We start from the raw sequence: 64,205 nt of genomic DNA, 5'->3' as shown, positions 1-64,205 counted from the left end.
CTTCCAGGACCTCGGGGTACAACCTGATCCCCTGTCCCCCCAAGTCCTTCATGCCAGACCAGGGCCGCAACTCCTGGGGGTCCGCAGATCTACAGTTCCGGGGGCGTAGGCTCAGAACCCTGGGTAGTTTGGGGCCTGGCCTGGGTCAGAGGCTGGCTCCAGTGACTGCTCTGAGAGCCCGAGAATTGACCTCAGGCCCCAGTCCTCAAGCAGAGGGATGTCCAGGCCCAAAGCCAGCCCCAGACTCAGCAGCCAGACCCCCAGCCTCCGGGGCATGCCGCAGCTGACACTCACCACCCCAGCCCGACCCCACCCTCATGTACACCCCTACCCACTGCCAGGCCGGCCTGCCTAGTGGCCAAGGGCCCCGGGGCAATCGTGGAAGGCCCAGCATGCACTCCGGCCTCACAGAATCCAGAGCGCCCGGGCGAGCATGCTGAGGGGGGAGAAGTGGGCCTGGTACAGGAGAGGACCCTCTTGGTGGAGGGAAGTCAGGAGCTAGGACCACCAAGGGGGGGAAGAGGTTGACCCCAGGAGAGAACGCACAAGTCCCCACCACTGGCCCAGCCGCCCATCTATTCCGTGAGGCCTGGCCTTCCCTGAGGAGCAGGCCTGAGAGAAAGCAGGTTGGGCCCCGGCCAAGGTGGCTGGAACTGGGCCCTGGCCAGCCCTTGGCCAGCCCATCAGCCACCCAGGGCTCTAAGCCACCCTTGGGCTGCTGCGGTCCCAAGTAGAAGCACTTGCCGTCGGCCAACCCTGGTGGACCGGTGGGGTTCCCTGCGTGGGGATGGGACGACCAGCTCCCGCCTCCCGGAAACCAAAGGAATCATTTTCGACTCTCAGGTGTACAGAAATGCGGTTTACTTGGTAGGCGGCGTTCAATAAATTATACAGCCGGCACCGTCTGCCTCCCGTGCTTTCTTCCTCCCCCACCCCACAGTCGTGGAGACGTGGGGGCGCAGGTGTCGATAGTGCCGCCACGCCCGGCCCTACAGCGGCCAGCGAGTGTCCGCGGTGATGGGCGGGCAGCTGAGGAAGCGGAAGCCGAACCTGCTCTCAGCCGTGCTCTGCACCGACAGCGCCACCATGGGACAGCCACGGTCCACCCTCTTCCGGCACACCTGGCGGGGGGCGGAGCCCGAGAGGCCGCTGGACTGGAAGGGGCGGGGCCTGACGAGGGCGGGGCCTGATGATGGGCGGGGCCTAGTGGAGGGGCGGGGCCGGAGGTGGGAAGGGGAGGAGGGATTGGCAGGGGCTGGGGGCGGGGCCTGGTGGAGGGGCGGGGCATGCGGGCGGGGCGGAGCACTCACCCGGATTTTGTGCTCCTTCCTACTCTGGCAGTCCTGGAGGCCCACCCCGACCTCTGCTGGGAAGAAGATGGGTGGGGTCTGCCGGGTGCCCCCTCCTTGCCGGCCGCCCCTCCTCCACGTTCCTCCCAGCTGCGCACTCACCGGGGATGGGGATAGCGGGCAAGAGCTCTGGGTGGGTCTGGGCCACGTCCTCGGGCCATACTGGGGCCTCCCGCTGGCTGAGGAGCTTGATGGTACTCAGGCGGGGCAATTGGACCCTTGGCCTGGCGAGGTAGGGAGGGGTCGTGAGAGACAGCCTGCCAGCGGGAAGGGGTGGTCCCGGGGCAGACGCGGCCTGGGGAGGTGGGAGACCTGAGGGGAGTCCAGAACAGGCGGAAGGGTGGGACCTGCGGAGGTGGGGGGCAGTCCCAGCAGGGAGTCTGGGGTCTTTGCCAGTCCGGGCCTGGGGAGGAAGCAGGCACCGAGGGACCCGCGGTCCCCACCCCGGCCTCCGGCGCCCAGCCCGGGCCTCCCGCACGCGACCCTTGCGCGGGGGTCGAGGCTGGGGCTGATGCTCCGGAAGGTCAGCTCCAGGCCGGGCGTCTGAGAGTGGGAAACAGTCGATGGACAAGTCGGTGTTGTCTGCGAAGATCCTGGACACTGGGGTCACGCAGTGTGGGGACTGGTGCTCGCTGAGGACCTAAGAGGCCGTGGGAAACAGGAAGTCACCCCTACTCCACAAAGCCGCCCGTTCCCCCACCCCCGCTGGGACCCGCGCGGACCTCGCCTTGGGGGTTCAGGAGGAGGGTCACGCAGCTTCGGCTGGAGTAGAAGTGGACGGGCTCCTGGCCCAAGGAGGAGGGCTGCTGCCGCCTGGTACTGCAGGGCCCCTCACCCCACACCTGGGAAGAGCCGGGGGCGGGGCGCACCGGGTGAAGGGCTGGCCGCTGGAGGGCTGGGCCGCCGGGGCGCGGGGCGCGGGGCGCACCGTGATGTGGTGCCGCGGAGCCAGCAGGGTGCTGGGCGGGAAGCGGTACAGGCAGACGGGGAAGTCGAGCGCCAGCTGCTGCAGCACGAAGCCGCCCAGGTCCACCGTCTCCTCCAGCGACTGGTTGAGGATGCGCACGAACCTCTGGCGGCGGCTAACCGCCATGATCTTCAGACAGGAGCCCGTGGGGCTGGGGCTGGAGCGCAGGCAGGGGCGCTGTGCCAAGTCGGTGGGGTCCCTCCCGCCACGGGCCCTCTAGGAGACCTGACCCTGCAGTCCCAGCTGGGTCCCCTCCTCACCTTGGACAGCGCCTGGAATGCCAGAGATGGGAATCCACCCCAGACTCAGGCTTCTGGCCATCCTTGTCTGAGTGGGTTTTCCGGAGCTGCATGGAGAGGTGGACTGCCTGGGAGGGGAACCCCAATTTGGAGGGTCCAGGGTCCACCGAGGACATCTCCTGTGAGGCTGGACCTGGCCCGCAGTGCCCTGAAGGTCCATGTGGGAGAGGAGCAACACTAGGGGTCAGACCCGAGCAGGAGGGGTAGTGGGCCCGGGTGCCTGGGAGAAGCGGAGAAATACCGTGCAGTACTTGGTGGGGGTTGGGGCGGCAAGTGGACTCAAGCCAGAGCACAAAGGCAGCGGCCGGAGTCCTCCAAGCCCACCCTAACCCCTAGGGACAGGGTTGGAGAGGCCCCCCGCTGCCTCAAACTGGGAAACTGAAAGCCAGGAGGTTAGGGGGATATCCTTCGGGGCTTGGGGCAGAGAGCACAGTCCTGCAGGTGTGGGAAGGGGAAGAAACCAGGAGAGACCCGCCCCGCTCCACCTTCAAATGTAGCCTGACTGTCCCTGCAGAGGCTCTGTGCCTGCGCCTCCACCTGCTTGGCACTGTGGCCAGGCACTGGGGGACGGTCCCCTGTGACTTTATGCACGCGATTATGCGCCGCCAGCTGGCTGTCGCTGGACTCGGAGTCGGCACCCCCGGAGCTGCTGGTGCCCGCCAAGGGCAGGGAGCTCCACTCGACGCTCTTGAGGTTGTGCTCCTGGTGCCTACAGCACAGCTCTGAGCTCCACTGGTCAGGCGGTGAGGCTGTTGGGAGCGGCGGGGTCCGGGCGTGCCTGCGGGTCATGACCAGCTTGCTGCCCAGACCTCTGGCTCCTGGACACCAGCTCTGCCCCCATCTGACCTCCATCAGATGGGGGCAGGGCCCACCAAGTTGTGGCCCCAGTCCCTAGGACCCCACCTGGGCAAAGGGCTCATGGGTAGACAGAGATGGCCCCAGAACTATTTCCCTTCATCCCTGACTACAAGCTGCAGGTCAGAGAACTGACGCTTGGAAGGTTTAAATGACCTGTCCATGGACACTAAAGGATGGAACCTGGACTTTGGTTCACCCCAGCCAAGGCAGGCCCTCCCCTCTGCTCCCTCCCCCTGAGGAGTCCCCATCCAGTGCAGTTACTTTTGATCTGAGTTGGACTCGAGGTTGGTGAAGAGGTTGGGGTACCGGTGGGCAATGCTGTTCCAGTCCACATTCTCCAGCCGGAAACCCTGGCCAGGGGGCAACAGGCAGGTGACCTGACCCTCCTGCAGGACTGCAGATCCAAGAACATACCTGGAGGGCCTCATTTACCTCCCCAGCAGTGGGGGCCTGGTCGTTCTCAGAGAAGTCACTGAGGTCCATCAGGGTCTCTGCGGTCACCACCTGTAAAGGGGACAGGAGGCCAGCAGGCAGGGGCTGGGGGTGGGGAGCACACCCTCTGCCCAAGGCCACTCTGCCCTCCAGCCTCCCCAGCACCTGAGGCACACACTTGCTAAGAGCCAGGTGGGAGGGACCACAGGCTTGGTTGCTCGGCCCTGGTCCAGGAGGCAGGCCTCCAGGGAGGCCAAGGCCCCTGAGTGGAAGCACCAGTCTGAAGGGGACAGCCAGCCGACCAAGGAGGGTGGGCTGGGGGGCCTCCCATAGCCAGGCTTACCTCCACGCTGCCCGTGGAAGACCGCAGCACGCGGCCCACCCAGGAGGAGCGAGCCAGCTGCAGGAGGCAGGACTTCTGGAAGGCCTGCAGCTCAGCCTCCAGCTGCTGCAGCCGCTCCTCCAGGCGCTTCTTCTCCTGCTCAGAGGGGTCAGCAGTGGGTGGGGCCTCCTGCCGACCCGACCCCAGCCTGCCCCACCCTGGCTTGGGCCTCACCCCCCACCTCACCCCCTTCCCTGATCCCTCTTGCCCTTCACCAGCTGGGCCTTTTCCTTCTGTGCTTTCAACTCCAAAGTCAGCTTTTGGACCTGGTTTCGCAGGAACTTATCCTGACTTCTTGGGCTCCTGGGGGAGGGGTAGTCTCAGCAGCCCCACCTCTGGGCCCGCAGCCTCTTCACTCATTAGGGTGCCCGGGCCAGGCAGGCGGGTCAGGCCCTGAAGAGGTTCACCACCTCTAGGCTGGGTTCAACACCCATCAACATGCTTAGGGGCTAGGGGCTGGGTGGTTCACAGTGTATTAACTTCTTTAGGGTTAGGGCGGAGAAGACAATGGCACCCCACTCCAGTACTCTTGCCTGGAAAATCCCATGGACGGAGGAGCCTGGTAGGCTGCAGTCCATGGGGTCACTAAGAGTTGGGCATGGCTGAAGCGACTTAGCAGCAGCAGCAGCAGCAGCAAGGTTAGGGCAGGGGATCAGAGCCAGGTAAGGACTGGGGTTAGAGGCGTAGGTCAGGGTCAGGGCTGGGGTCAGGCTTGGTAGTTGACATTGGAATCAGACATAAACCTCAGGTTAGGGACAGGCCGGGGACTGAGTGGGTGGGGGACCAGTGTACACCACTGACCTCCCGGCTGGAAGCCCAGCCACCTCCTGTAGGATACGGCAGTGTCGGGCTTCCCGCTGATTCTGGATGGCCCACCGCAGGGCCTGGGTCTCCAACTCCCTCTGCCCCCAGAGCAGCCGCAGGGTGCGGGGGTCCAGGGACTCCAAGGCCGACCTGAAACGCCAGCCCCCCTCGCTGCTTGGTCAGGCCCTACTGTCTGGCTGGCCTGACCCGAGCAGCTGACCACACCCCTCCCCTCCTCACTGCAGGCTGATGGAGGAGGCCATCCTGGTGGAGCTGGGCTTGGCGTTCTGGAGGTGTGTGGGGGCCTCCAGGTCTGCAGCGGCGCCCGCTGGAGGCCCCGCATGGCCACTCAATGGTTCTCGGTCCACCAGGGATGGGAGAGCCTCTTCCTCAGCGTCTTCACCCTCCTGACAAGACTTGGGGGCCATTCTCGATGTCTCTGGGGGCGCTGGGAGGAGGGGCGGTGGGGCTGCACCGGGCCTGCCCTGCACCCTGCAGGGCTCTCCTGACAGCCACCCTTGTGTATGCCGGCCCCAGACGGCGCTGCTGGTTCATGGGGTGCCGCTCTCCAAGAAGGGGTGTGTGTGTGTGTGTGTGAGTGTGCGTGTGCGTGTGTGTCTGCCCCACTGATGGCATGCTACCCGTCACCTGAGTGTCTACACCTGCGCGTTTCTGAGCAGGCCAAGGCAGCAGGCCGCCCCTAACCCTGGCCTAATGTCCATGGGTGCTCATCCGTTCCCTGCCATCTCTTCCCTGTCACCCTTTCCTCCAGGACCTGAGCGCCTGTCCCCCAGCCTAGAGCACGGGTCCCCAAAGGTGCTGGTCCTTCACTGGTGCGGGCTCTGTCCCCTCAGAGCCAGGGTCCTCCCCACCACTCACCCGAGGCCTGAGGTCCAAGCAGGCCTGGAGAGAGAAAGGCTCTACAGGGTTGCCATGGATACCGGTAGCCAGAGGGGAGGGGCTCTTTGTTACCAGGAGCCTCCAGGGAGACCCAGACCAGGGCCCCAGGTGAACCCTGGCCCCGTCCTTGTCCAGCCTGAAGGAGAAGCTGTGAGGGGCTGACCGACAGCCCAGCTAACCTCAGCAGACCCAGGGGACACAGAGTGACCCACAGGGCCTGCCACCATCACCCGCTCAGCTCAACAGCCCCAACCAACCCTGGGGAGGCTCCCGTGGGCCCTCCCTGGCTGACCATGGCATTCGGTGGGTGCTGCGGCACTGCTGCTCCGTGAGTGTGCCCACAGGCCAGAAGGCTGGCTCTGCTAAGCATGTGACCTCACTGGGGCCCAGCCATCTGCGGAAAGGGAGGGGAGAGCCCTGAGGACCTGGGAGAGTAGCTTGCTGAGCTCTGGCCAGCAGCGGGCCCCCTTCCATGCTTTCCCCTGCCCCTTTGCCTTACTGACTGCTGTGCCTTTGCCTAACCCCCAGTACAGAAGCCTCCATCCCAGCATTCACCCACAGCCCTAGAGCCACTGTAAGGAGCCTTGGGACACATATAATGACAACAATAGTGTCTAACTGAACACAGAGTTCCAGAGAATAGCAAGGAGAGGTAAGAAGGCCTTCTTAAATGAACACTGCAAAGAAATAGTGGAAACTGATAGAATGGGAAAGATCACATATCTCTTCAAGAAAATTGGAGATACCAGGGGAACATTTCATGTGAAGACGGTCGTGATAAATGACAGAAACAGTAAGGACCTAACAGAAGCAGAAGAGATTAAGAAGAAGTGGCAAGAAAACACAGACGCACTACACAAAAAGAGATCTTAATGACCTGGATACCCACAATGGTGTGACCACTCACCTAGAGCCAGACATCCTAGAGTGTGAAGTCAAGTGGGCCTCAGGAAGCATCACTACAAACAAAGCTAGTGGAGTTGGTGGAATTCCAGCTGAGCTATTTACAAATTTTAAAAGATGATGCTGTTAAAGTGCTGCACTCCATATGCCAGCAAATTCGGAAAACTCAGCAGTGGCCACAGAACTAGAAAGGGTCAGTTTTCATTCCAATCCCAAAGAAGGCAAATTGCAGAAAATCTTCAAACTACCACACAATTGCACTCATCTCACATGCTAGCAAGGTCATCCTCAAAATTCTTCAAGCCAGGCTTCAGTAGTATGTGAATTGAGAACTGATGTTCAAGCTGGATTTAGAAAAGGCGGAGGAACCAGGGATCAAATCACCAATATCCATTGGATCATAGAAAAAGCAAGAGAATTCCAGAAAAACATTTACTTCTGCTTCATTGACTATGCTAAAGCATTTGACTGTGTGGATCACAAAAAAACTGTGGAAAATTCCTCAAGAGATGGGAATAGCAGACCACCTTACCTGTCTCCTGAGAAATCTGTATGCAGGTCAAGAAGCAACAGTTAGAACCGGACATGGAATAATGGGCTGGTTCCAAATCGGGAAAGGAGTACATCAAGGCTGTATACTGTCACAGTGAAAGAGGAGAGTGAAAATGCTGCTTTGAAGCTCAACATTCAAAAAAACTAAAATCATGGCATCCAGTCCCATCACTTCATGGCAAATAGAAGAGGGGAAATGTAGAAGCAGTGACAGATTTTATTTTCTTGGGCTCCAAAATCACTGTGGATGGTGACAGCAGCCATGAAATTAAAAGACACTTGCTCCTGGGAAGAAAAGCTATGATGAACTTAGTGCATTAAAGAAGCAGAGACATTACATTGCTCACAAAAGCCCATATAGTGAGAGCTATGCTTTTTTCACATGGTTTTCCATATGCAACCATAAGGCTGTGTGGATCACAACAAACTGTGGAAAATTCTTCAAGAGATGGGAATACCAGACCACCTTACTTCCTCCTGAGAAATCTGTATGCAGGTCAAGAAGCAACAGTTAGAACCAGACATGGAACGAACTGGTTCCAAATTGGCAAGGGAGTACTTCAAGGCCGTATATTGTCACCCTGCTTATTTAACTTCTATGCAGAGTACATCATGCGAAATGCCAGGCTGGCTGAAGCACAAGTTGGAATCAAGATTGTCAGGAGAAATATCAATAACCTCAGATATGCAGATAACACTACTCTTATGGCAGAAATCAAAGAAGAACTAAAGAGCCTCTTGATGAAAGTGAAAGAGAAGAGTGAAAAAGCTGGCTTAAAAGTCAACATTTTAAAAACTAAGACCATGGCATCCAGTCCCATCACTTCATGGCAAATAGATGGGGAAACAATGGAAACAATGAGAGACTTTACTTTTTTTAGGTTCCAAAATCACTGCAGATGGTGATTGCAGCCATGAAAGTAAAAGACACTTGCTCCTTGGAAGAAAAGCTATGACCAACCCAGACAGCATATTAAAAAGCAGAGACAGTACTTTGCCAACAAACGTCCATCTAGTCAGTTATGGTTTTTCCATCAGTCATGTATGGATGTGAGAGTTGGACTATAAAGAAAGCTGAGCACTGGAGAATTGATGCTTTTGAACTGTGGTGTTGGAGAAGACTCTTGAGAGTTCCTTGGACTGCAAGGAGATCCAACCAGTCCATCCTAAAGGAGATCAGTCCTGGGTGTTCATTGGAAGGACTGATGCTGAAGCTGAAGCTCCAATACTTTGGCCACCTGATGTGAAGAGCTGACTCATTGGAAAGAACCTGATGCTGGGAAAGAGAAGTGGATGACAGAAGATGAGATGGTAAGGATGGCATCACCGACTCAGTGGACATGAATTTTAGCAAGCTCTGGGAGTTGGTGCGGGACAAGGAGGCCTGGTGTGCTGCAGTGCATGGGGTTGCAAAGTCAGACACGACAGAGCAACTGAACTGAACTGAACTGATGGTTTTTCCAGTAGTTATGTGTGGGTGTAAGAGTTGGACCATGAAGAATGCTGAGAGCCTTCAGCTGAGCAGAAGAACTGATGCTTTCAAATTTTTGTGCTAGAGAAGAAAGTATGTTAATCCTGAATATTCCCTGGAAAGACTGATGCTCAAGCTGAAGTTCCAATACTTTGGCCACCTGATGCGAAGAACCAACTCATTGGAAAAGGCCCTGGTTCTGAGACAAATTGAAAGCAAAAGGAGAAGGGGGTGACAGAGGATGAGGTGGTTGGTGGCATCACCAACTCTGTGGACATGAATTTGAACAAAGTTGGGGGAATAGCGGAGGACAGAGGAGCCTGGCATACTACAGTCTATGGGGTCACAAAGAGTCAGTCAGACACGACTTAGGGGCTGAAACAATAACAAATGGTTCCCTTGCCCCTGGACCTGGACGAAAGTGAGCCCCAGACCTGACCCATAAGACCATGCCCTCTACTTTCTGCTCCACTCCCACCCACCCTCATTCCCTCGACATGCATTCATTCAGACTCTGAGCTTTTGCTCCTGCAGGGCTTGTGGTGGCAGGAGGGAGAAACCCCCGCTGTGGGCCAGTGGACTTGGGCAGTGCAGGTTCTAGACGTCCTTGCTGCTGATCCACACAGACAGCACTGAGAGTATGAGGGACCCCTGCTGCCGCGCCGGCCTGGGGTCACCGGGCAGAACAGCAGGACTCGCCTGGCGGAGGAGTGTGTTTACAGCTCGAGCCAGCCTTGGGCCCCACTGAGCCTCAGACAAAGAGCCCAAGGCCTTTGTCCCAGGCAACCTCTTGGCGGCCCCCTCCCCCACCAGGATTGTCAGTCTGGCAGCAGCCGGAGAGGACCAGCGGCCAACCAGCTCCACTCCCTCCCGCCTTGAGCCCCCCGACTCCCGCGCGTCCCATCGCGCCCCAGGCGAGGGGAGGGGCGGTGTCAGCCCCGTTGCCCTCCTGGGTGCAAGCCAGGCTCGCGGGGTCCCGGGCCGGCGCCCCCTCCCTTAGGCGGGAGACTCATCAGACGGAACGGCTTCTGCGAAAGTCAGCCAGGAAACGCGGCCAGGCACCTGCCCCACGCGCCGCCTGCACCGCGGAAGGCAGCGCTCTTCCGCGCGGTGAGCGGGTTGGGGCGCGCGTGGACCCGGGCGCTCTCGGCCCCCGGCGCCACCGAGCCCCGCCCACACCTGGGCGCCGCCGGGGGCGGGGCGGGCGGGGAGCCAATGGGGAGGCCCAGGGGAGAGGCTCTGCGTAGGTGGCTAATGGGCGTAGGCACGGAGTGGGCGGGGCGCGCGGTGCAGCCAATGGGGGCTCGAGGGGCGGGGTGCGCGGGCGGCGAGCCAATGGGGCGGCGGGCCGGGGCGCTCCCGCGGCGCTGGAGGCGGCAGGTTGCGGCGGCGCCCGGATCCTGGCAGCAGCCAGTCCGCGTCCGGATTCCGGAGGCCGGTGAGCGTCCAGGTGAGCCGCGCCGAGTTCCGGGGACTTCGCGGCGCAGGGCGCGGCCCTGGGCTGCGACTCCGACGGAGGGGCCCGAGCCGGGCCGGCGAGGGGGCCGCGCCGCACCTGCACCCGCTGCGAGCTGGGACCGCGGCCTCGCCGCGAGCGCGGGGCCGCGCGGTAGCAGGGAGGGGCCGCCCGCGCCGGGTGCGGCGGGTCTCGGGTGCCGAGGGCTGCGCGCAGACGCCCCGCGGGAGGGGCTGTGCCCTTCAAGCCGGGTGGCCCGGTCTGGTTAATGATTTGCTTGGTTCCGGGAGTGGGGCCGGCCAAGAGCAGGCTGGGAAGTGGGGCAGCCTCCGAGCGCTGCGGGAGGGCCCCTCTGGTTCCCTCTCTGGGGGGGGGGGGGGCCACTGGCCTTTGCTGCCCCACCCCCAGGAATGTGCGGCCTTCGTGTGGGGCTGCGCACCAGATGCCGAGGGGCAGCAGTCCCGAGCCAATTCCGGGGTGCGGGGCAGGCCTGAGGAGGAAGAGCCGGTCAAGCTGAGTTGGGGCCAGGCGGGGCCTGACCCCGTGGCCCTCGCCCTCGCTGCAGGCCAGGCATGCTCTCGGGACTGGCGGCCATGGAGCTGAAGGTGTGGGTGGACGGCATCCAGCGCGTGGTCTGTGGGGTTTCAGAGCAGACCACCTGTCAAGAAGTGGTCATTGCCCTAGCCCAAGCCATAGGTGAGTTCCTGAGCACAGGTGGGCCCAGCAGGTGCGCTTGCAGTGGGGCCTGGCCTCCGGGCCCCATCTGGCCCCCAGGAGGGTGGGGCTGCTGCTGGTGCCTCTTGCCTTCCCCCAGCTGCTCGAGCCAGATGGACTGAAGGTAAGGGATGTGGGCTGACTGACGCGTCTCCCCGACTCCAGGCCAGACGGGCCGCTTTGTGCTCGTGCAGCGCCTCAGGGAGAAGGAGCGGCGGCTGCTACCCCAGGAATGCCCTGTGGGCGCCCAAGCGACCTGCGGACAGTTTGCCAGTGATGTCCAGTTTGTCCTGAGGCGGACAGGACCCAGCCTCGCTGGGAGGCCCTCCTCGGACAGCTGCCCACCCCCTGAGCGCTGCCCCATCCGAGCCAGCCTTCCCCCAAAGCCTCGACCAGCACTGGACCGTGAGCCCTGCAAAGCACTGACCTTCAGCCTGGGGTGCTCTGGGCAGGCTCCCGGCCCTGTGCCACCCGAGCCTCTGGCTCCCGTAGTGCCGGTGCCAGGCTGCTGCGCAGACCTGCAGGGTCTGGAGCAAAGGGTGCGCAGGAACGCAGCGGAGCTGGGCCAGGAGGCCTTCTGGGAGCAGGAGCTGCGGCGGGAGCAGGCCCGGGAGCGCGAGGCACAGGCCCGCCTGCAGGCGCTGAGCGCAGCTACAGCTGAGCACGCGACTAGACTGCAGGCCCTGGACGCCCAGGCCCGTGCCCTGGAGGCCGAGTTACACCTGGCTGCAGAGGCCCCTGGGCCCTCCTCGCCCACAGCATCTGTGGCTGAACGCCTGCGCCAGGACCTGGCCACCCAGGAGCGGCAAAGCATGGAGGTGCAAGGCAGTCTCGCCCTGGTGGGCCGGGCTCTGGAGGCTGCCGAGCACGCCCTGCAGGTGAGCCCATGCCCCCAGCGCAGGGTGGGGATGGGGGGGGTGGGCGTCGGTCTCAAAAGCAGAATCAGAGCCTGCGGGCCCGTGTGCCCCAGGCCCAGGCCCAGGAGCTGGAGGAGCTGAACCGGGAGCTACGTCACTGCAACTTGCAGCAGTTCATCCAGCAGACGGGCGCTGCGCTGCCCCCGCCCCCACGGCCGGACAGGGACCCCACTGGCACTCAGGTCAGAGCGGTTCTGCAGGGGGCCGGGTCGGTGGGGGGCCCGCCCAGCCCCAGGCTGACTTGCTCTTCCCATAGGATTTTCTGCCTCCAACCAGAGAAGAGGCCCTCACGGGAGGCCCCCGGAGTCCGGCCCTTGTGTCCAGCCTGAGCCCAGAGAGTATGTCTGTCTCCCCCCTCTGGATGGGATGAGGTCCTCCAGAGACCCCCTTCAGCCCTCTCAAGTCTGTGTCCTCCCCACAGTTGCCCCCATGAGGCAGAACTCCTTGAGGTAGCAGCTCTGACCTCAGAGTGGACGTCCACAGACAAGGTTAGCCTAGCCTGGATGACAGAGGCGAGCCTGTGGTCACAGAGGACTCCTTCCCCCGTGCAGTGGGAAGCCCTGGAACCTGGAGCCTGAGATGGGGCACCTTGGAGCCCTAGGCCTGCTGCAGGGGGCACGGGAAGGCTGAAGACTCTTGCCCTAGTCCTTGTCGAATCTGCCAAGGCCCTGCAGAAGCTAGGGGCATGGCCAGCCCTGAGATCATATCCCCCGAAGGCCACAGCTCTTTGTTGGGACAGGAGGTGCACAGACCCTGTGTTCAACCTAGGGGTATGTGCTTGCACGTGGGAGGTCTCTTTGCCCACATCCGTGTGTACACTGGGTCCCTACCCCGACATTAAAACCTCAGTAAACCGTCTCCCGTGGCTTGAGCGCGTCTTGAGACCGCACTGGGCAGGGTCTGCAGGGTCTCTTGAGTGGACCCGGAGCTGCCTGGGGCTAGCCACAGCAAAGGGTCCTGAAACCGAAGTCTCCCGGGGACCCCTGGTTGTGTAATCCAAAGCTGGAGCTGCATCCACCCACCCTTGGGGAGTGGCCTCTCCTTGTTGGGGGCAGGGCAGCTTCTCTCCTTGGCAGCCTGGGGTTGGGTGGGCTGGGGGCCTGAAGTAGCCTTGACGCTGACCTGGGTTTCTGTCTAGGCCCCTCCCTCGCCTGACTTCCCTGTCTGGTCTGCTCCCCACCAGCAGCAAGAAGCACTGCGGCCTCTGGGGTGGCTCCTGGACATGAGATTCAAGGACACACCAGACCCGTCCATCAGGTTTCCTGAGCCTGAGAGCTTGCGGGGGCAGGCCCCGGACTCCTGGGTCTGCCAGGCCCCAGGAGCTTTGCTGGCCCCTGGAGGGTGTGCCGCCCTGCCTCCAACACCCCACCTCCTCTCCCCAGCCGGGCATGAAGCTTTAGCTGCATGCCTGCAGCCTTGAAATTGGGGCAGGGCGAGGTCTGAACCACAGCCCTGGCTCTGGGGTGGGCCACCAGCTCCCAGCTCTGAGAGTTGCAGTTGGGAGAGGCGAGCTCTGCACCAACCAGAACCTGGGGGGCTCCAAGACCTGGGTGTAGCTACACACATTGAGGAACAGAGGACGGGACAGCCTAGGTCACAGGGGTCTTCCTGCTTAGTGTGGGGGCGGGCAACTTTGGGGAAGACTCACCCTTCTCCTGGGGTGGCCCCTGAGCCGGGCCTGGTGTTCCCTGATTCTTTGGGGCAGACTGCAGGGGATATAAAGTACTGAGTACAAGGAGACCACCAAGTGCCTGGCTTGTGGGAAGAACCAGGAGCAGGCCCTTCCTACCCAAGCTGGAGGAGGGTCCGGAGTGGCTGTACAGGCCTGGGGGCGGAAAGGCTCTGGCCTGTTTCCTCTTTGGAGCCCCCAACCCATTCCCATGCCTGTCCACACTCCTGCCTGACCTGTGACTCTCCTTAGGGTCAAGCTCAGGCCATACAAGGTGCAGCCCTGAACGCATGGGCTGCTCAGGCCCTGTGCTGGCTGGGAGGACTGGGGGCTGTCGAGGGGCCTGCTCCCTTCACCTGGATCCCCCACCTGCGTCCACAGGGTTGGATGGACCTCTGGGCACAAGGCCAGGTGCCATCCAGGGATTCCCCTACACACACGGGGGCGAGGGGAGGACCAGCCTATGCCGTGCCCAGCATCCTGTGCGTCCCCACTCCCCAGAGGACAGCAGGCACAGACCTGGGTGGGCTTTTGCCCCCTGGTCTGTGTCTGTTTTCAGGGACACCCATTCCTTCTGAAGTCACTGCCAGGAACCTGCCCCTGGTCCAAGGTTGCCTCTGGGGACCCTGAGAGTGGTTTTCTCCAGCTTAAAGGGGGTCCTTAGGCAGCCCGCACATTCTGGGGTGGGAAAGGGGCAGAACCTTCTCCAAGTGAACAAAACGCGGCCCCCCTCAAGTTGCCTGAAGTGCTTCAGATCACTAAGCAAATCTCTGAGTTCCTGAAAAGTTTACTTTTGAGTTTTAAACTGTACTTTGAAAACAACGCTGTGAGGTGTGCTGAGGGGAGGAAAGGCCAGTGGTCGTTCAGTCGCTCAGTCGTGTCTGAATCTCTGTGACCCCAGGAACCACAGCAGGCCAGGCTCCTCTGTCCTTCACCGTCTCCTGGAGCTTGCTCAAACTCATGTCCATTGAGTCGCTGATGCCATCCAACCATCTTATCCTCTGTTGCCCTCTTCTTTAGCTCCCCTCAAGCCAGGGGAAGGCAGGGCAGGACACTGCCCAGTGTGAGTACAGGGCAGCCCTCCTCGGGGTTGCTCTGAGGCCAGACTGCGTTTTGGGGGAAGGCACCGGTGCCCTGCCTGGCCTCAGATTCCTACTTGACCCTCCCAGGGGCTGGTTCACAGAGGGTCTCGGGCCAGTGACAGCGAATCCACACCGTTGGTTCTCAACCCTAAAGCTGCTGACAGCCTCCCTGCCATCTGCAGAGCCTGGCCCACCAAGCCGGCTGGGTGTGACACTCATCACACCATATCAACCGCTAACTAGGGTAGGGTCCCTCCTGAGGGGTGTCCAAGTCCACACAAGGGCCCAACTAAGTGGGGCTCCCCTCCAGACTGCCTGGGAGAGGGCATAGAACCTGCCGCTGTGGCATCCGCAGGCCCAGAGGCTATTCTGGGACTGCTCCACAACCATAAGACTTTCACGGTGAATTTAGGAACACCCAACAGGGAAGACAGGCCTCCAGGAACCCACACCCCTGGGAGGGCACGTCTGTCGGCACCGTGAACGCGTCTTCACAGTCCTGGCTCCCTTAGCGGCCTCACTGGCATGGCAGAGGGCACAGGAAAGCCAAATCTGCCACTATCTTCCTCAAGAAAGTTCCCGGAGGTGGCCCTCAAGAGGCTAGTTCAGGAGGTCCTGTCCTGACGTCCAAGGGTCCGACAGTGACAGCGGTGTCTGCCCAGGGCTGCCTTCAGCTTGGCGACCTCAGGAAGACTGTCCCAGGAGCCCCGCACACCTCGGCACCCTAAGACACACAGGGAGAAGAGAGTTCCCTCCAAGAGGGCGTCTGGTCCGGCCTGAGACCCCGCATACGAAGGGCAGCAAAGGCCTCTGAATGTCGCCCGTTTGCCCCACCCGGCCCACTGCTGGGCGCAGACGGGCCCGCCTAGTCCGTGCAGCGCCCTGGCCTACTACCCGCCCGGGGCACGCTCCCTCTGACCCGACGTGGCCGTCCCCTGCCCACAGGGTCACAGAGGGGGCGGGGCGGTCGCGCTGCCCAGGGACAGATCAGCCGCTGTCACACGCACAGTGGGTCCGGAGCAGCGCAGTGTGCGGTGGGCAGTGGCTGCCCTGCGCCTGGAGGGACCGCCGTGCGGGCGGAGGAGTCGTCCCCCACCCACGACCCCCGCCTCCCCTCCCGTCCAACTTGGCGGTCCGAGCCCGCCGCCCCTGGCCCGGCCCACGTTCCCGCCCGCGAGCCTAGGACCCCTCGCGCGTCACCTGCGACCCTGCGCGGGGCCGTCGCCGGCTCTCGGCCCAACTTCGGCGGCGGCAGCGGCCCCCTCGCGCCCCCGCCAGCCCGGAACCCCGCGCCCGGCCCGTATGCAAATGCCCAGGTCTCGCAACCAATGGTCGGCCGAGCCGGGCCCGCCCTGCCGGGCCGCAGCCAGTGGACGCGAGCCGGGGATGGGACGCCGCGCCCACCGCCGAGCGGCCCCTCGCAGGCGAGGCCGGCGCGTTCCTTTCCGCACGTCGGCCTCGGGGCGGGGCCGCCACCTGCCGGGCGGGGCCTGCGGCGCTCGGAGGCTGCCGGGCGCGGGGCGGCTCCCCCGCCGGCGGGTGGTACGACCCGAGGCGCTCCCCCCCCGCCCAGGGTGGAAAGGCCCGGGTGCCTAGGCACCCTCCGCCCCACCCCCCCCCACCCCCCGTCCCCCGCGAGCTGGGCACTTCCTTGGATCGCCGGGCTCCGGCACGCGTAGCACGGGCGGTGCGCTCGCGACCACCTAGTGCACGCGCCTCCTGCACCCACTCCGGGGCGGTCTGCCTGGCAGGGAGGGGCTCCGGCTCTGCCTGGTTTGTGAACTCTCTCGTCGTGAGGGCCCACTGCACGGGGCTCAGGGCCCTGGGCGGCTTGGCCCCGTGCTCTGCTCCGTTGTGTCCGGGCATTGGAAAGGCAGAAACGAAAGGGAAGGACCGTTTCAGCCCTGGAGTCAATCCCTCCCGGTGGAGCCCCAAGGAGGCAGCCGAGGGAAGCATGGTCCTGGGCCGGGCTCTTTACACTCCCTTCTCAGCCGCTCCGAGGCAGAACCATGGGTCACTGGGATCCCTAGTCAGGCAGAGAGGCGCCTGGTCCCCTTTTGTTCTCCACAGTCCCGTCTGGAGAGTTAGGGCTGGGGTTCCCCTCCAAAGCAAGAGCTCCCCGATATCTCGGCAGCCTCAGCCACCCTGGCTGCCTCCTGCAGCCCTCCTGACCCCAGCTCACCGCCCCACCCCTCGCCCTCTCGAGTTTACAGAGGCCTGGGCTGGACCCACCAGCGGCCACAAACCGGCATGGGCCCCTCCTCCCTCTTCCCACCATCCCGGCCATTTCACTTCTTCCTTCAAATCTGCTGCCCAGGTGGCTAAGTGCGGGGCTCCAGGGAGGTGTCTGACTCTGCCTGAGACCTCAGGAGTATGAAGCCTGAGTATGGGAATTCAAGTGCAGGGTGTAGTCGGGGGTTGGCCCCCTGTGGGAGGGGAAGGAGGGAGGAGCCTGATTGGTTCTGTTGGGGGTCAGCAAGGCCTGGACTGGGTGGATCTGGAAGGAACCTTTAGGAACCTGTGGGACCCCTGAGGAGGCCCAAGGCTTTGGGCCAGGGCATGACTGGGGACAGGCAGATGGGCAGAGGCTTGGAAGGGGGAAGTGCAGGGTTCCGGACAGGGACAGGCCGGAAGTCAGGGCTCCGAGTTCCTGCCTCATCCTGCAGGTCTGACCCCCAGCCAGGTCCCCTCCAGTCCTGCTGGTTCCAAATGTGCCCCTTACTACCCTCTGCAGCAGGTTGAATGGTGTTCCCTCAAAAAAAAGATACCTTATATCCAAAGGCCTAGACCTGGGGATTGTGACCCTGCCTGGAAAAAGGGACTTCCCGGCTTGATGAGGTCATCCCAGGTTTTCTGGGGGGCCCCTCAATCCAAGGCCAGGTGCGCTTTGAAAAGACAGAACAGTGCAGACACACAGGGAGGAAGGCGACAGGGAGACTGAGGCAGACGCTGCCCTTAGCGGAGGAGGCCTGAAGCACCAGAACCCAGGAGCGGCAAGGAAGGGCTCTCTCAACAGGTTTCAGAGAAAGCGCAGGTGTCAACCTAGATTTTGGACTTCTGGCGCTCGGGACTGAGAGAAAAAATTTGTGCCCTAGGACACTGATACCCCTGCCTTCCTATGTCAGGGATCATAGCCCTGCCTGTCTCTTCCCCCCAGCTCTGGCCCTGTGTGTTCCTGCAGGCTTGATGGCAGGGGGAAGGGCTGGCCCGGGCTGGACAGAACCAAGGCAGCTCCTGGTCCAGCTCCGCCCTCCTGCAGGCATGAGGAGAGCAGCATGTACCCCATGTCTGGGCCTGCCTGGGCCTTGGAGGAGCAGGAGCAGGGTGTGCCAGGGGACACCAAGCAGCCAGTGAGGGCTGCAGGGTACAGGTTTCTTGAAAGACACGGGGACAATGCTGACGGCGGGGGAGGCGTCCACTTGTGTGTGAGTCATGCGTATCGGTGTGGAATAAGGCGCATCAGCAGGCGGAGACACAGACGTGCGCCTCTACTCTTGCCTCGGCCCAGTTTGGGGCCAGACCAGTGGCTCTGGGCCGTTTCATGGGGACACATCTCACGTGTGAGCAAAGGCTGGCATGGCTGGGTGGGCTGTATGCTACCCAAAGATGCCTGCTGAGGACCTGTTCACATCTCATCACGGGTGTGTGTGTTCATTATGGATGACAATTTTCCAGCAGCCTCAACAGCAGATGCGGATGAGGGTGGAGGGGCTGGTCCCATTCCAAGGGGGCCCTAAGATGGCCACAGCTGCTTGTCCAACTCCTTCCCTGGAGCTTTAGCGGCATGTTCCCACCCCCATTTGGGACCCTCTGGTGGGTGGTGGTCTTTGGCCAGTAGGTGTGTGTAGAAGGGCCCACACTTGCCAAGAGTAAGCTAAGGAGGAGGGGGAGGTGTCCGATGCAGGGCATTTACTTTGCTGGCCCCCCCATCCGGCCCTCAAGATCTCTACTTTATAGGCAAAGAGGCACAGAGGGGTTGAGACACTCTCCCAAGGTCGTGCCATCCATACTTAAGCAGAGAGCTAAGGCATCCTGGGGCTTCCCTGGTGGTTCAGTGGTGAAGCATCCACCTGCCAAGGCAGGGGTCATGGGTTCAGTTCCTAGCCTGGGACGATCCCATGTGCCGAGGGCCAACTAGGTTTGGGCACCCAGTACTAAGTCTGTGCACCAGAGTCCAGAAGCCACAGCTGCTGAAGCCGGAATGCTCCAGAGTCTGTGCTCTCCAAGACGCCACTGCAATGAAAAGCTTGCACACCACAACAAGGAGCAGCCCCACTCACCACAACTAGAGAAAGCCCACGTGCAGCAACAAAGAACCTGTGCCACCAACTTTAAAGTATCCTGAGTTTGGGTACATGGCTGGGGTGATACCCAAGAGGTGCTGTGCCAGCCACACACCCACACACACCCACACACACACACTCCCACAGAGATTTCACACACACACACACACACACACACACACACTCCCACAGAGATTTGCTCCAGAGGCCCTCACCTTTCTGGCAGCATTCCTTCTTCCTCTCTGCAAAGTCCTTTCCAGAGCCTGTAAACACACGAGTTATTTTCCCATAAACAGAAAAACAAAACCACCCTCTCTCAGTGGGCTCCTTCTCCGCTGCCTCCACTCTCGTTTCCCTGCTTGGCACTGCCTGGCGACGACCAGTCAGCTCGGCGTCTCCTTGAACCCCTCCAGCTGCCCCCCAGCACTGGTATCCTCTGGTTCCCTGGTGACTTCCACCTTGCTCCACCCAGGTGTCCTACGTGACGTGCTGCCCCCCACCCCCCACATGTCCAGGAACCCTCCTTGGTTTCCCTTTTTACCTGGCATCTCACGTCCAACGCCTCAGCTAACCCAACCTCAGTTGTTTTTTTTTTTTCATTAAAAAAATTTATTTTTAGTTGGAAAGTAATTACTTACAATATTGTGTTGGTTTCTGCCATACATCAGCATGAATCGGCCATGGGTGTACACACGCCGCTTCCCTCTTGAACCTCTCCTCCCACCTCATCCCATCCCACCCCCACCTCTCCAGGTTGCGAGAGCACTGGATCTGAGCTGTGCATCACACAGCAAGTCCCCACAGGTATCCGTCCTACATATGGTGATATACCTGTTTCAAAGCTACTCTCCCAGTCAGTCCCACCTGTCCTTGGCCCACCGGTGCCCACAAGTCTGTGACGTCTGTGTCTCCTCTGCTGCCCTGAAGACAGGATCATCAGTACCATCTTTCTATATAGTCCGCGTATATGCATTAATACATGGTATTTATCTTTCTCTTTCTGACTTTGTTCTGCATAACAGGCTCTAGGTTCATCCGCCTCATTAGTACTGACTCAGATGCATTCCTTTCAAGGCTGAGTAATATTGCACTGTATAGTAAGGTCCACTTTTTTATCCATTCATCTGTAAATGGATATTTAGGTTGCTTCCATGTCCCAGCCTCCTGAATAGCGTTGGAATGAACGCCGGGGTCCACGCGTCTTTTCCGGCTATGGTTTCCTCAGGGCGTGTGCCCAGTAGTGGGGTTGCCGCGTCACATGGTCGATTTATTCCTAGTTTTTACAGGAATCTCCACGCTTCTCCACAGTGGCAGTAGCACTTTACCTTCCCACCAGCCCTGCCAGAGGGTTCCCTTTTCTCCACACCCTTTCCAGCACTTGTTTTCGTAGATTTTCTGATGAGAGCCATTCCGACCAGCGCGAGGTGATACTCCTTTGTAGTTTTTTTTCCTTTGTAGCTTTGATGTGCGATGTTGAGCATCTTTTATCCCCTAGGTTCTGTCTTTATAACCTACCAGAGGGGATCTCTTCCCGCACCTTCGCTCCCCCCAAAGATGTAGAGCCTACATCTTTGTGGTCCCTGAGGGTTGCAGGGTTACTGAAGTGGCCTTCTTACTGGTCCGCGGCCCGCCCCGGCCGGTCCACTCAATTCACCCGCCGCCGCCGCCCGGGGCTCTTAGAAGCCAGCGTCTGCTCCCCACCCAGCCGGTGGGGCTCCCCGCTTCCGGGGTCCTGGCAGCTTCCCGCGCTCTCGCCACCGCTGCCCCGTCCGCAAGCACCTCTCGGGCAGGTCCCTCCTCACCCACTACCTACCACCGGCGAGTCCTCCTGGCTCCCGAGTCCGGGACTCGGCTCTCCTGTCGGAGCACGAATCCTTTTCTCACTCCTCGAGCGGCGCACCATCCACGTGGTTCACTGTTTACTGTGCGGCCCCGGCGGGACTCTGGGCGGGGGGCTCGTTCTTGCCCAGCACCTGGCGGAGCCCGCGCACAGGGTCCGCAAGTGTTCGCTGGCGTGAACGGACGGCGCAAAGCTGTTGGGCCGGGGGCGCCGCCAGGCTGACCCGGGCTCGCGCTCCTCGCCTCGCCTCGCTCTCGGGGTCTGAGAGATGCGGGTCGGGCGCGGTGAGGGCGTGGGGGCGGAGCCGCCGCGCGGGGCGGGGCCCGGGCTGGGGGCGGGGCCCTAGGTGTGCCTGGCGGCCGCTCCCATTCGCCCTGGGCGGTGAGCAAGGATTGGGCTGTACCACCTTCCGGATGGGGGAGTACCTCTCGGAACAGCCCACAGGCGGGGGCTTAGACTCTTCAAGTTCTCCCAATAAACTAGTCTTTCTGGACGAAAACAACGTATTAAACGGCGTTTCCAAGGCCTCGAGATGCCTGAGCTCAGGTAGAGGCGCCCTCCTCTGCCTCAGACGTTTCCTCCTCTCCCTCGTCCCAATGGTGCCCACCAACAGGCGGGGCGGGAAAGCCCCGGAAGCCGGCTCCATGTACTTCCGGGTCAAGGAGCGCGCGGCGACGGCGACGGCGGCGGTGGCGGTGGCGACCCGGCCTAGTTGTGCTTCTTGCTGTGGCGGCGGCTGCGGCAGCGGCGACGAGCGCACGGTTCCGGGTACGTACGGGCCGCGGCCTCCCGGGTTTCAGTAGCGCCCCGGCCGGAGGGCCGCTCCGGGCGCCGCGCGCTTTGTCTGAGGCCTGCCCGGCGGTGCGAGGCCTGCGCTGCTCAGGCCCCGGGCTGCCGGGCGGCGGCGGCCTCCTGCGGGCGCTGGAGGCCTCGCGCAGAGGCCGGGCGGCCCGCCTGCAGCCGGGTTCCCGGGAGGCGAGGAGCCCTCCGCCTCGCCCTGTGGCGCCCGCCCCCTGTGCTGTCGCTCTCCCCGCTCCGAGAGCGAGTGTGACCCTTTGCTAACTCGCCTCCAGCGCCCCGTCTTCTCTGCTTTTATTGGCTTCGCCTGTGTGTCGACAGGCCCGTGTGGTTGTTGGGATGGTCTCCCGTTCCTTAACTCACGTTGTCTTCATAGCAGTCTCTCAGGAGTAGGTATTGGCCTTCCTGTTTTTAGAGATAAGTAGATTGGAGTCCGGAGGTGTTAAGTAACTTGCCAGCGTCACACAGCTGCTGAATGCCGAGCCAGGGCCGGTTGTTAACCGAAGCCCTGATTCTGATTCCTGGCCCATGTTTTTTTTTTTTTTTCTTTTTAACAAGGATTGTGTTACGTCGATGTCAGCTTGGCGGTGTTTATATACTCTTGCTTCTGTAACAGAATAGTACTCACCTGGTGAGCCACGGTTTGGCCATTGGTCACTTGGACAGAACCTAACGCGAAGTGAGCTTTGACTTGGGCTTTAGCACGCCTGCCCTCTCCCTGAACCATTGGTGTTTTTCTTACGGAAAGAATGTTGAGTCAGAATGACAATAACTGGTTCTTCTTTTGCACCAGGCTGGTGGCAGGGCCCTGATAGAGCCAGCCTGGCTTTGGTTCTCCCAGCAGCCCCCTGTAATGGACTCTCGGTGTCTCTCTCAACCCTGCCAAGACCTTACTGGACTCTAGTTTGTTGTTTTTTTTGGTGGTGGGGAGGTTGGGCTCTCGCTTTTCGACTTGTATTGCAGCTTACAGTTCCAAGGTCTTTTAGCTGCTCTGGCAGACGATGAATGACAACTGAGATTCGAGCCCGTTGGACCTGAGCTGTTGGACCTGACACCCTTGCTCAGGGCCTGGGACGGGCACCCAGGTTCTGGTCACGGCACAGCTGCCAGTGACCACACCGGAAGGCCTTTTGGTTCCTTAGTTGGGATAAAAGGTGCTTTCAGTCCCTGGATTTGAAAATAGAGGGAAATACTACTTTTGTTTACATTCCCCCTGGCTCCCCCAAGTTTGGAGACTGGGCAGGAAAGCCATAGAGCACTGCCGGCCCCGTCTGGGGCGGCCGGCAGCCGGGAGGGGCCGAGCGCCTCCTGCAGAAAGGGCTTCCTGGGCATTGGTCTGGAGCGTGTGAGCGGAGGTGGGGCTAGTGGACCTGGGCAGGCACATCTGAGCTGGGGCTGCCACTGGGGCCGGTAGGTCCTGAGCCGGGGTCATATTCCCGCAGTGTTTGAGTGTGGCGTTCCTCACGGAGAGACGGGGTGCCAGGGGTCCCTAGTGTTGGTCTCTTACTTAGTGTTTGCACAGCTGCGTGGTCTGGGAAGTACCTTCAGAGACTCCTGGGCTCTTCCCCCTGGTGCTGCCAGAGGTACTCTGTGTGACCATGCAGGGAAGGGAGGGGTGTTGGTGGCCTTTGGAAAGTCTCCTCCCGGCTGTGATGGCGGAGCTCAGGCTTGAGGGACTGAACCCCGCTTGTGCAGGGACACAGGGAGTCAGCCTCGCTTCAGAGCTGGTGTCCCCGGCAAGTCCCCATGGGCCAGACCCCATCATGGCCACACTGACCTCTTCTGACAGCTCTCTGAGGCAGGCCTCGGTTTCAGTTACTGAGGGAGAAGCCAGGGGTTACTTGTGCGAGTGAACCGTCCCTGAGGGTGCTCTGTGGTCTGCTTGGAGGGCTACATTTTCTGAAGTTTGCCCTGGTACTTTCCTGGGTGTGAACACTGACCGCCCCCCACTCATAGGTTGAGCATCCCCAGTGCAGGACCCATGCCGCACGCCATCGGGCAGGGTAGGTACGGTAGGTGGGTGTCGTACGATGGCGCTGTGGAATCTGGTCACAGGTGCAGCCTGAGGCCCACAGGTCGTCCACCTGCAGTGGCCCTGCCGCCGCCACGTGCACAGGAAGGTGCCGTGCTCCTGGGTGGGCAGCGGCAGCGTCTTGTCCCACGGCCGGTGTGTCTCCAGCAGTGCTTGTGGTCAGGGCTCGGGTGGAAGACAGCTAAGGTCCCTGCCGTGCTGCTGATTCAGCAAGCAGGGGAGTGCAGACCCTTAGCTGAGCAGGACTGACTGATTTTCTCAACCTTAGGGTACCAGCTAGAAAACAGGTGGTGACTTTTAGGGGGTTCATAGACTCAGTTGACTGTTTCCAGGCAGACGCATCGTTTGGCTGGTGGCAATTTAGTGAAGTTAATATGCCTTCACTGTTTCAGAAGACACCCATCCAGAGCCGGGGGCCTTGTCTGGGATGTGTGACACCTTGGCTGTGACCCTCGCTCCAGCCCTGTCGGGAACCGTTCTTCAGTAGCAGCTGTACTGTGGCGGTGGCGACAGCGCCTGCCCTAGGTGCCAGCTGACGCGTGTGAAGCACATGGCGTGTGGGGTCCGGGAGTGAGAGGCTCTCCTGACCTCGGCTTGCTACTATCCGCCTCACCTCCTGCCCCTGTTCTTGCTTTGCTTCCGTCCCTCCGATCTTGCTCCTTAGATGTGCAGACTGGACTCAGAAACGCACTGTGCCACGGCGGGGGTCCCCTCTCAGGGTCACCAGGAAGTGAGTAGCCCTGAGGGGAAAGGAGCCCTTGTTTCGAGACCAAAGTCAGAGGCCCTGGTGCAGGAGGGCGCCTGTGTCCCTTTACGTCTGTGAGGTCACCGGTTTTGGTCTTCGCCGTTACCCCGGCCGCGGCCTTGCAGAGCAGGCAGGCTTGGCACCCCCAGGTGGTGACCAGGAGCCGGTGGGCATGGCAGCCCGGCCCCTGCTCCCCACGGCCCTGTGCTGCTCCTGGGTAGGCAGCTGACTTGGCCCTGTTCCTGGAGGGGCCGAGGCCAGGTCAGAGGAGCCCCGGCTGGTGCCCCTGGCCTCTTGGGGGAGGCAGGTGGGCGGGAGCTGGGCTGGCCAGCCGTGGCTGAGGGGGACATGCCACGGGAGTGTGGGCAGAGAGCCAGCTTGGCGCTTGAACCTTCGGGCGCCCACCCGCCGCTGAAAGCCCCGCTTTGCCTCAGCTTCCCTCGAGCCTGGCCTTGGGTACCCGGGAAGTGTTGAGGTGTGGCAGGTGGCTGAACAGGAACACGGCTGGTCTGAGGCTATGCTGAGCTTGCTTTAAGTTGGCGTCTGGCCGTGCACGTGGCTCTGTGAACAGGAGCCAGTCTTGTGTGTGCCTGCGCAGTTCTGAGCCAGCTCTGCCTCCTGTGCTGCGGGGGGACACGTGTCAGCAGGACTGAGATGTGCAGTGATTGTCACTCGCTCTCGGTGGGGAGCTGAATGCAAAGCCTGGGACAGAGGGGACTTACTCGACCCTCTGTTCTTTCAGAGCTGAATGCCCATGTCCAGTGATGGATGACGACAGCCTGGACGAGCTTGTGGACCGAAGCCCGGGGCCCAATGGCCACCCAAGACTCCGTCCTGCCACCCTGGCCAGCGATGCTGGTGAGCTGCCCCCTGCCCCTCCTCCCAGAGCAGGGAGTGAGTCTTTACGCTTTGCTCTTAAAGTGCCCAAGTAGCTCGTGGTCTGATCTTTATTTTTGACGTAGTCGCTACAGATGTGCTCTTAAATCCAGCGGAAGCCTCCACCCTGCGCACCTCACCCTGGCTGCCCTGACGCGGGGGCGGGGTGCTGCCAGGAGCCCTGTTGGATGTGCTCTGAACGCCCTGCGCACCTTCTCCCCAGCCCTGCTCTCCGCTGCCTCGGCTGTGACACTGCCCCTCAGGCCTGTGTTTTTCCCTATCGCTCTAGAAGGAAGCAGCGAGGCCCACAGTGACGCCTCCGAGGACGACTCTGGCAGCGAGCACAGCGATGAGGAGGACGCGGACAGGGACTTGGAGGACGGATCTGGTGAGAACACGGACATCCTCGGGGCCCCGGGTCTCCTCGTGCCATGACGGGGGTTGCTGTTCACAAAACAGCCTTGGTGAGCTTGCCACCTTCAGCACACCCACCAGCGGAGGCTGTGAGCTGTCAGGGTAACATTGCCTAACACGGTGGCCTCCTCTGGCAGCCGCCTGCAGTGAGCTTTGTCTTTAGCTGGGCAGCTGGCTCACATTGATGTGGTCGGGCTGATGACACAGTGGGAAGGTCTCTTGTCTGGTGGCAGCAGGAGAGTCAGTTCAGTTCAGTCACTCAGTCGTGTCCCGACTCTTTGCGACCCCATGAATCGCAGCACGCCAGGCCTCCCTGTCCATCACCAACTCCCGGAGTTCACTCAGACTCACATCCATCGAGTCGGTGATGCCATCCAGCCATCTCATCCTCTGTCGTCCCCTTCTCCTCCTGCCCCCAACCCCTCCCATCATCAGAGTCTTTTCCAATGAGTCAACTCTTCGCATGAGGTGGCCAAAGTACTGGAGTTTCAGCTTTAGCATCATTCCTTCCAAAGAACACCCAGGGCTGATCTCCTTCAGAATGGACTGGTTGGATCTCCTTGCTGTCCAAGGGACTCTCAAGAGTCTTCTCCAACACCACAGTTCAAAAGCATCAATTCTTCGGCGCTCAGCCTTCTTCACAGTCCAGCTCTCACATCCATGCATGACCACTGGAAAAACCATAGCCTTGACTAGACGGACCTTAGTCGGCAAAGTAATGTCTCTGCTTTTCAGTATGCTGTCTAGGTTTCCTGTTGCACATCTGATAACTTTCCTTCCAAGGAGTAAGCGTCTTTTCATTTCATGGCTGCAGTCACCATCTGCAGTGATTTTGGAGCCCAAAAAATAAAGTCTGACACTGTTTCCACTGTTTCCCCATCTATTTCCCATGAAGTGATGGGACCGGGTGCCATGATCTTCGTTTTCTGAGTGTTGAGCTTTAAGCCAACTTTTTCACTCTCCTCTTTCACTTTCATCAAGAGGGTTTTAGTTCCTTTTCACTTTCTGCCATAAGGATGGTGTCATCTGCGTGTCTGAGGTTATTGATATTTCTCCTGGCAGTCTTGATTCCAGCTTGTGCTTCCTCCAGTCCAGCGTTTCTCATGATGTTCTCTGCATAGAAGTTAAATAAGCAGGGTGACAATATACAGCCTTGACAATACTCCTTTTCCTATTTGGAACCAGTCTGTTGTTCCATGTCCAGTTCTAACTGTTGCTTCCTGACCTGCATACAGATTTCTCAAGAGGCAGGTCAGGTGGTCTGGTATTCCCATCTCTTTCAGAATTTTCCACAGTTTATTGTGATCCACACAGTCAAAGGCTTTGGCATAGTCAAGAAAGCAGAAATAGATGTTTTTCTGGACATCTCTTGCTTTTTCAGTGATCCCAGCGGATGTTGGCAATTTGACCTCTGGTTCCTCTGCCTTTTCTAAGTCCAGCTTAAACATCTGGAAGTTCACGGTTCACGTATTGCTGAAGCCTGGCTTGGAGAATTTTGAGCAGTAACTTTACTAGTGTGTGAGATGAGTGCAATTGTGTGGTAGTTTGAGCAGGAGGGTAAAGGGCCTGAGAACAGGGGGCAGCGTGAAGGGTGTGTGCAGGGAGCATGTGCAGCCGGACGGACCTGTGGGCAGGGTGGGCCCGGACCCTGTTACAGAACAAGGGTGGCCTGAGCCCTGGTTCCCACACTCCCGAGGGAGCCGGCAGAGGCGTGGAGCGACTGCTACAAGACTGTCAGTCGGCACCTCCGAGCTTAGGTGCGCGAGCTTTGCCGTGCGCACATCCTGCCCCGAGTGCCGCGCACCCGCCGTACCGCCTGCCTTGGCCTCCAGGCCGCCCTGGCTGGCGCGTGGCCTGTGGGCTCCCCAGGCTGTCCCGCCCAGCCCCCCCGCCGTGTGGTGCTGGGCTTTGGGAGCTTGGCTCACCACTGCTTCCCTGCCAACACCGCCTCTGGGACCTGTGTGGGTGTTGAGGCTTCCGCCTGGTTTATCACAGTCCTTGGAGCTCCGTGGATATGAGCATTAGAATGTTCCAGAGAGGTAACCCCTCGTGTTTGGGACGGTGCCTATGAAGGAGCAGCGTGAGCTTGCGACCCTGTGTGCACTGGCGACCTATTATTCCCGAGCTCGACTGTGGCTTCTCTGCAGGCACAGGCAGCTCTGGGCTGAATCTGCAGGCCATGATGGGGCTGTTCCACTAGTTTCTGCAGATAGACTTGGGGCTTGGCAGCAGAGGACGTGAGGTCCTTGTCGGTTCAGCCCTGGAGTGGAGGCCAGAGGGCCTGTGGATGCCAGTGGACAGGGGCTGGGTGCAGGGGGCTGGAAGATGGGCAGGAGCTCACCATCCAGGGGCAGAGGCAGCGCATAAAGAAGCGGTTAGCTCGGGGGGGTGGATGCCAAGGGTGTGGTTTAGGGTTCATCACGAGAAGGGGCTGGGCTCGGACTCCCTGGTCCTGGGTTGGTGAGAAGCTTCCCGAAGGACAGGTCTCAGCTGTGATCTGGAGGGCAGGAGGGCTCGGTGGGCGGTGGTGCCCGTGGGGCAGGCAGGGTGCCGGCGGGACAGCTGCCGCGGAGCCGAGTCCCAGGAGTCCCGGGGCCGATGACCCCTGGGGGCCGTCTGCCTCCGGCGGGGGTTCCAGTTCGGCTCCAAGCGCAGCTGGGGCCTCGTGCCTCCTGAGCGCCGGGTCACAGACTTGCACCCTTGCCTCTTAAGGTTCCGAGGACTCTGAGGAAGACGGTGATGACGTGGACGCAGCAGCAGCCGCGGCGGCCTCTCAGGGAACGCGGGAAGGCGGCGGTGCGTTTAATTCTGACGACGACTCCGAGAGCTGCCCGATCTGTCTCAATGCTTTCAGGGAGCAGGCTGTGGGCACGCCCGAGAACTGCGCCCACTACTTCTGCCTCGACTGCATCGTGGAGTGGTCCAAGGTGCGTGGCGTGTCTTCGGGCTGGGCTCTGTGTGGGTGGCCAGCCCCTGGCCTGCCCCTGGTGGGTCTGGGTCTCTGCTTGATGGCAGGGGTTGGAGCCCTGGGTGGCGTCCGAGCCTGGTCTCTGCTGTGTCCCCATTCTGGGCCCTTGGGTGGCTGGTGACGCTCACTCTGGGCAGCACAGAACGAAGGGGGGGCGGTTCATGGGCGAGAAACCCCGGGTGGCCCAGGGCAGCCTGCCGGCCAAGCTGGCTGGTAGGCGTGTGCTGAGGGGTCAGCTCGCGGACACGGAGCCTGACTCGTGAGCACAGCAGTGTAGTGCACACGGGGGTCGTGGGGGCTGCAGGGTGAGCTCTGGCAGCGCTGCCCGCCCCCTTCTGAACTTTGTGGAAAAAACTCAAAGAGGCGTGAGCCCGAGGTCGAGTGGCCGCAGCTCCGGCCCGTGCCGGGCTTCAGGACACCGGCCTCGCCTGCTGCTCCCCCCTTCCCTCCGTCATGGCGTGGGCCCTGGAGCAGGGGCAGGTCTGGCTGCACTGCACCCGCCCTTCCGCAGCGAGGGTGGCGGTGGCCCAGCGACTCGAGTGCTGAGCCACCTCGTCCGTGCCCAGCCGCCCGCCTGGCCCCCAGCGCGCCTGCCGCCCCGCGGCCTCCTGTTCCCTGGGCACTGATGGCTCCGGTGTCGGCTCCCCAGGAGAGCTGCCCTGCACCACGGGAGCGTGGCTTCTCTCTTCCGCTCGGCTGTGCTCTCAGCTCTCGCACGGGGCCTGGTGCACACCAGCACCGAGTCAGTGACTGAGTTTCTTGTGAAAGGAACTCTCGGCTTCCAAGAGGAATCGTCTTGAGGTGATGTTAACAGTGACTGATTCTTCAAGGTTATAACACAGTTCTTATTCTTTTACAGAACGCCAATTCCTGTCCAGTTGATCGAACTATATTTAAATATATTTGTATTCGAGCTCAATTTGGTGGTAAAATCTTGAAGAAGGTAAGTGTAGGTGCCTCCTTACGTGTATTATATTGGCCCCCGTCTCAGGGGAAAACCTTCCTTCAAAAGATGATTTGCTCTCCTGAAGCGTTGGTTGCGTGCCCTTTAGAAATGCGCGGAAATGCCTTTTGCAGCTGTGGGCTCGGGGCCCGGCTGGTGGTGGCGCCGTGTGCCTGGCCAGCGTAGGCTCTGCGTCAGGGCCGTCCCTGACTCCCGCCCTCCACTCCACGCACCTCTTCTGCGTCTCCGAAGCGGCTTCCTTCCTGAGCCACGGCGGGGAGGCCGGGGTGGACCCCAGACTTGGGAGAGGAGGCCAGCTCTCGGGACCAGACTTCTGAAGGCACAGGGCAGGGCCAGGAGAGCCGAGGGCGGGCGTGCTCCTCACTGCTGCGGCCTCTGCAGGCCTCCTTTTGTTGAGCAGCAGTGTTAGAGAGTCTCAGAGCAGGCATTCCCTGGTGGCCTGGTGGTTGAGACTCCCTGCCTGCACAGTCCGGCCCTGGTTCAGCCCTGGTCAGGGAGGTTCTCGCAAGCCTCAGGGTGCTGCCGGGGAGGATGGCGTGTACAGACTGGCTGCACATCTTCTCAGTGGGCTGCTTGCAGCCAGAGATCTGTTTTTTTACTCTGGAGCCAGAGGCAGCAGGGACTCCGCTCTGGGCACACAGATTTCCCTGAGTCTGTGTGGGCGACGCGGCCCCATCCTGCCAGGGACGCCCTCCTGTGCCCGCCTGCACTCTGCTGTTCTGCCCAGAGGCCGCGGGAGCGCGGGCAGTTTCCCTGCAGGCCGGCTCTGCTTGAGTAGCTATGAGTGAGGGCGGGCCCTGAGCCGTCCTCTGGGGAGGGAGAGTGGTGCAAGGACCCTCACACCAGCAGGTCTGGACTCGGCAGAGAGCCCGGAGGTGCGGGGAGGCCCCGAGTGCCTGCCTGGCATGGGAGCGAAGCTGGGGAGCACGGCGGGGAGGGAGGAGCAGACGCTGGTCCTCGGGCGGGACGCGGAGCAGGAGAGCGAGACGGCCCGCCCCCCGCATATGGTGCCTGCTGGCGGCACTGTGGGGCGCAGTAGTGGCTGTCAGGGGGTGGTGGCCGCTAGAGGCCCGAGTCCCTGTCTGCCCGCCGCCTCCCCACTTTGCAGCGCCGCCCATGGGCTTGGCTGGCTCGTTGTTCCTCTGCCCTGGGGTCCTTCTGCAGCGCACACCTTGTTCTCCGTTGAGTCGTTTCTTTCTTGGGGCTTGCTGTCTTGAAATAGTTAGAAAACGTTAAAACCGTGTGCGTGTTACTTCAGAGCCCCTGGGCCCACAGAAGCCGTGCGAGCGAGTCCGCTCTGGGTCGGGGTAGAGCGACATAGATGGCCCTGGGGCTTGGACCCTGCCTGCTGTGTGCTCAGCTCATTCTCGTCCCCAGATTCCGGTGGAGAGTGCCCAGCTTGGGGAGGACGAGGATGAAGACCCGACCTTCTGTGAGGTGTGTGGCCGGAGCGACCGGGAGGACCGGCTGCTGCTCTGTGACGGCTGCGACGCCGGGTGAGCCCCTCCCCGTCCCGTCGGGCCTGGCTCCGAGTTGGGACCCCTGGGACCTTCCTTGCTGCAGAGGCCCCAGCAGTGAGGAAGACGCCCGCCCTCGGCTCTCCCGGCCCTGCGCTGTCGGGACGTGCTAGAGGGGAGCCTGTGGGCGTCTGCTCCGTGAGCCGCCCCCACAGGCCTGCCCGGTCGTGCTCGGCGCCGTGAGCCCCCACAGGCCCCCTGAACCCCAGCGTCTGCCACTGCGCCCGCCAGTCTGGCCTCGGCTCGCGCCCCATTTCCTCTACCCTCCCCGTGGCTGCTTCCCTTGTTGCCGTGTACACCCTCCCCGTTCCCAGCCATCTCCTGAGACTGCTCGCAGGGGTGCACCGTACCCCTCAGGACGGAGGGCAGAAGCGGGAAACGGGGGTGTGGGCCGGCTGGGCCAGGGTGGACACGGGTGGGACCCGCCCGCCATGCAAGGCCAGGCGTGGGAGCCTCCCCCGCAGGGCAGGTGGGCAGGATGGGCTGCCAGCCGTCCTGTGGATGTGGTAGCCCGTGGGTGTCATCCGTCCGCTCCTCACTCTGGAGCAGCGAGGGCCCTGGAGGGCCGGTGCCCATGGGACAGTGCAGACTGCTTGGGCCACCCGCCAGGGCCCGCTTCCTGCCGTCTCCCTGCCGCAAGGCAGCAGGGCCCTCTCTCAGGGCCTGACCACATCTCCACCTGCCTCCCAGTCCCCCTTGGGGTTCACACCGCTGAGAACGCGGACTCCTTCCTCACCCGCCTCCACGTCCAGTGACAGCCCTGGAGGTCTGACTCCCCTGTGCCTGCCCCTTGATAGTCCCGGAGCTCAGCCGTGTCTGGGGGAGTCATGTTTTGCCTGTTGTCACTCTGGATCTGGAGTGCAGAAGCGGGGCCCTGGTGTCCAGCCCACGGATCTTGCTGTCACATACTGTGACCGTGGGAGGCGGGACAGACCGTGTCTTCTTTCCCAGTGTGGATGGCTGTGCAGGAAGGGGCTGAGACCGCAGGACGCCGCCTGGGAGGCTACACGCAGGGGAAGGAGAGGCTGGTTCTGGCGTAGCCGCGGTTACCGCCTTTGCCTCTGGCTTCCCTGAGCCTAAAACTAGCCTGTGCGTTTTCTGGTGGTCTCGCGGATGCTGGGGCACTGGGGAGCCCCGAGTGGGGTGTTCATTTGCCAAGCTTCAATTTTCCCTAAGGTTTTTACTTCTTTGGGGTAGTAGAGGCGCACCATGGGGCTTGTGGAACCTTAGTTACCCAACCAGGGATTGAACCCAGGCTCTGGCAGTGAAACGGTCACTGAACCACCGGGCACTCCCCCCATTTGTGTTTGACCTAACAGTATTCGTGAGTGGGGACCTCTCCATGTCAGGGCTGTGCCGTCGTCGTGGGAGGGGGTCGTTGCTGTAGACGCGTGAGCGCTGCAAGCCTCCTTGAGTGGCCACGGGGGTCTCCTGGGCTTGAGCCTGCAGCTGTCTTCTCCGTGGAGGGATTTGTGGTTACAGACTGGGCAGGAGGGTCCCCCATCACCCCCGCCAGCCTCTGCTGCAAGACCCTGGGGTGTGGTGGTGAAACCACGGTTGAACCGCACTCAGTTCTGGAGATGTTTCCGTGGGACTCTGCCTCTCAGTGTCGGGCGGTGTTCTTGAGACTGACTGCGTCGGGGGGATTTCTCAGGTTGAGACCTAGTGTGGGTTCTGGGTGCTCCCCGGTGCTTGGGGTCAGCCTGCGGCATCTGTCCACTGGGTGCTCGGGTGAGGTCCAGCCTGGGGATCGGGGCAGGATCTGCCTCCCTGTGACCTCACACAGGGCAGGGCTGGGAGCGGCAGGAGGCTTTGCAGTGGAGTCCAGCCCGGGCTTGGGTGTGCAGCGTGGGGTTGGCGCTGGTTTCCGCCTGCCTTGGTGCTGTCTGGAGTCTCCAGGGTGCCAGCACTGGTGGCTCCTCCCCGACTGCTCCCCTGAGGACAAGTTAGGGAGCACCGTGGGGCAGGTGTCTCCGGGCAGAACTGGTGCTGGTGAAGCTCCTCCTCAGGGTTGGGGGGCGCAGGGCCACCACCGTGGTGGTGGGTGGGAAAGGACCTCCTAATGACATGTCTTTGGAGACCACCTCCCAGGAATGGTGGGCGTTACCCGTGTAGCTGCCAGCTTCCAGCTGCCAGTCTCTTGGCCCCAGATGGTACATGCCCCGCAGAGAGTTGAGTGGCTGTTGGGCCCTTCCATAGGGCCGAGATGCCCCGAAGCCTATGGAGGAGGTCCGGCCGCCCAGAATGCCTGGGGAAAGGGAGCGGACAGGGGTACCCGGCTCCAGGCACAGTCGCCTGCCCCACGTCCTTGGCAGGGGCCTCCGAGGCAGCCCGGGTGGGCCCCGGTGCTGCTGTCGGGGTGGGGTAGGCACCGTGTCTCCTCTCTGTTCTCAGACGCCCGTCCCGGGGCCTGGAGTGCACCCTGGTGGCCTCACTTAACTTCACCACCCTTGCAGGTCCATCTCCAGACGCAGTTGCGTTGCAGGGTTAGGGCTCCAGGGTGAGGGGGGTACAAGGGCACAGCACCACGTTGGGGGCACCGTCGTGAGGCTCAGACGCCCTCTTGTCCCCCAGGTACCACATGGAGTGCTTGGACCCCCCTCTCCAGGAGGTTCCAGTGGATGAGTGGTTCTGTCCAGAATGTGCTGCCCCTGGGGCCGGTTCTGCCACTGGTAACGTGCTGCCTGCTCTCGGGCAGCCCAGACCCTTTCTGTGGGGGTGGGCACCTCGGCCCAGGGAGATGGCATCGGGCTGTCTGGCAGGGATGGCTTTCAGTTGGACTCCGGTGCGAGGGCGGGAGGGCACGTTGGACATGGGGTTGGTCAATGGGGGGTTCTGAGGGCCCAGGTGCCTGGCAGGTGCACCCTGCCTTCTGTTCCCAAGTCCCCCTGCCAGGGCCAGGGCCAGGGCGTGGCAGAGCGCGTCAGCCATGGGTGTTTTCTTCCAAGATGTGGGTCCTGTGAGCGAAGAAGAGGTCTCCCTGCTCTTGGCTGACGTGGTGCCCACCACCAGCCGGCTTCGGCCCCGCACGGGGAGGACACGGGCCATCGCCAGGACGCGGCAGAGCGAGAGGGTGCGAGCGACGGTGAACCGGAACCGGATCTCCACGGCCAGGAGGTTCCAGGTGGGTGCCTGTGGCCCTCCACGCTGGCTGTGTGCAGGGAGCGACGCTGAGGGGGCCTGAGGTGGCGGCAGCAGCGGAGAGCTGGCCCTGGGGCTGCTGGGCAGCGCTGTCACCCACAGGGGCCGTGGTGCTGACCCAGAGGGCTGAGGGACTCGGCGGCGGACTTGGGCCCAGGACCCACCACCGAGGCCTGCAGTCCGCTCTCCTCAGGCCCAGGAGCGCTCCTCCTCCTGCCTTCGGGCCTGACCTGCCCCTCGGGAGGCCTCCCCAGACCCCACTCCCCATGGGTACTCGGGAGACCCCGCAGCCTGCCTGCTGTCTGTCGCAGCTTCTGGGGCTCGGGATCCCTGGGCTCCCTCGCGAGGTCTGAGGCGACTCCGCTCCCCGACCATGCCATCCTGTGCTGTTGCAGCGTGTCCCTAGGTACCTCATGTCTTCTCTGCTGGATGAAACCATTGAAGCCGTGGCTGCCGGGCTCAGCACAGCCGTATACCAGCGCCCTGGGCCGCGTGCCCCCGCCCGCCGCAGGAGGAAAGGAGGTAGGCGTTCCCGGCTCTCGCTGCCCGCGGTCCCTGCTGTGGCGCGGCCTGGTCTCCATGGCGGCCAGACCAGTGCATCCGAGGCACTGCAGGCCTGGGGTTTGGGTCTGCTTAGTCCCTCTGAGTGCCCTGTTGAGGGGCTCTTGGTGTGGCAGCGCCCCGAATGTGCATCAGAGTGGCCCAGCCTCCCCGCGTGGGTCGGGGCGAGCCTGCGGCGGCCTCGTGGAGGTTCCCGCCGCGCCTTTGACTCGGGCAGCCCGCCGGTGCAGCCCTGTGCCTGGCCTCCCTGCTGACGTTGTTCAGCCTCTGTACAGCTGCCGTGCTGTGCACGCTCTCTGCGCCTTTTCCGTGCTAGTCTTGGTAACTTTGTCTCAGGAAGTTCGGTTCATCTCTCCCAAGGAGAAGCTTTCACCTGAGGTCAGCGTCCCTGGCGGCTCCTGCTCCGTCTTGTGTCTGTATCTGCTGGTCAGAATTCTGCTCTGTAGAGGAGCTGGCCCTCCTGCTCGACTGCTTGTGTGAATCGGGAGACGTGGATTCCTGTTTCACTGAGTGGCTTACAGTCTGTGGTCTTTTAAAAGCCAGTGTTGTTGAGACGGATTTGCCGTGACAAGTGCTTCTGCTCCGGGCACGTGGCTCCCACTGAGGCCAGCGAGCCTTCCAGCCGGGCCCTGCCCCCGTAGCCCCTCCGGGCGCCCGCCATCCTGCCGTGGGTGCTGTCTTTGCGCCCTTGGCTCCTGCGCGGGAGGCCTCGAGCGTGTGCTCTGGTTGCTCACCAGCGGTGACCTGGGGCTCCATGTGGTGGGTGTGTCGGCTCGCTTCCCTTCCCTGCTGAGGCACGTGTCGTGGCTTGTCCCTCTGCCTGTGCCGGGCATCTGGCTTGTTCTGTGGTGAAGCTGCTGTGCAGACCCTTCCCCGTGGGTGGGTGTGTCCGCCGCTCTGGCTCAGTAGAGGGGACCGGCTGGCGCGGAGGGGCCGTGTCAGAGGCACCCACCCCGCTTCCAGCGGCAGTGTGCGCCTGCAGCGGCGCTGTGTTCTTGCCCAGCTCCTCCCGTCTTCCTGTGCTCCTGGCCTCCCCAGAGGACAGGCGGGGTGTGGAGATGAGACCTGAGGGCTACCTGTGGGTCACGGTTTTCTGCACCCAGAGGTCACGCTGATCCCTGAGCTGCCGGCTCAGGTGAGAGGTTCCGCTTCGCCTGTCTTCCTCCTGACTCTCCCCGCTCACATCCAGGACCTCACATCTCAGACCCAGCAGCTCACCCTTCATCTGCTCGCCCCTGCTGTGTCCTGGGCCTCCCTGTCTTCGGCTGTCACATCTCTGCAGCTGTGGTCACAGCTGTGGGGGCTGAGGGACACAGACCCTGTCACCTTCTCCCTGGGGCCTGGCCGCTCCCGGCCAGGATGGCCGTGTCCTCCTCCCCTCCTGCGTTACTTTGAAGCACGTTCTCGTTTTACCTGTACATGTCTCGCAGCGTGTTTCTGGAAGAGAGGGAGTGTTTCTCCGAGGCCGTTGTAACATCTGAGGAGATGATTAGTAATTCCACAGCCTCGTGATGCAGCCTGTCAGCGTCGGGAGTTCTGATTGTGTCACAGACGTGGTGGAATTTCAAAGCAGCTTACGTGGAGCTGGAGCAGAGCTCTGTGCTGCGCTGGGGCTGCCTGTTACGCGCCTTGTCCTCTGACGGGGTGGAGTGAGCAGGTCTCCTGGGGGCCAGATCTCGCCTCCTGGGTGGCTGGAGGCCCGCGGCTGGTTCAGGCGTGGGTGGGGGTTCCGTCAGGTTCAGGTCTGCGAGTCGCTGAGGAGACGGCGGAGCGGCTCCCTCCTGACGGGCCGCATCGCGGAGCGTGGTTTCTGTCTGCTCCTGTGTTGACTGGTTCTTGTCCCTGAGTTGCTGCGGCATGCTCCAGTGGAGATCGCTTAGGGCTCTCAGCTTCGTCGTGGGCTCAGGGACCCAGACTCGGTGTACACACTTCCACTGCACAGTCACGAGGGTGGACCTCTGTCTTCCTTGGAACCTACTTCTGGGCTGAGGTTCCTGAGTGCTCCAAGGCTGCGGGAGCAGTGCGGCCTCGGGGCACCCTGTGGCTGCCTGGGCCCCTGCCGTCGCCCAGAGCACCCAGGTGGCTGCTGGCTGTGCAGGGTCGTCCTCGGGATGTGTTTGCTGGAAATGTACTGTGAAGTCCCCTGTCCCAGCCTTTGGGAGCACTCCTCGGCGAGGCCGCTGAGCGGCTCACGTCGGTTCCCCATCCTCTGGGAGCACTCCTCAGTGAGGCCGCTGAGCGGCTCACGTCCTCTGCTTCAGTGTTCCGTGGTGGTGTAAACCGTCTCCTTGCTGGTTCCAGTGGTCAGATCTGGAGATCAGCGTAAGCTCAGACTTGCCCTGTCCTCGCCGTACGCTGCCCCCCGCCCCTGGGGGGAAGCGTGTATAAACCCCGTAACGAGAAGCAGGGAGCAGTGCCCCAGGCCAGGTGGACGGGTGTTGGTTGGCTGAGTCTTGGGGGACAGCGGGGTGGGCACACAGCGAAGCGAGCACTGTCAACGTGCTCTCGGCAGGAAGGCGGAGGAAAGCATCAGGACGGAAGAGAGCCCTGTCCAGGCCGCCTGCAAAGAGCAGGAGCTCAGGGGCGAGGTTGAAGAAACGCCCAGGTCGTGTGAAGAAGACGAAAGTGCAGAAGATAAAGGTAGCCCGGGGCGGGGTCTCCCTCGGGTTCTCTGGCCTGTGTGCGGAGGGGGGACAGTGGGAGGCACGGAAGAAGTATCTCTAATTACTTGGAGGCTCGCCGATAAAGATGCACATTTCTGCAGCGTGGGCTGAAAACAGGCTTGAAGTGAGGGGTGTTCAGAGCACCGCAGAGTGGCTTCTGGAGCCACGGGGGCCCGTGGGGCCAGGCCCCCCACCTGTTTGGAGCTTATGCCCAGGGTGGCAGGCACCTGGTGTGAGGCGGGTGGAGTGAGGCCTGGGCGGGGTCTTTGTGTGATGAGCACGTGCGCCCCTCAGGCTCCAGGGCGGCCAGCCCTCTGCCCCGTGTTTGGTGCCGTGGGTTCCTAGTTGAACTGGCATTCCCAGAGGCCGTGGATCTCAGCCCTGTCGTTTCTCCCTCTGACCCTGGGTTCAGAATGAAGCTACAGCTCGTTCACGCATCGCACGGACGCTGGGCCTCTGCAGGCCGGCCCGTGGAGCCTGCACCCCCTCCGTGTACAAGCCTGCAGACCCGTCTCTGGGGCTGATGCGTGCCGACATCGGGGCAGCCTCCCTCTCCCTGTTTGGAGACCCCTATGAGCTGGACCCCTTTGACAGGTGGGTGCAGAGCGGCTGGGCTCTCTCCCCCAGGCCGGTGGACATGCCACTTCCGCTGGAGCCTGGCTCACTCTCGGGGTTTGTGTTTGTGAAATTCCTTGCTCTGAGCAGCTCTCAGACCCCATTAGGTGGTGAATGAAAAGAGCTCTGTGCTCCCTTGGCATGTCTGCCCCCGTCCCTCCCGACTTAGAGGCTGGGGCAGCTGCCGACACAAGGTCCCTGTGCAGGGCCGCGGTTCAGTGTTGAGTCACAGAGCCTGCCAAGGGCCGCTCGCTGTGGAGGGCGGGTGGGAGCTCCCTGGGCCTGGACGCGAGGGCCACCTGCCCTTTGGCCTGTGTTCCTCCGCAGCAGTGAGGAGGCGTCTGCAAGCCCTGCTTCCCCTCTGAGCGCCAAGAGGAGGGTTCTGTCCCGGTCAGCCCTGCGCTCCCACCAGCCTGTAGCCAGACCCGTCTCCATGGGGCTCTCCAGGTGTGTCCTGGGGGGCAGGATGGGATGGATGGGGTGTAGGTGGGCCCCAGGCCTGCGAGAACAGTGGACTACAGAGCGGGTGGGCGCTCTGCCACCCGGCACCCTGAGACCTCTTGTGGCCTTTCCCCGGCTCGTGGGTGAGGAGGAACTGCAGCCAGTCCCAAGCCAGGGACGCGGGGCACGGGGCTGGGCAAGGAGCCAGCCTTCTCTCCTGGCTGATGGTCCCCCAGCCCAGCCAGGCACCACTGCTCACGCGCTCCGCCTGTCGGTGGAGCTGGGGCCAAGGGCCTCGCACGTGTCTACCCCGTCTCCCTGCCATCCGTTAGTGGGAGCTACTGTGGGGGTTCCTTCTCTCGGGGTCCCTGCCTGCACATGGGGCACCGGGGCTGGAGGGGCTGAGACCGCGGGGCCTGCCTGCAGGAGGAGCGCTCCTGCCGTGGCCCCCCAACCGGATGTGGACGCGGAGCCCAGCCCTGACCTGCTGGGGAGCATCCTGTCCGGCCAGAGCCTTCTGATGATGAACGGTGCCGACATCGTCATCCACCGCGACGGCTCCCTCAGCGCCAAGAGGGCAGGTAAGCAGCTGTGCCCACGGCCTCCTGCCGCCCTCCGCACACCTGGGGTTAGGGCCACGTGTCCTGGAGGCGGTCTGCGTGTGGCCGACCGGGCGACCCTAGGGTTTACTCTCAAGCAGCGCTGAAGGCTGAAGATACCTTTCCGTTGCTTGCTGGTAGTGCAGTTGGTGGTGGGGTTTCCAGGCGGCCCACAGGCCCTCCTTGCCGCGGCACAGCTGCTTGCCTGCTCTCACAGCCCCAGGGACCAGCACAGGGCCCTCTCCACAGATCAGGGCCCCAGTGGGTCTCAGGGCTGGGGTGGATCTGGCCATGAAGGGCAGGCCAGGCCACATAGCTGCAGCCAGTGGTGGCCTGGGGTGCTGCTCCTTTTTAAGGGTCTTTCGAGCCCAGGCCCGTTCTGATCCATAAAGAGTGCGGGGGGCAGCGGCGACATGGGCCGCAGCACAGAGAGCCTGCAGCCCACGCCGCAGTGTTGAGCAAGCAGGCATGGAGACCACACCGCGCTGGGAGGGCGTCCCGGGGGAGGTGAGCCCCTGCGGGGCCAGCGGGACCGACGGCTCGGCCTTCCTGTCTTTCAGTGCCTGTCTCCTTTCAGCGGAACTCAGCTGGTCCGTCCAGAGCGCCAGAGGGCGCCGGGGGGTGTCAGTCAGGAAGCGGGCAGCAGAGCTCAGGGCCCAGCTGCCCTGGCAGGGCTGCCCCCGCCCCCGCCCATGTCCCTGCACTCACGTCGGGGGCAGCGGCGAAGCCGGACTCCTCGGTTACCCCTCGGTCGGGCCAGCCTCAGACCTTGTCCAGCGAGAGCAGACCTGGTATAAAGCAGAGTGAGGACAGCCGGGTTAGCGGCGACAGCAAGCACTTTCTGCCTCTCGGGCCTGTAGCGTTGAAGGCCTCACACAGCGGCTCTGACTCGCCCTCCAAGAGTGCATTGCTGGGCCAGGCCCTGAGACCAGCTCCCAGGCGGACAGACATCTCCGAGCTCCCCAGGATACCAAAGATCAGGAGAGACAGCAGCCGGGGGGACGAGGGCCCCGCCACCAGGCAGGGCGTCGAGCTTCCCAGCTCTTGCATCAGCCGGCTGACAGGCAGGGAGGGCCCCGGACAGCCTGGCTGCGGGGCCCGGGTAGAGGGTGAGCCCAGTAACCAGGGCGCGCAGGAGCCCAGTGCGCACTCGGCGGGGGGCCCCCAGCCCCCCAGCCCACTGGGGCCCGCCCGGGGGAAGGCTGTTGGCTCCACCTTTGAGAGTTTCAGGATCAACATTCCTGGGAACACAGCCCATTCTGGCAGACTGCTCAGCCCTGGCTTCTGTAACACGTTCCGGCCGGTGGACAGCAAGGTGCAGAGGAGAGCAAGCCCCTCGCCCCTCTTCTCCGTCAGGAAGACGAAGCAGCTCAAGAGCGAGATCTACGACCCCTTCAACCCCACGGGCTCCGACTCCAGCTCCGCCAGCAGCAGCCCCGAGCGCCTGGGCCTCCTGCCCTCGGAGATCACACGGACCATCTCTGTCGACAGCCCCAAGGCCCCAGCGCCGCCCCCCGTGCGCTGCGTCACCTCCTACACGGTGCAGGCCGGCGCGGGGAAGGAGCCGGAGCCGCCCCGGGGGCCCTCCAGTCTGCCTGAGCTCCAGGATGAGGAGCCCTGCACACAGGCGCAGCGGCCGTCCCCACCGGAGCCCTGGGGTGATGAGGAGCTGCCTCCCCACAGCTCCTTCTTCGGCTCTGAGGGCCGGACAGTGACCTGCGTGACTGTGGTGGAGCCCGACACGCCCCCCAGCCCTGACGCCCCGCCTGCGACCACCCACAGGGTCGTGGAGCTGCGCTCCCCCTCCCGCTCGCGCTCCCGTTCCAGCTCTCGCAGCCGGAAGAAAGGCCCGCAGCCGAGGGCGGCCACCGGGGAGCAGCGGGCTGGCCGCTCAGGCTCCCGCTCGTCCTGCTCAGGGGACCGGAGTTCCAGGTCGGCCTCGCCGCCGGCGGGCGAGGACCAGCGCAAGAGACACCGGCCCAAGGCCCGGGGCCGCAGGTCGTCCAGCGAGCGCTCCAGCAGCCGCGAGCGCGCCAAGCGGAAGAAGACGAAAGACAAGAGCAGGGAGCGGGGCAGAGGCTCCTGGGGCCACAGCCGGCGGAGGTCCCGCTCCCGCTCCGGGAGCTCATCCCACGAGCACCGAGAGGGCCGCAGGAAGAAGAGGCGGCGGTCAGGGTCCAGGTCTCGGGGAAGGGAGTGCTCCCCCGCCAGGCACCCCAGGGAGAGGAGGGGGCGGCCGCGAGACCGGCGCGGCTCCCGAGAGAGGCGGCGGCGAAGGTCCAGGTCTGCCAGCCCGGAACACAGGCCCCGGGCGCACCGGCGGCCTCGGTCCCGGGAGAAGCGCCTGCGGCCACACCCCCACTCTCCTGAGCGGAAGTTGGCCCTGAAAGAGGCTTCTGCAGCACCCCCTCCCCAGGGGGAGCCCAGGCCAGACAGGGAGCCCCCGGCCAGGTCCCCGGCTAGGCCCCCATCCTCAGCAGGAGCAGACGGCTTGCCAGAAGGGCCCGAAGTCGACAAGACCGCCCCAGTCCCGGAGGTGCTGGCCGAGTATCCAGCGGAGGACGTGGACTACGGCGACTCTGTGGAGGCGGGGCACCTCTTTGAGGACTTTTCCAGTGACACCATCTTCATGCGGATTGATGATATGAGTTCCCCGCCCTCCCCGGAGAGCACGGACTCCTCCCCGGAGCGCGACCTCCTGCCCAAGCCCGCCGTGCCCCCAGCTGGCCCCCAGCACGACACCAGCCTGGCGGTGGCCGTCATCCGGAGGGAGGTGTCTCGGATCCACGGTGAGGATGTGGCACAGCCCTCGCCTGGGAGCGAGGGCCCCCAGGAGAAGCACTCGCTCCAGCAGGACGCAGACGAGGCCACCACAGTGCCCTGTGCCCTGGGAGCCCAGGCCCCGGGCGGGACGCCTGTGGGGAAGGAGGAAGGCCCCTCTCAGAACCCCCTGCTGCGAGCCAAGGCGCTGGTGAAGAGGGTCACCTGGAACCTCCAGGAGGCGGAGTGTGAGGCCCCGGCCAACAACAGAGGCCTGTGTGAGTAGGCACTTTGGGGGGCGGGGAGTGATCCTCGGGTGACTCCCAGGCCACCTTGGTCGTTGGGGGTGGGATGGCAGCGCCTGCCCTGGGGTCCTTGCTCCAGGATGTGTTTTTGGAATTTTCTAGCCAGGAGGCAGTCTTGTGGCCTGGAGGGCCCCAGTACACCCACCCCCGTATGTCGGCCCCTAGGGACACCACTTCACAGGCCACAGAAGCCGCGGGAGGGAGTCTGGGAATCTGACGACGTGGGCCCCGTGGCTGGGCTCCATCAGGCACCCTTCTCTGCGCCTCCTGCCCCTGCTTACGTGCTTCCAGAGCCCGGCTTCCCCCCGACTGACCCCTCTCAGGTGGGCCCCTGGTCTGGAGGGATGTGGCCTAGCACACAGGCTACCCGGGCTGGGCTGGGTTGGGGCTGAGGGCTGCACGCACCAGCCCTTTGCTGCCTGGGCTCTTCGGGTTCAGAAGTGGGGGTTGAGGGCACAGGGTAGTGAGTGTGCAGAGGCTGAGCAGGCTTGTGTTCTCGCCCAGGTACAGAGCCCCAGCCTGCCCCCCGGCCCAGCCCTGCCATCAGGCATCCCGCCATACGCACCTGTCAGCCAGCCCGCAGTCCAGTTCCTCCTCCAGGGCAGCCAGCCCGTCCCAGGCTGCGGGGCAGCCTCAGAGCTGGCCGGCCACACTGCCGCCGCCACTGCTACCAACAGCTCTGAGGAGAGGACGGCTCCTCCCAGGCCGGCCCCAGAGAAGGCCAAGAATGAGGAGGTGAGACCCTGCTCCTCCTCCAGGGCCAGGCGCGGGCCGGTCGCCCGGTGCCGCGGGCCGGTCGCCCGGTGCTGAGCCCTCCCCGGTGTCCTTCCCCCAGTACATGAAGAAGCTGCATGTGCAGGAGCGGGCCGTGGAGGAGGTGAAGCTGGCCATCAAGCCCTTCTACCAGAAGAGGGAGGTGACCAAGGACGAGTATAAGGACATCCTGCGCAAAGCCGTGCAGAAGGTGGGCGGGGCCCGAGAGCCCGGGGCTGGGGCGGTGGGCGGGGCCCGAGAGCCAGGGGCTGGGGCGGTGGGCGGGGCCTGAGAGCCCCGGGCTGCGTGGCCACACCCCACACCCCCTCGCTGTAGCCGGCCGCTCAGGTGCTTGGGGTGTAAAGGCTGTTGTTTGTGAGCCGTTGTTAGAGGTTGAGCAACACTACGTTTAACCCCACTCACGGCTAGAAAAATGAGACCCCCTAGAGGCGGACATGCCAGATCGCCTCAGGAGGGCCGCCAGCCACCCTGCGAAGTGGGCAGAGCAGGTAGACGCGCGTCAGCCTGTCTGCCGCCCCTCACAGGGTCCCCAGGGCCTGGTCCCCATGATCCATGACCGTGTGGGGAGCGAAGGGATGTCTGGGTCACTGTTCCCCCTACCCCCAGATTTGCCACAGCAAGAGCGGGGAGATCAACCCCGTGAAGGTGGGCAACCTGGTGAAGGCCTACGTGGACAAGTACAGGCACATGCGCAGGCACCGGCGGGCCGAGGCCGGCGAGGAGCCGCCCGCCCAGGGCGCCGAGGGCTGAGGAGCGGCTGGAGCGGAACACAGGACGCGTCCTGCCCTCCTGTTTTCAGGGTTCTGTGATCACACATGGTCTGTGCACCTGTTTTGCTCATAGTTTGAAACTGGACTTTTTTATATGTATATTATAGATACACACTGTTGCCATTGTGTTCTAATTTATCAAAAATGGATTCTCTTTAGACATGTCTGGCTCCGTACTTGAAAGGTGGTAAGAGCGAGCGGGCCTGGGCGGGGGGCTTCTCCCCTGGTCAGCCTTCTGCTCCTTTGTGCTTCACAGACAGTTGCTTGAGTTTATACTTGGCCCCCCCACCTCCCAGGTGGCACCCTGCTGGCAGCTCGCACTGGCCAGAAACAGGCCTGGGGCACAGCAGGCAGAGCCCCCGTCTGCATCAAAGGGGCCCAGGGGCTGCCCCTCAGGCGCAGGGGACATCTGCGTGGCCAGAGCTTGCACCGTGAAGAAAAGGGAAGGCGTGTGCACAGGGGCCTGTGGGGGCGGGGCCCCCAGTGCGATCCGCTGAATCCACGAGGCCCCTCCAGAGCCCAGTGGACACTGGCATGGTTCTTAGAAGCTTTTTCTTTTTTTTCTTGGCCAAGCTGTGTGGCATGTAGGATCTTAGTTCCCCAACCAGGGACTGAACCTGCGTCCCCTGCTTCGGAAGCGTGGAGTCTTAACCACTGGACTGCCAGCCAAGTCCCCTTAGATCTTTTTATTGGATCGGGAGGGGTTGGGGGTCTGGCTTAGGCAGCCTGTTCCACCTCCATCATGAAGTGCTCCAGAAAGTGCTCCAGGTCCTCGTAGAGGCTGTTAGAGCTGGAGAGGCAGAGGCTCAGGCTGCCACTGTCCAGGGAGGACACACCTTCGCGCTGCACAGCCTCCAGGTACGCCCGGCACAGCCACGGCTCCAGCTGCGGGGAGGGTGCTGTCAGGCTGGGTGGGGGCTGTGTGCAGCCTCCCCCCACTGGGGACCTGGCCCCTCACCTTCACCAGGACCAGGCTCTTCTCCTTGGGCCTCCCCACTGACAGGTCCTGCCCAAAGCCCAGGTAGACGGTGTAGTTGGGGGAGCCGCGGCGCTGCCGGGCCCGGAACTCCACCAGTTCTGCGGAGCAGGGCTCTGGTGAGGGGGCGGGGCACGGAGGGCCCACAGCCCCAGGGCAGGGGTGTCACTAACCTTGGAAGAAGGTGCCGAAGTCAAAGATGGGCGTGTCACGGTCCCGGGGCAGCAGGCGAGCGGGGCTGGAGGTGCTGGCCGAGCCCAGGGGCCCCCCCACCTCCCAGTAGACTTTGCATTTGCCCAGGCGCCGGGCCCACAGCCACAGCCCCCGGAGCTCCAGCTGCAGGCCAGGGGCCACGTGCTGCAGCAGCTTCTCCGTGTAGTGGAGCTGCTTCTGGTCGGGCAGCTCGGCGGGGCTGGGGAAGGCTACCTGCTGGGGCCCTGAAGCCTCTCCAGCTGCGCCCAGAGGGCCATACAGGAGCACACAGCTTGGACGCCCCACCACCTCCTGCAGCACTGTTCGGCCTTTATACAGGATGGTCAAGTCCAGGGCCCCTAGGCTGGGCTCCGGCTGCAGACCAAGCTGTGAGCAGCCAGGGCCAGCCAGGGCCAGCCCCCCTGGCATCGGTGTGCAGGCACCAGCAGAGGCTCCCATGTGGGGCTCTGCCTCCGGGGGCTGCCAGGGCTCTGGGGGTGGGCCTGCATCTGGAAAGGAAGAGAAGCCTGAGCTGACAACCTGGGCCCCCAGGTCCTCCCTGTCCCACACATTCCCTGGCTCCTGGGGCTGTGGCCTGAGGCTGGAGGCACCACCTCCTCTGTGGAAGTACAGCTCCCAAGCCGAGGGCTCTGGGCCTGCGGAGACCCAGCTATACTGGCCCAGCCGTGACCAGCCCCCCCTCCCCCGGGCCGCACTCTGCCGTCTTGCCTGTCCCTGCAGGGTAGAGCACTCCCCACCCCCTGCAAGAGGCCCTCACCCAGAGCCTCTGGGGAGACCAGATCCAGCAGATGCTCCTCCAAGCAGCTCTGCTGCAGCGCCTGGATCAAGATGTCCCCGGCATCTCCAGCTAGGCTTGGGGGGCAGGGTTCAGGGTTCAGCCGGTGCCCCAGGCTCTCACCAGTATCTGCTGCCAGGCATGGCCCCGGGAGCCCACCCTGCGGAAGAGGACAGCGCCAGCATAAAGGAGCTGCCCCCAGGCCCAGGGAGGGAGCAGCCTCAACCCAGGATGCAGAGAGGCCTTACCCTTGCAGGCGGGGCATCTTCTGGGGCCTCGTCCTCCCCCTGGTCAAAGCCTAGGCCTTCTGGGGGAGAATTAGGGTTGGGGAAACGCTGAAGTGAGGCGCCTGGATGTCAACGCCCCCTTGTCCCTGGAAGCTGGGCTGCGCTTCCCCTTCGAGCCTCAGCGGGCCCCCTTCACTCCAGCGCTGCCACCCCCCTAACTGGCACTAGCTTCTCCCACGCGTTTCTAAAACCTAAAATCTGACTTAGCAGCTACTCCCAGGACACAGCACAGTCTCCCTGCCGGCAGCACCCCAAACCCCGGCCTTCCTCACCTCGGTACCCCGGCTCGGAGCTGATCTTGTACACCTTATGAGGGTCGGTAGGGTCCCCCGAGTTGTCTTCCAACATCACGAAGCGCTGCGTGCTGTGCAGAGCGCAGCGGAAGTTGGTTTTCCAGGAGGCCCTCAGCGCACTCTCGGGGATCGGCGGGGCACCTCCACCGCTGCGGGGCGGCCACCTGCCTCGGGCCACGGCCCATGCCTGAGAAAGACAGAGTGTAGAGCACGTGGCCTGGACTTGCGGACCTGGGCCGGCCCTCCCCAGGCCGGGCAGAACTGGGGTCTCACCTTAAAGATGCGCGAATCGGCTTCACCCAGGTCCTTCCGCGCGAAATGCTTCCAGGGTACGCGGAAGCGCGTTCGGGCCGCGTCCAGCCACCGTAGCCCCTCATAGCGGCCGCTGCTGACCTCGCCCAGAAGCCAGTCTCCGAAGAGCACGCGCGGGGTTCCCCTGCGGGCGGAGCAGCCAGGTGTCAGGGCGCACGGGGGCCGCCGGGGGCGTGGGGCCCGCAGCGGGCAGGGAGGCGGGCTCACCGGTCTGGAGCCTCGGCCATTGGTCCCCCCTCAAAGGCTGGGCCTGGAGACAGTGGCACGCCCTCCGCGCAGAGGGCTGGGGTCTCGGGACGGTCGGGGGTTGGCGCAGGAGAGGAGGGTTGTCTGTGAGTCTCCACAGGTGGTCCCGGGTGTTGGGGGGTCACAGATGCGGGCTTCCCGTCACGGCGTTGCGGAAGTGAGTCCTGGCCAAGACGGCGCTGGATGTGGCTACCGATGTGGCCGGGGCGCGCACGAGGCGTCACAGGTTTTGAGCCGGCGTCCGGGCTGGGCCCTACGGGGGCGCGACGGGAACTGCCGCAGGAAAACGAAACCCGGCGTTGCGGAAAAACGAAACCTAACCCGCCACGCCCCGCGCGTCACCGCCACCTCCCCGTCCAGATCCCGGAGTTCCAGGCCCGGGCCCCGCGCCGTCATCCGTGCAGCCCGCCCCCTCCTGGTCACTGCTCTGCGAAGCGCGTCCCGGATCCGTGCCTTCCGCCGACCTCCGTGGTCACTGCTCCGAGAATCGACCCCGGAGTCCGACGAGGCCTTCACTCGGGTTCTTTCCGGGTTGGGCCTCCCCAGTACCTGGCGCAAGTTCGGGCCGCGTCCAGCCTCAGGACGCGGAGTCACCCGTGGGGAGATTGCTCCCCTGGGGCTCGCGAGCAACCGCTTTTATGGGGCGGGGGGCGGGGCCGGGCAGGGGCGGAGCCCCAGGTGCCTGGGAGGGAGTCACGTGCGCCTGGAGCGGGGCCGAGCGCAGGTGCGCAGGACCGGCTCTTGGGCTCCGGCGCGAGGCGGCACGGGGGTCCTGGCGACCCTGGACCCAGCCCCGATGCGGCCCAGCTGCTCCCCTCGCTCACCCAGCGCAGCGGGGCCTGGGGCCAGCAACCAGCGTCCCGGGAGAGGCCGTGGGATAAGCCGAGGGTTCCAGAAACAAAACCTGGCGCATCACGGAGCGGAAGAGCGGGCTATGGGTGCGTGGGAGGGGCTGCGGCCGCGCTCTTTGGATTCTTAACCAGCGGCAGTTCCTCAGGCAATAATCTTCAAATACTGTCGAGATTAAAATACTTGGAAAGGGATGGGCAAACACCGGCGACTCGGAAGGAACGGTAGTGGTGGGGGGGTGGGGCGGAAGTCTTGCCTGAGGGCCGCTCCGAGGAAGCCAGTGGAGGGGGTTCGGGCCCCAACTTCGTGACTCTGGGTTCCGGTTCCGTCCGTCCATAGCCTCTGTTCTGTGCACCCACCAGCCCCACGTGCCGCACTAGGCTCGTGGCCACCGTCGTTCTGGGCCACACCCCCCACCAGCAATCGGTCCAGCCACCTGGACCGGGTGCCTCTGCGAGAGCCCCAGAGCGTTTACTGCCCTCACTGCGGCCCACAGGGGCAGCAGTGTGACCCTCGGGACGGTCCCGGGGCCCACGCCCTCCCACACGAGTCCTTGACGGGGGCTTCTGGCCAAGTGGCTCCTCAGCCTCCCCCAGAAGAAGAATCTCCATGTTGAGGCGGCCGTGGTCAGACCAGGAGAGGAACTTCCTGGCCACCAGCTGGCACCAAGCCTGGGAAGCCCCTCGCGCAGCAGGTGGTTTCCGGGAACCGGCGCTGAGAGCTCAAAGCAGTGCCCAGACCGCCCACCCCTCGCGGCTCCCACAGCTCCCCTGGAGGCCAGCAGACGTCCCCGCAGAACCGAAACTGTTATTTTATTCGGCGCCGTGGAGTGTGGGGACAGCCACCAAGCCGACTCTCGGGGTCCCGGCTGGGGGGTGGGGGGAGGCGGCATTAGAAGTGGATGGAGTCGGTACCAGGCGCTTCCTGGGCATCCGCAGCCTCGTGGCCGCTGCCCTCGCTGCCAGAGTCGCCAGCGCCGCCCACTTCCGAGGCGGGCGTGTTGAGAACCACCACGTCGGCCTCGGCGCCGATGTCCTCTCCGAACCACACGGCCTTGTAGCCGCCCTCAGGCCGCCGCTCCTTGGTCAGGATGGACCTCACGGCCGCCGGGCTGCCCCCGTCCGCGGCCTTGGCAGGGGCCTCTGGGAGCCCACGCGGGGTCTCGGGGCTGGGTGGCGCGGGCTCCGGGGGCTCGGGCTCCTGGGTAGCTGGCAGGGCGTGGCTGGGTGAAGGGCTAGGCGCCGGCGCCCAGTTGGCGTCTTCCGAGTCATTGAGGAAAGCCTGGTTGTCAAACCCTTGAGGCTGGGACTTCTGGGGGCGGGCAGGAGCCGGCGGTCAGCCAGCAGCCAGCTGGGCTCGGCCACCCTGCCTCCCGACACTGGGGGGGCCGGGCGCTCTGCCCCTCCGCCCTGCTCCCTAGTCTTCGTGGCATCCCACCCCACTCTCGCCTCTGCACCCCATCTCCCACGCTGACCACCAGCCTCCCTCCGTCCCCCATGCTGCCCGCTGCCTCACGCTGCCCGGCTCTCCCTCCTGCTCCCTCTCCACCGCCCCGCCGTCTCTGGCTGCTCTCTGACTCTGCAACCCCTCTCCTGGCCCTCCAGCGGGCAGCTCCTGCCCCCACGCCGAGCCTCACCAGTGCTCGGCCAAAGCCGCACATGAGTCGGTGGCCGTAGTGCTTGTAGACCAGGACCGTGAGGGCGATCAGAGCCAGGAGGAGCAGGGCGCCCAGCACCCCGCCCAGTGCCGCCATCTCTGCCTCCGAGAAGCGCCGGTCCCCAGCCTGGCCGCCGTCTGGTCTGCCTTCTATTCGGGCTGTTTCAGATGTCCCTGTGGGCAGTGTGACGGCTGCCCACTTACTCTCACATCCCAAGCACTCCTAGGCTGAACTGCGGGACGCTCAGGACACCCCGAGAGCAGGCCAGGCCTGGCACCAAGGGGTGGGTACACTGATCCCCCAACAGGCCAGGCCGCTGGAGAGGGCAGGGAGGGGCGTCAGTGCCCACCAGTTCCAAGTGGGAGGCCGAGGGGGCCACTATTCCAGCAAGGAAATGCGGGCAGCACGGGGCCTGTGGACTGAATGACCCTGGGAACTAGGGGGGGTCACTGAACCCCAAATCTGGGCTCTGCCCCAACCCCCACACCTTCCCCAGTTTAACTCCTGGCACCCTTAGGACCTGTCTCTCCCCCAGACCGGAACAGACCTCCCTTGGGGTTTCGTGGTCGTGCTGGGCTGACCTGGGGTCAACCGTGCCCCACTGTGATGACCCAGTCATGAGTCAGGGAGCCTGCGGGTGACTAAAGGGTAATGGGGTTGCTACCTGGCGTCCAGGGGTTCCTGCTGGACCCAGGGGACGTCGGCGGAGAGGTTCCTGGTTTCGAGGTCTGTGCTGAGCCCCCACTGGGTGAGGCTGCTGGGAGGGAGGGGCTGGTTCCCACACTGGGGGTCCCCGCAGGCGCAGGCGTGGAGGAGGCCGGAGGCCTCAGAGTGGTGCCTGGGGAGGGGTGTGGGCCAGTGTCCCCCCCAGAGCTGGCCGTGGAGGACCCCTGAGAGGGCTCAGGGGGTTGGGGAGCTTCCGAAGTGGGGCCACTTGAGGGTCTGGTTGCTGAGCCCTGGCTGGGTGAGGCTGCTGAGGGGGAGGGGCTGGTTCCCACACTGGGGGGCCCCGAAGGCGTGGAGGAGGCCGGCAGGCTCAGAGTGGTGCCTGAGGAAGGCTGCAGGCCCGTGTCTCCTCCAGAGCTGGTCGTGGAGGACCCCTGAGACGGCTCAGGGGGCCGAGGGACTTCTGAAGTGGTGCCGCTCGAGAGTCTGGTAGTTCCTGCCGTCTCTGGGGACGTGGGGGGGCCTGGGGCCAGGGACAGGGCTTGGGCTCACCACTGCCCCCAGCAAGGGGCCCTCCCCCTGCCAACCTGGGGTCCTGGGGAGGCTCACCTGTGGGGGAGGGCTCCTGTTCTGAGACCTGAATCTCCACGACCGTGGTCGCAGTGCCTGAAGTCACTGTATTCTCAGCCTCGACCTGGGCAGGAAGGGGGCTTGTCCCTCCTGGGCTCCAGCTGGAGCCCTGGCCCTCGGAGACCGCCGCCCACCTCTCACCTCGGCGTAGAAGACCCCGGCGCGCTCCAGCGAGGCGGCAGTCAGGACGGCTTCTCCGTCCATTCGGAAGTCAGAGTTGTTGGTGATTCGATACGTGATGGCTGAGTTGAGGTCCTAGACGTGGCCCCAGTTAGTCCTGAGCCCAGGCTGCTCCGCAAACCACTCCACCCTCACGCCCCCCACCCCCCAGCAGGAGGCCAGGCAGACCAAAGGACCAGGCGGTGCCTACTGGGAACTCGGGGTCCTGGGCCCGGATCCTCAGCGGCTGGGAAGGGTCAGCTGCATCCTTGATGGCCACGCCCACCCCAGAGCCACGCCTCGCGGTGCCACGATACAGGCTCTTCGTGAAGTGCGGCACGCTCCCGTTGGCATTCCGGGCCTCCACCGTGACCTGGGTCACGGAGTATCGGGCGTTATCAGCCTGCTCGCCCTGGGGGTTTGGGAGACAACAGTGACCAGCTGGTCTTTGAGCTGCGTGTTCTGTAGCCATGGGCCCAAGCAGGGCCTTGTGTGGGCACCAACCTTGACCACCAGAAGGAAGGTCTTGGCACTGGGGATGCTCTTGGTCATGGTGAGGTTGCCCGAGTCGGCACTGATGGAGAACGTGCTGTCCTCGTTTCCTGAGAGGAGGGAGTGTTTGGGCGGGGTCCCCTCTGGAGGCCTGAGGTCTGCCCACGTAGGGACGGGCTCAGGGTGTCCCCTGGAGAGGGACCCGCGTAGGGATGGGCTCGGGGTGTCCCCTGGAGAGGGACCCGCGTAGGGATGGGCTCGGGGTGCCCCCTGGAGAGGGAAGTCGGGAGCTGCTGCCCACTCACCACTGACGACGCTGTACTGGATGGGCTGGTCGAGGCCCCGGTCCCCATCCACGGCATAGACGGGCCCAGGGTGCAGGATGAGGGGGCCTGGCTGTGGGAATGAGGGGTGAGGACCCCATGGGGCTGGCGCTGTGGCCGCTGCTTGGCATTCCTGCGCCCCTCCAGGAGGCTGGGGTCGCTACCAGTGGGCAGCCAGGGACACAGCCCAGTCATCCAGCACGGCTCCCCGCTGCAGCTCCTTGGATCTGCTGCTAATGAGTCAGTTTGCCCAGGGCATTGGATCAATCTGAATATGGTGTCTGTCTCAGGAGGCAGCACTCAAGGGTGGGAGGGCGCACCTGGTGGCCGTGCCAGGCCCCGCTGCCCCCCAGCTCCTCTGTGGCCCTCAAGCCTCCCCAGCATCCTCCCCAAGCTCACTGCCCACTTGCTGGGCCCCAGGGGGCTGTCTGGCTGTGCCCTGAGGACAACTGGACCCAGTTCCCTCACTGGCATTTCAGAGGCCCTGGCCACCACGGCGTGGGGCAAGATTGGTTTACAAAAGAAGGTTCCCTTTTCCTTGAAAATTACAACCACTCCGGCCCCTTGGCAGCCAGGCCCCACGCCCTTGCCACCCTGCTCCTTGGGGTCCGCAGTACCAGTCTATGGCCAGTGGGCACAGCTCCATGGTACTGGGCATGGATGCAGACAAAACCATCCGAGTAGCTGCAAGGCAGGAACCAGGGGGGTCGCAGGTCGACGGGCTGCACCTTCAGGACCAAGGTGGCTGTGGCTGTGTGGCTGGGCTCCGTGGTCTCCCCCTGTGTGTCCTGCAACAGCCCCGCCCTGCAGTCAGGCCCAGGCGCTGGGGGCCGAGGCCGCACGCAGGGCCGTGAGTGGGAGGGGCCTGCTCACCCGGGCCAGCAGCCGGAAGGTCATGTTTGGCCACCTCTCCAAGTCCAGTGATTGGTCCAGCTGCAGCGCTGGGCGGTTCGCACCCACCAAGGAGAAGAAACTGCTGGCACCCTGGGGAGGTAGGGGACTCAGCCCGGAGGACGCACGGGGGGTGGTGCCCAGAGCAAGGAGCTGGGAGCACTGACCAGGGTGACCTCTTGGAGGGTGTAGAAAAGGACATCGTCTTTGTCCTGGTCCTGGGCCTCCAGTTCTGTCTCTGGGATGACGATGGTGTTCACCCGAGTGTCCTGGGGGGCGGAGGGGCTGGTCTGGCCATGACCCTGAACCCCAGGCTTAGAGCCCGCTCTTCAGACGCCCCAGCTGGTACCGGCCGCTGCCCCCTCTAGCTCACCTCAGGCACTTCCCAGAGCTTGGTCTCATAGGGGAACCTGGGTGGGTTGTCGTTGACATCCAGCACGGACACAAACACCCTCAGCTGAGTCACCTAGGGGAGGGGGAAAGTCCCCGGCCAGGCCGGGTGAGCTCATTCCGGATGCTGGGGTGCACCCCAGACTGCTCTCCGCCTGGGGCTCCTGCTCCAGGCATTACAGACAGGGAACAGAAAGTGATTTTAAAAGCACAGAAGTGCAGGACTTCCCCGGTGGTCCAGTGGCTGAGACTCTGAGCTTCCAACGCAGGGGGCCCGGGTTTGATCCCCAGTCCCTTGTGGCTCAGCTGGTAAAGAATCTGTCCGCAATGCGGGAGACCTGGGTTCGATCCCTGGGTTGGGAAGATCCCCTGGAGACGGGAAAGGCTCCCCACTCCAGTACTCTGGTCTGGAGAATCCCATAGACTGTATAGTCCACGGGGTCACAGAGGTCTGACTTTCACTTTCTTGTGTTTGAGGGAACTGTTAACAGATCCCACACGCGGCAGCTCAGGACCCCGTGTGCCACAACTAAGGCCTAGTGCAGGTGAATAAACAAAGATTAAAACTGAAAAGCACAGGGAGGTGCGGGTGACCTGGAGAAAGATGGCACAGGCCCTGCGGGGTGCGACCAGCAGAGCCCCACGATGAGAAAAATGGCAAAACAGTCCAAGTTCCTCAAACATGAAACTCGGGGGAATCAGGAAACCCGCAGATTGAAAGGGACGTGAGAGAAACCTCAGCCAGCTGCTCCAGGTGGACCTTGCTGGGGACCCGACTCAGGCAAGAAACTGTCACAGCCGCCTCTGACCCCGGGGAGTGGGGACGCCGGGTGTCGCACGGCTGAGGGGTCCCTGCCTTCCCCGGTGTGACGGCATCACTATGGGAGCCGAGCCGGTTAAGAAGCAGCCGTATCTTTTAGAGGCTCATCCTGAAATCTCCGTGGTGCCCTGTGATGTCGGCTGGGGGCACCTGTGGGACTCAGGGAACACCGAAGAGCTGGCTGGCACGCGGGAGGGGGCGCGAGGGTGGGCGCCTCTCCGAGGACGTGTCCATCCAGGGAGCGGGCTGGGGGCGGGGCACCGCTCTGCCTTGATTCACTTCATTCGGGAGGCCAGGCGGGGACCCCGCTGGAGAGAGTCTCCCTTTACTGGAGACTTTCTCCTGCCGCGCCCTGGGCTGGGCGGGGCCACGGGGGGAGTTAAGGACCGGCTGGAAGATGCTGCTGACCAGGCCCCAGGTGGATGCCCGGGGTGGTGGGCAGGACCTGGCCTGAGGCAGAGGCAGCAGATTCGCCGGGGAAGGACGGGGGAGGGGAGGACGGCGCTGGCGGGCGGGGTGCCTCTTGGGTCGGCTTGGGGGACCCACTGGGCTGGGGTTGGCAGTTCAAGGCACAGTCTGCTGGAGGCAGTGTGGCCTTGCTGGCACAGAGGTGACGCCTGAACACGCCACCGGGCGGGGTCAGCAGGGAGTGACCGCGGCCGGGCAGGGCGGAGCACAGAGGTCCAGGCCAGGACACTCTGCCGTCGGGCGGGCGGGGGGGGGGCTGGGGGGGTGGTGGTGGTGGGAGGGGTCTGGGGGCGCGCTCACCACGGAGTCACCGCTCCTGCACTCCAGCTGAGCCTCCAGCATGCTGTTCGCCTGTGAGGGGGTGGGCGTGGGACTCACCTAACTGGCTGGCCCCGCTGACCGTCCCCATCTCCCAGCTGAGGAGACGGAGCGCGGCAGGTGCTGGCTCGGGGTCCGCGTCCCCCGCCCTGCGTCCACCGGGCGTCAGGGCCCGGCAGCTTGACCTCCTGAGGGGCCCACCCACGAGAACAGGCCCTCAGCCAAGCCTGGGGGCCCAAGAGGCCCCCTGAGCAAACTGAGACCCAGAGATTCCCAGAGAGCTGGGGAGGAGTATCAGTGCCCAGGTGGGTCCCTCGGGGGGTCCCTGCCGCCCCCACGGGCACAGCCAGCCTGGGTCCGCTGTCCGCACCTCATAGTCCGGGGTCACGTTGAGAAACAGCTGATTCCCCTGGATCCGAAATGCAAAAGGGGTGGACGAGGGTCCAAGGGTCACCTGCTGGCCCTCGGGGACGTAGACGTCCAGGAGGGGCTCCCCGGGGTTCGTGTTCTCCTTGACTGTGAGGGAGGTCTTCTCCACGGAGCAGACTGGACGTGGGAGGAAGGGTCGGTGCTGCCAGCCCCCCGCGCCCCGCCCAGCCCCCCGCCCGCTGGCCAGCCCCCTGCCCGGCCCCCTGCCCAGCCCCCGGCCCGCTGGCCAGCCTCCCGCCCCCCGCCCGCCCCGCGCCCGCCCCGCCCGCGCCCCCTCCACACCTGCGCCCTGGGCCTGGGCCTCAGCCGCGAAGAGCAGGAGCAGCGAAAGCAGCAGGACCCAGGCCCCCATCTGGGCGGCGGCGGCGGCGGCGGCCCGCGGAGGGTCCGAGCCCGTCTGCTGCCCAGGACTCGTTGGGCCGCCCGGGTGCTGCCTGGCGCGTTCCCCTCCCGGGTGACCTTCGCCCCGCCAGACGCCGCCCCGCTTTATGGCCCTTGACAACCGCCGGCCGCAGGCCTGGCCTCCACCAAGGGGGCCCTCGTCGGCCGCCGGCCAGGCCCCTCTGACCGCAAGGAGGGGAGACCAGATCCAGGCCTCGTACAGGGGCTGACGGGGCTTACCCCACAGACCCCGAGACAGAGGAGCTCACAGCCGGGCAGGGGGAGCGGATCCGGGGCTCGGACTGGGGGGCCGCGGGGACTGGCTCCTGTGCTCGCCGTATTCCCGCCCCACCCCCATGTAGAATGCCCCTCTGCTGGGCTCCTCTGCCAGAATGATCACAGGTGCAATACCAGGGGTCAGCCCCGTGAGGTCCAGGCCCACCTCCTCTGCCTACTCAACCCTCTAGGTCTGGAAGGGAAAGGTTATTTGTGTTATTTGTGTCTCAGGGACTCCTCTGCCTGTCCCAGAAACATGCTGGCTTCCTCCAGGCAAGGCTGGGTGAGCCCACCGTGACAGAGATGGAGTGTTCCAGGAGCAGCTGGCAGCTCTGGGGGGGCACCCTGGGTGCCAACAGAGGGGCATCCTGGTGAGGAACCTTAGCCCAGTTCCCCAAGCATCCTGCCTCCATTTCCTTGCCCACCTAAGTTCAGTAGGTGGGAGACAGCAATGGGTGGAGTCCGGAAGGGGAGAAGGGCCTGCTGTGATGGGGCGTGGGGTGGAGTCTTCCCCGCCTCCTGGCCTGAAACACCTTCCGGGAGCAGCCCTGCCTGCACCCCTGGTCCTCCAAGCCCTCCTGCAACCCTGGCACTTCCTGGGCTGTCGTCACTGGCCCTGCCCCACAGGCCCCGGGTGGTCAAGGAACTCTGCCAGACAGCAGGCCAGGACACAGGGCCGAGAGTCATGCTCAGGTCCTTCCACTGGGGAGTGGCCTCCTGGGCGACGTCGCCTGCCTGTCACCTCTTCCTGCTTGGCTGAGCCTCCCTGCCCCATCCTCGCCCCTTGCTAGGCTTCAAGAGTACGTGAACTGAGAACTTCCAGATGTCCAAGCTGGATTTAGAAAAGGCAGAAGAACCAAAGATCAAATTGCCAACATCCATTGGATCATAGAAAAAGCAAGAGAATTCCAGAAAAACATCTACTTCTGCTTTATTGACTACGCTAAAGCCTTCGACTGCAGATCACAATGGACTGTGGAAAACTTCTTGAAGAGATGGGAATACCAGACCACCTTACCTGCCTCCTGCCAAACCTGTATGCGGGTCAAAAAGCAAGTCAGAACCAGACATGGAGCAGTGGACTGGCCCGAAACTGGGACAGGAGTGCGGCAGGGTTGTATATTGTCACCCTGCTTATTTGGTCCCGTCACTCATGGCAAATAGATGGCGAAACAATGGAAAGAATGAGAGACTTAATTTTCCTGGGCTTGAAAATCACTCTGGACCATGACTGTGGCCATGAAGTTAAAAGACGATTGTTCCTCAGAAGAAAAGCTGTCACCAACCTCGACAGCACATTGAAAACCAGAGGGGTCACTTTACCTACAAAGGTCCATATAGTCAAAGCTATGGTTTTTCACGTACAGATCTGAGAGCTGGAAAATGAAAAAGGCTGAGTGCCGAAGAATTGGTGCCTTTGAACTGTGATGTTGAAGACTCTTGAGAGTCCCTTGGACTGCAAGGAGGTCAAACCAGTCATTCCTAAAGGAAATCAACCCTGAATATTCATTGAAGGACTGATGCTGAAACTGAAGCTCCAATCCTTTGGCCACCTGATGCAAAGAACTGACTCACTAGAAAAGACTCTGATGCTGGGAAAGATTGAAGACAGGAGAAGGGGATGACAGAGGATGAGATGGTTGGATGGCATCACTGTCTCAGTGGACATGAGTTTGAGCAAGCTCCGGGAGATGGTGAAGGACAGGAAAGCCTGGTGTGCTGCAGTCCACGGGATAGCAGAGTCAGACACGACTGAGCAGCTGAAGAACAGCCTTGCCCCCTCACCTCTGCCTCCCTGGGAAAGGAGCTGGGGGACCTGTGAGCCCCCCACAGTCTCTGTTTGCTGTGTGGCTGGCAGGGGTGCAGCCAGCTCCCAGGGAGCCCAGGGGGTGGGCAGCAGATAAGGAAGTGGGCAGATGAAGCTCCCCGCTGGCTTCCCAGGTTTAAAGGGCAGCTGGGCGTGGCCACCGTCTTAGACACAGGAGGACAGGGCCCTCCTTCCCTGGACAGCCGCGCACCACAGGTGCTTTGAGGGTACCAGATGGCAGTGCACAGAGTTCGCGGGGCTAGGGTCTGAATTCCTCCTTTATTGGTGCCAGATGCAACCCCTCCCCCTCCTCCCACCCCCTCCTCTGTCCAGGGCCCCCCTCCGGAGTGTCCGTCTTCCTCAGGGCCTCATCGGGTCCCCTCAGCAGTCGGGACGGCCGGCTTGGACACCATGACCCCTGCCTTCAGTGCAAGAGGCAGCTGGGAAGACCAGGCTTGACCCTCGGGGGGCCTCAGGGGCGCCCTGCAGAGACAGCCGGGTTAAGGGTTGGGGTCTTGGCGCGGGAGACCACGCCCACCTGGGGACAGCAGGCCTCTCTGGTCACCGGCGTCGGGAGTTTCCCCTTCCCAGGCTCCCGGACCGTGCTTGTGTCCCGCTGTGCCCGAGACCCAGGGTGCCTCAGGGAGGGAGGCGCTGAAGGAGGGATGGGGCAGGGCCGCTGCTCACCAAGCCTGCAGGGCGGGCGCGTCCGACCACAGCAGGCATAGCGGGCCCTCCGCAGACTTGGTCCAGACTGTGCTGTTCTCTGGGTCCTGCTCGCTGCCCCCCACCCCAAGTCAGGATTAGTCTGGAGTCGGGGGGGTCCCCCACCGCGTCGCTTGTCCCCCGCCAGCCCCTCACCGGCTCTCTCCACCAGGCCCCGCCCCTCGCCCGCCTTTCCCTCCAGGCCCCGCCCCTCGCCCGCCTTTCCCTCCAGGCCCCGCCCCTCGCCCGCCTTTCCCTCCAGGCCCCGCCCCTCGCCCGCCTTTCCCTCCAGGCCCCGCCCCTCACCTGCTTTTCCCCCCCCAGGCCCCGCCCCTCACCTGCGTTTCCCCACCAGGCCCTGCAGCAGCCGCTGCAGCCGCGCGCTGTCCCTTAGGCGGCTGAGCTCGCTCGTGAACGTTCCGTCCGAGTGTCGCGGGGCCCTGTGGAGGGGACGGGAGGGCGGCCGCGGGTGGTCAGGGCCGGGCGGGGGCAGGATGGGGTGGGGGAGTGGGCGCAGGCTTCGGGCCGCAGGCTCACCTGGGGGGCGCGGGGCGCGCGGCGCAGCCTCCGAGCAGCAGCGGCGGCAGCAGCAGCAGCAGGGCCAGCGTAGCCATGGTGCGCGCCGGACCGGGCTGAGCAGCCGCGGGCCCCGGCCCCTTTTATGGGGGCGCGGGGGGGGGGCGGGGGGGGGGGGGGGGGGGGGGGGTCAGCGCCGCCCCGGCTCCGCGCCGCCAGAGCCGCGCCCCATCGATCGCGCGGGAAGGTCAGGGCCGCCCCCCCAGCTGTCGCCCCGGAAGCCCGCCCGCCCCTAGCGCCGCGGTGGCGCCCCTCGGCAGGCCGGCGGGGGTCGGGCGCCCGGGGACCAGGGGACCCCGGTGGGGGCGGCGGGCGAAACCTGCGGGGGGACGGCCTGTGCGAAGCTTAGAGGCGTCAGCGGAGGCCCGATGAGGCGGTCCAGAGGGCCTGGAGGGGACTCAGGCCGAGGCCACCGAAGCCGCGGACCGAGTGACCTTTCCCCAGTCTTCGGACGCGGCACGGCACGGGCAGCTGCGGGCAGCTTGGGAGTGGAGGGCTGAGGCCGAGCGAGCCCGGGGCCTGGGGCCCTGGGCCTTCGTGTGCGGTTCTGCAGGCGGGAGATCTGAGCCTACCTCGGTCGGCCTTTCTACAACCAGCACCTCTGATATCCTGACACAGAAACTGCAAATGGAGTCAGTGGAGTTATAAACCCGCAGCTCTTGTGTTAGACTCCATGTGCGTCTGAAAGTCATCCGCAGACTTTGTTTTTTAGAACAGTTTCAGGTTTACAGAAAAATCGAGCTGAAAGTACGAATTCACACACATACACACACACACACACACACAGGCTCACCAACAAGGGCCGTTCATTTAGGACATTTGTTACAAATGATGAATTGTACATTATTGTCAAGTACATCCGGGATTTTCCGTCACTAGTCATCTTGGTGTTACATATTCTATGGGCTTTGGCAAATGTATAACAGCACGAATCCACTAGTGTGGACGCTGCCTCACAGAGCTTTCCTGCCCTAAAAATCCCCTTAATGCCACCTGCCTGTCCTCCCCTCTGTCCCCAGCGCCTGTTTACTGTTTCTGTTCAGTTCAGTTCAGTCGCTCAGCCGTGTCCGACTCTGCAACCCCATGAATCGCAGCACGCCAGGCCTCCCTGTCCATCATCAACTCCCAGAGTTCAGTCAGACTCAACGTCCGTCAAGTCAGTGATGCCATCCAGCCATCTCATCCTCGGTCGTCCCCTTCTCCTCCTGCCCCCAATCCCTCCCAGCATCAAAGTCTTTTCCAATGAGTCAACTCTTCACATGAGGTGGCCAAAGTACTGGAGTTTCAGCTTTAGCATCTGTCCTTCCAAAGAAATCCCAGGGCTGATCTCCTTCAGAACAGACTGGCTGGATCTCCTTGCAGTCCAAGGGACTCTCAGGAGTCTTCTCACCTTTTCAGGAGTGCCGTGTGGTTGGAGTCATACAGTGTGTGGCCTTTTCTCATTGGCTTCTTTCACTTACACAGATTTAAGTTTCCTCCGTGTCTTTTCCTGGGCTGACAGCTCATTTCCTTTTAGTCCTGAATAATATCCCGTGGTCTGATGCACCGCAGTTTATTTATACTCTCACCTCCTAAAGGACATCTTGAGTTGCTTTGGTTGCTTTCAGATTTTGGCAATTATGAGTAAAGCTGCTGTGAATATCTACACGCAGGTTTTCGTGTGGATGTAAGTTGTCATCTCCTTTGGGTGAACATCAAGGGCAGTGATTGCCGGATTGCAAGGTAAGAGTATGTTCGGCTTTGCAGAAAGCCACCAAGTGGTCTTCCAAAGTGGCTGCACCAGTTTCAGTTTCCCACTGGAGCATGGGTCGTGGTATCTCATTGTTTTCTGTATTTGTATTTTTAAACAGCTGCTGTGGCCTCTTCTTGCACAAATTTGGCAGATTACAACCCCTAAACTTCAGCAGCATTGACCAATTAATCACATTCATGAGAATACTCAAAACCCTGAGTACTCATTCAGATTTTTTAGCAGCTCAAACACTTAAGTGACCAGGCAGATCTTCATAGGAAGAATCTTCCTATCTTAAAAAAAAAAAAATTCAGCATGCAGGCATATTGACTTCTAAAAAATTAACATACAGTAAAAGATGAATTATGACATGTCTGGATCGAGTGAGTGCCACCATAATCGGGATACAGAACAATCCCATTGCCCCAAAGAACTGCCTCCTGCTGCCCACAGAAAGGGTCCACTCTGTTATATGACTTAGCGGCTGAAAAACAGCAGCTTAGTGGGCAGCAGCTTAGGGTACGCCCGCTGTCCTACACTGCTCTGATCACAGCGGCTCCAGGTCCCAAGCGGTCACTAGTGCAGAAGGACAGACAGGCTGAGGCGACGCCTGAGTGGCAGAGCCGGGCGGGGCTGAGGCAAGGAGGGACAGGCAGGCCCGAGGGTAGGGAAGTTTGTAACCAGCTGCCCCCGTCACATCTGAACAGCTGTCCCCCGCTGTGCCTGCTGCTGGCACTCTCTCCAGACGGCTCCTGGCCGGTGTCCTCCACACCCACATGTAGCCGGCTCAGCATTTCACGCTGAAATGCAGCAGATGATAATGTGGACTGGCCTCTGATGGGAACTGGAGAAGTATGTAAGGCGCGGCTCAGGCCTGGCCTGGTTTGGACCCTACTTTGCAACAGAAGCTACATGACAAACACCACGTGGGACTCACAGATTCCAGGGAGAGCCCCAGGGTTTCCCGGGACGTCAAGCCCAGCTGGGGCCTTGTTACGGGCACACAGAAAACAGTCAGGTTACGTGAATAGCTATTCAAAGCCTCAGATCAGACATCATTCTGTGTGTGGGATCCTAATAATGGTCAGTTTCAGGGTCCAGGATTCTCCATTTTTTTTTTTTGGCAGGCTTGGATCTTAGTTCCTGACCAGGGATCAAACCCAGGCCCTCGGCAGTGAGAACACAGAGGCCTTTGCACTGGTCCCCCAGGGAATTCCCAGGGTCCAAGACTGTGAGGAAGAAAAAGCAGCTTTATTTTTTCACAGTAGAACATAGGAGGGAACATATTCAAGGCGTAAGAATATGTCTCACTATGACACAGTTTTATTCTCTGAATACTAAATCACCAAAAATATTCTGTTTTGGGGGGTTTTAACTAAGATTTAAATGGGCTTCCCTGGTGACTCAAACAGTACAGACTCTGCCTCCAATGTGGGAGATCCGGGTTCGATCCCTGGGTCAAGAAGATCCTCTGGAGAAGGAAATGGTGACTCACTCCAGCGTTCTTGCCTGGAGAATTCCATAGACTGAGGAGCCTGGCAGGCTGCAGTCCGTGGGGTCGTGAAGAGTTAGACACGGCTGAGCAGCTAACACTGCTACTGCTGATTTAAATGCAAGTTTAACGGCGTCTACTCTTAGCTCCACATTAGGAGCGTTGCAGGAGGGCACTGGAGAGAATCCTTTCAGGTCTGTGACCTGCAGAAGCCAGTGCCTTAGGCTCCCTTTGGCTGAGTGCTTCAGGATATGAACCTGGGGCCCAGACTTGTTCAGTCGCTAAGTCGTGTAATAGACTGTAACCTTTCTGTGGCTTTAACGAACGTCCCGTTTTACAAAGCAGAAAAAGAAAAATCACTTTACTCCTTACAGAGAATTAAAGACATACAAAAGTAGACAAACTCCCAGGTACCATTACTCAGCTTCAACAATTTACAGCCACTCTTACCCACCCCTACTGACTTTCTCTATTTTTTCAACTTAATTTTGGAGCAGATCTCAGAGCTCGTATCATCTCACCTGTGAGGATTTCAGTATGTAGCCCAAAAAGGTAACGACTGTGGATTGTCAGCTACCCGACAGATCGTCAGGGAGTCTGGCTGATCAACCAAGCTGAGTTATCTGAGTTATCAAATGTGAGCCAGGAAGGGCAGGGGCTGGGAACGCTCTAAGGGGTGTCGGGGGGAGGTTGTTACAGGGTGCAGTTGCCGTAAGAAGGGTCTTTTAAGGCAGGAAACTGATAGGGACTGAGAAAAGGTTATGAATAGTTTAGGACTGCTGAGCACAGGGGGACAACGTTCTTCACGTTAATATGAGGAAACTTAGAATGTTTCCCTATTTCTTGTCTCCTGAGTAATTAACAACATAACCTATGGGAGCTGACCCCATATATTACCTCCCAAAGTGTCATTATTTTACATTTCGGATACAGACCTGAGATTCATGCTGCGCGTGGTGGTAAGCGGCGACGCAGCTCTGCTCTTTTGCACGCGGCTCTCCGCTGCCGCTGCCGCTGCCGCTGTGGACCGGCCGTCTGTGTGCCCGCGGATCCACGGCTATGCTCCCCGTGCGCGCCATCCGCCCACTGTCGCCCCTCCTGCTGTTTTGGCTGCAATACCTCCGTTAATTCCCCATCATAGTTACAGCACCTTTATAAGTCTTCATATCTGACAGATCAAATTCATTCACCTTGCTTTTCTTCAAGAGTGTCTTAGCTATTTTTGACCTTCTGAGATCAGTTCAGTCACTCAGTCACGTCCAACTCTTTGAGACTGCATCAACTGTCTAGGGCCATATCACCCTGAATGCACCTGATCTTGGAAGCTAAGCAGGGTCATTGAGTTAGACAAGGCTGTGGTCCTAGTGTGATTAGATTGACTAGTTTTCTGTGAGTATGGTTTCAGTGTGTCTGCCCTCTGATGCCCTCTTGCAACACCTACCATCTTACTTGGGTTTCTCTTACCTTGGACGTGGGGGTATCTCTTCACGGCTACTCCAGCAAAGCACAGCCGCTGCTCCTTACCTTGTATGAGGGGTATCTCCTTACCACCACTGTTCCTGACCTTCAACGTGGGATAGCTCCTCTAGGCCCAGACGGGCGGGTCATGGTGGAGACGTCTGACAGAACGTGGTCCACTGGAGAAGGGAATGGCAAGCCACTTCAGTATTCTTGCCTTGAGAACCCCATGAACAGTATGAAAAGGCAATATGATAGGATACCAAAAGAGGAACTCCCCAGGTCATTAGGTGCCCAATATGCTACTGGAGATCAGTGGAGAAATAACTCCAGAAAGAATGAAGGGATGGGGCCAAAGCAAAAACAATAACCAGTTGTGGATGTGACTGGTGATAGAAGCAAGGTCCGATGCTGTAAAGAGCAATATTGCATAGGAACCTGGAATGAAAGGTCCATGAATCAAGGCAAATTGGAAGTGGTCAAACAAGAGATGGCAAGGGTGAACGTCAACACTCTAGGAATCAATGAACTAAAATGGACTGGAATGGGTGAATTTAACTCAGATGACCATTATATCTACTACTGCGGGCAAGAATCCCTCAGAAGAAATGGAGTAGCCATCATGGTCAACAAAAGAGTCCGAAATGCAGTACTTGGATGCAGTCTCGAAAACGACAGAATGATCTCTGTTCATCTCCAAGGCAAACCATTCAATATCACAGTTATCCAAGTCTATGCCCCAACCAGTAATGCTGAAGAAGTT

At 62.3% G+C, this 64,205-nt stretch overlaps 7 protein-coding genes across 16 annotated transcripts in view; 3 read left to right on the top strand and 4 right to left on the bottom strand.

The window, feature by feature from the left end:
• LRRC56 (leucine rich repeat containing 56) overlaps positions 1 to 900 on the top strand; it is a 16,317-nt gene extending 15,417 nt beyond the window's left edge. Inside the window, exon 11 of the mRNA XM_040255485.1 lies at positions 1 to 900. This exon is cut by the window's left edge and continues 3 nt beyond it. Within this exon, the coding sequence (XP_040111419.1) occupies positions 1 to 287 (287 nt within the window). The 3' untranslated portion in view covers positions 288 to 900.
• LMNTD2 (lamin tail domain containing 2) lies at positions 845 to 5,519 on the bottom strand. Its single transcript, XM_040255234.1, has 14 exons — positions 5,332 to 5,519; positions 5,089 to 5,241; positions 4,503 to 4,590; positions 4,249 to 4,383; positions 3,906 to 3,977; positions 3,735 to 3,823; positions 3,627 to 3,639; positions 3,011 to 3,506; positions 2,577 to 2,865; positions 2,278 to 2,473; positions 2,072 to 2,191; positions 1,452 to 1,989; positions 1,311 to 1,363; positions 845 to 1,121 (listed from the first exon to the last, which is right to left on the bottom strand). Exons 1-14 carry the CDS (start codon positions 5,517 to 5,519, stop codon positions 990 to 992), a joined length of 2,562 nt encoding a protein of 853 aa, XP_040111168.1. The 3' UTR covers positions 845 to 989.
• A 4,719-nt stretch (positions 5,520 to 10,238) lies between these two features.
• Positions 10,239 to 12,873, top strand: RASSF7 (Ras association domain family member 7). The gene is made up of 6 exons (XM_040255463.1): positions 10,239 to 10,367; positions 10,939 to 11,069; positions 11,253 to 11,965; positions 12,058 to 12,186; positions 12,261 to 12,342; positions 12,426 to 12,873. The coding sequence occupies exons 2-6, from the start codon at positions 10,946 to 10,948 to the stop codon at positions 12,455 to 12,457; spliced, it is 1,080 nt and encodes a 359-aa protein (XP_040111397.1). The 5' UTR covers positions 10,239 to 10,367; positions 10,939 to 10,945; the 3' UTR covers positions 12,458 to 12,873.
• An 8,654-nt stretch (positions 12,874 to 21,527) lies between these two features.
• PHRF1 (PHD and ring finger domains 1) lies at positions 21,528 to 43,987 on the top strand. Of its 4 annotated transcripts, none has more exons than XM_040255430.1 (18): positions 21,528 to 21,646; positions 25,196 to 25,311; positions 25,619 to 25,717; positions 28,456 to 28,670; positions 29,571 to 29,654; positions 31,053 to 31,171; positions 33,767 to 33,864; positions 34,141 to 34,316; positions 34,729 to 34,855; positions 37,407 to 37,534; positions 37,970 to 38,151; positions 38,503 to 38,619; positions 39,040 to 39,194; positions 39,773 to 42,250; positions 42,443 to 42,600; positions 42,782 to 43,012; positions 43,113 to 43,241; positions 43,658 to 43,987. In XM_040255430.1, exons 2-18 carry the CDS (start codon positions 25,218 to 25,220, stop codon positions 43,799 to 43,801), a joined length of 4,734 nt encoding a protein of 1,577 aa, XP_040111364.1. In that variant the 5' UTR covers positions 21,528 to 21,646; positions 25,196 to 25,217; the 3' UTR covers positions 43,802 to 43,987. The 4 variants fall into 4 exon arrangements, with proteins under 4 accessions (XP_040111364.1, XP_040111362.1, XP_040111363.1 ...); XM_040255428.1 differs by having other exon boundaries at positions 42,380 to 42,600; XM_040255429.1 differs by having other exon boundaries at positions 38,500 to 38,619.
• A 500-nt stretch (positions 43,988 to 44,487) lies between these two features.
• Positions 44,488 to 47,527, bottom strand: IRF7 (interferon regulatory factor 7). Of its 3 annotated transcripts, none has more exons than XM_040255457.1 (9): positions 47,473 to 47,527; positions 46,885 to 47,176; positions 46,639 to 46,801; positions 46,345 to 46,552; positions 46,034 to 46,092; positions 45,768 to 45,945; positions 44,971 to 45,498; positions 44,780 to 44,898; positions 44,492 to 44,706 (listed from the first exon to the last, which is right to left on the bottom strand). In XM_040255457.1, the coding sequence occupies exons 2-9, from the start codon at positions 46,902 to 46,904 to the stop codon at positions 44,539 to 44,541; spliced, it is 1,443 nt and encodes a 480-aa protein (XP_040111391.1). In that variant the 5' UTR covers positions 46,905 to 47,176; positions 47,473 to 47,527; the 3' UTR covers positions 44,492 to 44,538. The 3 variants fall into 3 exon arrangements, with proteins under 3 accessions (XP_040111390.1, XP_040111391.1, XP_040111392.1); XM_040255458.1 differs by having other exon boundaries at positions 44,493 to 44,706; positions 46,885 to 47,087; positions 47,473 to 47,501; XM_040255456.1 differs by having other exon boundaries at positions 44,488 to 44,706; positions 46,885 to 47,484.
• Positions 47,528 to 48,567: 1,040 nt separating this feature from the next.
• On the bottom strand, positions 48,568 to 55,401 carry CDHR5 (cadherin related family member 5). Of its 5 annotated transcripts, none has more exons than XM_040255434.1 (15): positions 55,298 to 55,401; positions 54,957 to 55,132; positions 54,569 to 54,619; positions 52,964 to 53,056; positions 52,758 to 52,859; positions 52,573 to 52,683; positions 52,317 to 52,487; positions 51,682 to 51,772; positions 51,389 to 51,486; positions 51,096 to 51,296; positions 50,867 to 50,980; positions 50,705 to 50,789; positions 50,094 to 50,618; positions 49,409 to 49,602; positions 48,568 to 49,083 (listed from the first exon to the last, which is right to left on the bottom strand). In XM_040255434.1, exons 1-15 carry the CDS (start codon positions 55,365 to 55,367, stop codon positions 48,664 to 48,666), a joined length of 2,502 nt encoding a protein of 833 aa, XP_040111368.1. In that variant the 5' UTR covers positions 55,368 to 55,401; the 3' UTR covers positions 48,568 to 48,663. The 5 variants fall into 5 exon arrangements, with proteins under 5 accessions (XP_040111368.1, XP_040111369.1, XP_040111371.1 ...); XM_040255435.1 differs by having other exon boundaries at positions 50,094 to 50,477; XM_040255437.1 differs by having other exon boundaries at positions 50,094 to 50,267.
• Positions 55,402 to 57,749: 2,348 nt separating this feature from the next.
• Positions 57,750 to 58,798, bottom strand: SCT (secretin). Its single transcript, XM_040255481.1, has 4 exons — positions 58,722 to 58,798; positions 58,523 to 58,624; positions 58,167 to 58,259; positions 57,750 to 57,962 (listed from the first exon to the last, which is right to left on the bottom strand). The coding sequence occupies exons 1-4, from the start codon at positions 58,796 to 58,798 to the stop codon at positions 57,848 to 57,850; spliced, it is 387 nt and encodes a 128-aa protein (XP_040111415.1). The 3' UTR covers positions 57,750 to 57,847.
• Positions 58,799 to 64,205: the final 5,407 nt, after the last annotated feature.

The sequence above is a fragment of the Oryx dammah genome, unplaced genomic scaffold (assembly GCF_014754425.2).
Source record: "Oryx dammah isolate SB20612 unplaced genomic scaffold, SCBI_Odam_1.1 HiC_scaffold_15, whole genome shotgun sequence".
NCBI classification, from domain to species: domain Eukaryota; kingdom Metazoa; phylum Chordata; class Mammalia; order Artiodactyla; family Bovidae; genus Oryx; species Oryx dammah.
Note: the sequence above shows the minus strand (reverse complement) of the source record. Positions and strands in the feature narration are given on the sequence as shown.

Bases quoted from the DNA above. Each gene is read 5' to 3' on its own strand.
- LMNTD2 (XM_040255234.1), bottom strand. From the start codon at position 5,519: ATGGCCCCCAAGTCTTGTCAGGAGGGTGAAGACGCTGAGGAAGAGGCT. The intron at 5,242-5,331 runs GTGAGGAGGGGA...CTGGCGTTTCAG, and splicing joins GCCTCCTCCATCAGCCTGCA to GTCGGCCTTGGAGTCCCTGG. The intron at 3,824-3,905 runs GTAAATGAGGCC...CCCCCTGGCCAG, and splicing joins AGGCCCCCACTGCTGGGGAG to GGTTTCCGGCTGGAGAATGT.
- RASSF7 (XM_040255463.1), top strand. From the start codon at position 10,946: ATGCTCTCGGGACTGGCGGCCATGGAGCTGAAGGTGTGGGTGGACGGC. The intron at 11,070-11,252 runs GTGAGTTCCTGA...CCCCGACTCCAG, and splicing joins TGCCCTAGCCCAAGCCATAG to GCCAGACGGGCCGCTTTGTG. The intron at 12,343-12,425 runs GTATGTCTGTCT...TCCTCCCCACAG, and splicing joins GTCCAGCCTGAGCCCAGAGA to TTGCCCCCATGAGGCAGAAC.
- PHRF1 (XM_040255427.1), top strand. From the start codon at position 25,218: ATGGATGACGACAGCCTGGACGAGCTTGTGGACCGAAGCCCGGGGCCC. The intron at 25,312-25,618 runs GTGAGCTGCCCC...CTATCGCTCTAG, and splicing joins CACCCTGGCCAGCGATGCTG to AAGGAAGCAGCGAGGCCCAC. The intron at 37,535-37,969 runs GTAGCCCGGGGC...CCCTGGGTTCAG, and splicing joins CGAAAGTGCAGAAGATAAAG to AATGAAGCTACAGCTCGTTC.
- IRF7 (XM_040255457.1), bottom strand. From the start codon at position 46,904: ATGGCCGAGGCTCCAGACCG. The intron at 44,899-44,970 runs GTTAGTGACACC...CCTGCTCCGCAG, and splicing joins CTTCGGCACCTTCTTCCAAG to AACTGGTGGAGTTCCGGGCC. The intron at 44,707-44,779 runs GTGAGGGGCCAG...CCCTCCCCGCAG, and splicing joins AGAGCCTGGTCCTGGTGAAG to CTGGAGCCGTGGCTGTGCCG.
- CDHR5 (XM_040255434.1), bottom strand. From the start codon at position 55,367: ATGGGGGCCTGGGTCCTGCTGCTTTCGCTGCTCCTGCTCTTCGCGGCT. The intron at 52,860-52,963 runs GTGAGCTAGAGG...TCCGCCCCCCAG, and splicing joins AGCTCTGGGAAGTGCCTGAG to GACACTCGGGTGAACACCAT. The intron at 50,981-51,095 runs GTAGGCACCGCC...GGCCACGTCTAG, and splicing joins CCCAGGACCCCGAGTTCCCA to GACCTCAACTCAGCCATCAC.
- SCT (XM_040255481.1), bottom strand. From the start codon at position 58,798: ATGGCTACGCTGGCCCTGCTGCTGCTGCTGCCGCCGCTGCTGCTCGGA. The intron at 58,625-58,721 runs GTGAGCCTGCGG...TCCCCTCCACAG, and splicing joins GCGCGCCCCGCGCCCCCCAG to GGCCCCGCGACACTCGGACG. The intron at 58,260-58,522 runs GTGAGGGGCGGG...GGTGGGGGGCAG, and splicing joins GGCCTGGTGGGGAAACGCAG to CGAGCAGGACCCAGAGAACA.